Source organism: Lygodium microphyllum, chromosome 12 (assembly GCF_053477565.2).
Source record: "Lygodium microphyllum isolate KBCC chromosome 12, Lygodium_microphyllum_v1.1.10, whole genome shotgun sequence".
Classification (NCBI taxonomy): Eukaryota; Viridiplantae; Streptophyta; class Polypodiopsida; order Schizaeales; family Lygodiaceae; genus Lygodium; species Lygodium microphyllum.
In genome coordinates this window covers 12,534,541-12,606,629 of record NC_141146.1, presented here as the reverse complement: position 1 = coordinate 12,606,629, position 72,089 = coordinate 12,534,541, and the positions used below count along the sequence as shown (strand labels likewise).

The 72,089-nt window shown below is 42.1% G+C and overlaps 1 protein-coding gene across 6 annotated transcripts; it reads right to left on the bottom strand.

Annotated features, from left to right (window-relative positions):
* Positions 1-34,300: 34,300 nt before the first annotated feature.
* Positions 34,301-54,929, bottom strand: LOC148027462 (uncharacterized). Of its 6 annotated transcripts, none has more exons than XM_087689170.1 (4): positions 54,855-54,929; positions 54,641-54,728; positions 54,456-54,510; positions 34,301-35,133 (listed from the first exon to the last, which is right to left on the bottom strand). In XM_087689170.1, the coding sequence occupies exon 4, from the start codon at positions 35,010-35,012 to the stop codon at positions 34,518-34,520; it is 495 nt and encodes a 164-aa protein (XP_087545296.1). In that variant the 5' UTR covers positions 35,013-35,133; positions 54,456-54,510; positions 54,641-54,728; positions 54,855-54,929; the 3' UTR covers positions 34,301-34,517. The 6 variants fall into 6 exon arrangements, with proteins under 6 accessions (XP_087545296.1, XP_087545293.1, XP_087545295.1 ...); XM_087689167.1 differs by having other exon boundaries at positions 34,301-35,122; XM_087689169.1 differs by having other exon boundaries at positions 34,301-35,111.
* Between the last annotated feature and the right edge of the window lie 17,160 nt (positions 54,930-72,089).

Sequence of the window (72,089 nt, the reverse complement as noted above, 5' to 3'; positions counted from 1 at the left end):
GTGATACCTTCACATAAGAAGGCAATGGTCAGCCAATAGGCTTTATGTTTTGCATGCGAAAGCGCTCAAGGACTTTATAAATGTACTCCCTCTGTGACAAGTAGAGGAGTCCCTGATGTCTGTCGCGTGTAATGCGCATACCAAGTATGTGAGCGGCCTATCCCAGATCTTTCATCTCAAAGCTCTTCTTGAGCTGAGCCTTAAGAGCATCTAGCTCATCATGAGCTTTTCCTGCTATCAACATATGATCCACATAGAGTACCAAAATCAATAAAGAACCATCACGAGCTTTCTTCATGTAAAGACACGCATCCATAGCACTCTGGCTGTAGCCCTCTGACTGCATAAAGGCATCAAACTTATGATACCACTCCCTAGGTGCCTGTTTCAAGCCATAAAGAATTTTCTTCAATTTGCACACTAAGTGCTCCTTGCCAGGTTCTGCAAAGCCCTTAGGCTGCTCCATATAAATCTCTGTCAAGATTGTGGGAGAGAAGGAAGGAGTCTCACTAGTAGCTTTCTTGCTTGCACAATGGGGGAATACACACAAGGGTGGAGGCTGAAAACAGTTTTTCTCTTCTTAGTTGTGTAAGCCAAAAGAACTCTCATACAAAGAAATAGAAGAACCCTATATATGGGTCTCAAACCAAACTCAACTAACTAAGGTGGCATACTAACTGAGCCACGAACTAGAGTAGATAAGGATAGCTATCATGTAGCTATTATTCATGGGCGGTGTACCAACCGCGTCTGCAACTGACAAGTCGGTGACATAAATACACAACGGTCACCCTGGCATATCACGAGTGGAGCTCGATATCTCAACACTCCCCCTCGAGCTCAATCCCAATTCCTGCACACCAAGCAGGTCTCTGAACTTGCGCAGCTTCTCTGCGCCCAATGCCTTCGTAAATATGTCAGCTACCTGATCCTCTGTGCTGACATAAACTAGATCAATAAGACCTAGTAAAACCCTCTCCCGCACATAGTGATAATGCACCTCAATGTGCTTTGTTCTAGCATGATAGACTGGGTTATTTGCCAAGTATATACTACTCATGTTGTCACAATAAATGACAACTGGCCCATCTGTAGACTGATGCATATCATAAAGTAGCTTATGCAACCAAGCTACCTCACATGCAGCCATTGTTGCACCCCTGTACTCAGCCTCTGTGCTCGACAAGGCAACTGTAGGCTATTTCTTGCTGCTCCAAGTGACTGCAGCACTCCCAAAAGAGAACACATATCCACTGGTAGATCGTCTATCAGAAATACTACCAGCCCAATCAGCATCAGTGTATCCATGCAGCTGTATCTGAACCCCAGTCTCATAAAATAGTCCATACTCCAATGTGGACTTCACATACCTGAGTATGCGTCTAGCTGCATCCAAATGCAGTTTCCTTGAGCCTGCATAAACTGACTTACCAATCCAACAACATAGCTCAAATCTGGCCTGGTAATAGTCATATAAATCAAACTTCCTACTATGCGTCCGTACATAGTAGGGTCTTCCAGAAGCTCACCTGCATCTGTGCTCAGCTTCACATTCTACTCCAAAGGAACTGAAATAGGCTTACAGCCTGTCATCCCATATTTGGACAGCATGTCCAATCCATACTGCCTCTGCAAGAGCTGTATCCCACTTGGTGATCTAATCACCTCAATGCCCAAGAAATAACGCAGCTCTCCCAAATCCTTCATCTCAAACTTCTGCTTCAATAGCATTTTCACATGAAGGATATCTTCATCACTGTCACCTGTCATAATCAAATCATCAACATAAATGACAAGTAGCATAATACATTTCTCTGTTTTTCTCACATAAAGTGAGAAATCTGCCTTGGAAATCTGAAAGCCAATAGTGACAAGATATTGTCATATCTTGTCAGACCATGCTCTAGGTGCTTGCTTCAAGCCATACAAGGCTTTCTTCAACCTGCAAACAAACTTAGGATGAACAGCATGCACATAACCTGGTGGCTGCTCCATATAGACCTCTTCTTGCAAATCACCATGCAAGAAGGCATTCTTTACATCCATCTGATGTAAAGACCATCCCTTTGATGCAGCCATAGCAATGACTGCTCTTACGGTTGCCATCCTTGCAACCGGACTGAATGTTTCTTCATAGTCAATGCCATATGTTTGTGCACACCCCTTGACTACTAATCTTGCCTTGTATCTGTTCACAGAACCATCTGCATTGTGCTTCACCTTATAAACCCACTTAAGCCAATTGCATTCTTACCTTTAGGCAAAGGTACCAATTCCCATGTAGCATTTGCTTCCAAGGCATCCATTTCTTCATCCATGGCTTTCTCCCTTTTTTCTTTTCCCATGGCTTGCTCAAAAGAAGTGGGTTCTGGTTCCTGTATCACCTTGACCATATATGCATAGTGAATGGCTGTAAATCCATCATATTTCAGCCTATCCACAAGATACCTAACTCTGGTAGACCTGCGCAAAGTGGGTTCACTCCCATGTGCTCTCAAAACATCCCTGGTCTTCCTTACTCCAGGTGTAACAATAGAAGGAATACCCAACTCATCATCAATGCTCTGTTCTGAGCCACTGGATTCACCATCCACATAAGAGTGACCTGCATTCACATCAAACATGGGCTGATCAACCTTCTCTTTTCCTTTTCGTGATACCTGCATACCACTATCTGCATTACTTTGAGAAGATTCTCCTGATCTCAATCTGCCTGTCCATGGCGAAGAATGTGAACCACTGCTAGAGGACGCTCCAGGTCCACTAATATTTTGTGACTGCTGCTTTGAATTCTATGCAGCATTACCATTTTGTGCATTTACATCATCAATCACATTTACTGGTTTATACCAGCTACTCATCTCATCAAAAACAACATCTCTGCTCACTGTAAACTTACGAGTAGAAGGGTTATAGCATCTATACCCTTTTTGCTGCAGAGAGTAACCAATAAAGATGCACTTCTCAGCTTTTGGATCCAACTTGGATCTCAATTCATCTGGCACATGTACATAGGCAATGCAACCAAAAATTTTCAAATGAGAAATATCTGGTTTCCTACCAGTATACCTCTCCTCTGGAGTCATTCCATGTATTGCTGCAGTGGGAGTCCTGTTCATTATGTAGATTGCTGTAGCAACTGCTTCAGCCCAATAAAAATCTGGCAGGTCTTTTTCGTTGAGCATGGCACAAGATACCTCTCCAATATGCATGTTTTTCCTTTCTGCAATTCCATTTTGTTGTGGGGTATGACTGCATGAATATTGCTGCTTTATGCCATGCTCCTGCAGGAACCTTGCAAACTCATTTGAGAGGTACTCTCCCCCTCCATCTGACCTTAGGCATTTTATTTGCAGGCCTGTTTCTTTTTCAACCATAGCTTTAAGAGTTTTGAAATGCCCAAACACTTCATTTTTCTTTTTCATAAAATACACCCAAACTTTTCTGCTATAGTCATCAATAAAAGTGACAAAATAATGACAGCCTCCAATAGATGCAGCTTTAGTAGTCCACACATGAGAGTGGATTAATTCCAATGGCTTCTTACTCTCTTGAACATGTCTAGGAAATGGTTTCCTTGCCTGTTTTCCAAATTGACAGGCTTCACATACCTTATGCATTTCTGCAACCTTGAATTTAGGCAATCCTGCAACAATATTTTGGGCCTGCATTGATTTAAGTCGCTGTACATTAACATGACCAATACGTTTATGCCAGATATCAATATCTGCAACTACACCGGTCCCATGTGCAAACATTGCTGCACTCAATTCAGGCATGTCTGCATCCAATGTAAACATTCTGCCCTTCTTCTTTCCTTTTGCTATCAAGCGACCTTTATTTTTCATATCCTCAACAAAGCATCCGTGAGGATTAAATCTGACCTGCAAGCCTTGTTCAACCATTTGACCAACAGAAACTAGATTCTTGGTGATATTCGGGACATGAAATACATCGGATAGGTATTTCTTTTTCCCATCCTGCATAGACAAAGGAATTTTTCCAATCTGCACAATAGGATGTGCAGTATCATCACCAGTCTCCACAAATCCTGGTTTTTCCATTTTCCTTGCATCCTCCATCCATTGTGCATGACCTGTCATGTGATTTGATGCACCTGAGTCAACATACCATACATCATTGCTTTCTTCTGCACTTGTCACAGAATTGTTCATATGCTGCACCATGAACAAATGCTCATTTCTGTCATCACCCTGTCTACTAGAAGATGCATAATTTCCTTGTTGCAGTTTTCCATTCATGATGTCATTTTTCTTTTTATAGCAGTCTTTAGCCATATGACCCATTTTACCACAATAGTAGCATTCAACATTACTGTTTGCATTTTGGCCTCTTTGCCATCCACCACGACCTCTTTGGCTCCCCCTGCCTCTAGAGTTATCACGTCCTCCTCCATAGGACTGGTTTTCTTGAGTTTGCTGCATATTCTGATTTCTACCATGGCCTCCAAATCGGCCTCCTCTACCTCTGCCTCTATCTCTTCCAGCATTTGAGTAGAAGACAGTTTCTTTTGAAGTTCCTCCTGAAGAAGATGCACCACCATTTCTCTGCTCCTCAGAAATTAGAAGAGCAATCAACTCCTCAAAATCAAGAAATCTTTCACGAACTGAAATGGATGTCCGAAACTGTACATAATCCTTTCCTAGACCATTCAAGGTCACAGAAACTAAATCATCATCTTCCACTGGCGACCCAATGGAAGCAAGTGCATCTGCAATCTTCTTCACCTTCATGTGGTAGTCATTGATGCTCATATGTTCTCTTTGCACATTGTGCAACTCTTGCTTGAGCTGCATTTTCCTGGCTTGCGTATTTGTGCTATACATCTTTGACAGAGTATCCCATGCCTCCTTTGGCGTACTTGCATCCTGAATATGCACAATCATAGAGTCTAAAATGCTAATAGACAGCCAATACATAACTTTCCTGGCTCTCTCATGCCATGCTTTGAATGCCTGCATTTGCTGTTGATTGGGAACATCAGGAAGAACTGGTTCTTCTTCATTTCCTGCAACAAATTCCCAATATCCTTTTCCCATAAGGAAATTCGTCATTCTAAACTTCCATGCCTGGAAGTTGTTCTTGTCAAGCTTTTCAGTTACAATCTGTGAAAGAGAATCAGACGCCATTACAGAACACTGCGAAAAATTCTGTCACTGCAAAAACTCAGCTTCACCCTCACAAGGGCAAATCTGCAAAACTGGCGAAAGTGGTATTTGACCACACAGTCACTTCCTAGTGACGATTTTGCATAAACAGGAACCAAGAATGATTCTGAAACTCCCAATGTCTCTGCGCACAAGCATAGATGCAATTTCTACAATAACTTTTCACCGACCTGTAGAACAGTGGTTGCACAGCATAAAACAAGGCCTTTTCCTGAGTGCGTGCAGAAAACTTCCGCCTCCAAAACAGGCCCCGAAATGGCCTCAAATCAAAAAAACAGGGTCGCTAAGGGCTAAAGCCCTTTCCCGCAGTATATACTGCCCTCTTGCTTCACCGCGAAGGGCGTCTCAACCTGAGACAATGCACTCCTGCAATTTCCGGCTGTGCTACCTGCAGAGATCTGCTCCCAAAACAGAAAATGAAAGCAACACTGCTCCTCTTACCAGAACACCGCGAGCTTGGCTTGCTTTCTTGAGCTCCTTACCACGAACAAGGCTCTGATACCATGTCAAGATTGTGGGAGAGAAGGAAGGAGTCTCACTTGTAGCTTTCTTGCTTGCACAATGGGGGAATACACACAAGGGTGGAGGCTGAAAACAGTTTTTCTCTTCTTAGTTGTGTAAGCCAAAAGAACTCTCATACAAAGAAATAGAAGAATCCTATATATGGGTCTCAAACCAAACTCAACTAACTAAGGTGGCATACTAACTGAGCCACGAACTAGAGTAGATAAGGATAGCTATCATGTAGCTATTATTCATGGGCGGTGTACCAACCGCGTCTGCAACTGACAAGTCGGTGACATAAATACACAACGGTCACCCTGGCGTATCACGAGTGGAGCTCGATATCTCAATAATCTCATCATGCAAGTCCCCATGTAAGAAAGTCGTCTTGACATCCATCTTATATAAATCCAAGTCAAGCTGAGCAACCAAAGCCAAGACTAAGCGAAGGGTGGTCATCTTAACCACAGGAGAAAAGACCTCATCAAAGTCCACACCATGCTCCTTCTTAAAACCCTTTGCTACCAATCTAGCCTTGTATGCCGGCTTGGGGTATCTAGGGGTACTTTTTAACTTGTACACCCACTTGCATGGCAAAGCCTTCTTACTCGTAAGGCAAGGAAACCAAATCCCAAGTGTCATTCTTATGCAAGGAGTCTATCTCAGACTGCATAGCCCTCTCCCAGGAGTGACTGTCACCCCTGCATATAGCCTCATCATAAGTGAAAGGCTCTCCTGCATCTGTAACCAAGACATAATGCATCGAGGGCTGAAATCTATCTGGTGGACATCTATCTCTAGTAGACCGTCTCACAGTATGCTCTACTGCCTGCCCAGCTACCTGTCCAATGCCCTGACCATGAGCATCTACTGCAGTTGTAGGCTGTCTAACAGGCTGTGCGAGAGCTTTCAGCTCCTCCTGAAATATGACCCTGCGAATCTCAACAACTCTCTCAAGCTGCCTATGCATCTTGTCTTCATGGAAGACTACATCATGACTGCGGATGACTTTCCATGCCTGTGGATCCCAGAGACGGTAACCCATCTCAGCTGTATCCCCATAACCAAGGAAAATGCGTTTGACACTCTTGGGATCCAGCTTACTTCTCTTATCCCTGGGCACATGGAAAAATGCCTCACATCCAAAGACACGGAGATGCACATAAGAGGGGGGTTTTCTAGTCCATACTTCCTCTGCAACTTGGAAATCCAAACCGCTAGAAGGTGATCTATTTATGACATGCATTGAGGGCTGAAATCTATCAGGTGGACGTCTGTCTCTAGTAGACCATCTCACGGTAGGCTCTGCTGTCTGTCCAACACCCTGACCATGAGCATCTGTTGCAGCTGTAGGCTGTCCAATTGGCTGTGTGGGAGCTCTCGACTCCTCCTGAAATATGACCCTGCGGATCTCAACAACTCTCTCAGGCTGCCTATGCATTTTGTCTTCATGGAAGACTACATCATGACTGCGGATGACTTTTCGCGCTTGTGGATCCCAGAGACGGTAACCCATCTCGCCTGCATTCCCATAACCAAGGAAAATGCATTTGACACTCTTGGGATCCAACTTATTTCTCTTGTCCCTGGGCACATGGCAAAATGCCTCACATCCAAAGACATAGAGATGCGCATAAGAAGGAGATTTTCTAGTCCATACCTCCTCTGCAACTTGGAAATCCAAACCCCTAGAGGGTGATCTGTTTATGATATGTACAACTGTACTAACTGCCTCAGCCCAAAAGCTTTGTGGTAGGCCTGCATGGCTAAGCATACTGCGTATACGCTCCTGGATGGTTCTATTCATCCGCTCAACCAAACCATTCTGGGGGGGGGTGTAGGGGATGGTCAACTGACGCTTAATACCCCTCTCATCACATAACTGCTCAAAAGCACGTGAGACATACTCACCTCCATTATCTGTCCTTAGGCATTTTAGCCTATACCCAGACTGGTTCTCAACCAATGCAAGCCATCTCTGAAACATAGCCAAGACATCGGATTTCACTTAATGGGATAAGCCCAAACTTTCCGTGAAAAATTATCTATGAACATAACAAAATACTTTGCACCACCCATAGATTGACAAGGCATGGGCCCACAGACATCCGAATGTACCAATGCCAAGAGCTCACTCATGCGTGGCCTACCAGACTTCTTATGCATAGACCTAGTCTACCTGCCATAAAGACAATGCTCACATGAATCAAAACATGCATAATCAAGGGGCGGTAAGTACTGCAAACTAGAAAGCATTTTTATTCCCTTCAAAGACATATGGCCCAAATGGGCATGCCAAAGAGATACATGTGGGATAGAACCCACAGAAAAAACATGATCAAGGGAAGAAGCTGATACAATCAAGGGGTAGAGACTGCCAGCCTTGGCACCTCTCGCAATCACAAGTCTGCCACGAGTGATCTTCCATATAGAGTCTCCAAAAGATACATGATAACCTGCATCATCAAGCTGTCCAGCTGACATGAGACTGCGTGTCAAAGCAAGTACATGACGTACATCCTGCATAACAAAACTGTTGCCAGAAGGAAACTGCAGCCTAACATTACCAATGCCCACAATATCAAGAGAGCAACCAACACATTTGACTCACTGGACTTTTCTTATCATAGAGATTCTTGATTTTATCCCACAACTGCCTTGCACTCTGTTCTTCCTCAAATACATTGTAGTGAACCTGTTCGGTGAGAGACAATACAATGGTGGACTTGCATAACTCATCAAGCTCAAGCCATTCCTCATCTGGCATAGTTGCAGGCGGATGCTCGCTTAACCTCAAAGGTTTGATCTGCGATTTCTGCACCAACACCTGTCAAATCTGGCTCTTCCAATAAGAGTAATTCCTACCATCAAGCTTAGTGATCTTGAAAATAGCATGATCAGTGGACGAACTAGCCATAATGCAGGCTGGAAGACTGTAGACAGTTCAAAACTGCTTGTTGTTTACTGCAAAAAATCACCAAAATCGAGAGAAAATGGAAAGGAAAGTGGAACCAAAGCTGCTGCCCACCAAGTACGAGTGAAAATACATGATTTTAAAGTGTTTCAGCATGGAAAATCCATGTTAGTATATATATGCTTGCTGTAATAAATTTTAGATTTCAATAAAAGAGAGCTAATAGTGCCAAAATCGGATCCCAAGGCAAACAGATATTGCCAAGACCAAAGCCGGCATCATGCGGGCGTAGCATAAGCATATGACGGTCAATAAGCATGAATCCAACACCCAAGTATATCATACAAACATCTGCCAGTGAGTAGGCACACCCCCAGTCAACGGGGCAAAGTGTTCCTGCCACTACCAAAACTTGACACAAGTAGATGTCAGTTCATAAAGATACGGATCCAAAACTAAGACTTAGCTCATAAGCATTGTGGGAGCTTTAGCTCTACCGCCAAGACCCACAGACCGCTTATTGCTTCAAGCGTTCCAAGCCGAGCACTAATGACTACCTCTCACATAGCCGACGCGCTATCCATATCTACGAGTGTAGTGAGCTTACCTCCATGCCGTTCGAGTTACCTCCTCTCCCGCGCACTCCGATAGCTCCACGATCCAAGTGCAAGCTTCAAGCAAGCTCCATCCTCAAGCTCCACGCTCCAAGCTCCATCACCGCGAGCAAGAGAAGAGAAGAGAAGAGAATAGAAGAGAAGAGAAGAAGAGAGGAGAAGATGGAGAGCTTCTCCATCCCACGGTCTCTCATCCTCACACACTCGCTCCCTCACACTCTCACACTCCCTCTCTCAAACACAAGGTCAAGCAAGCAAGAAGAAGAAGAAGAAGAAGAAGAAGAGGAGAGCTACTTTTGGCCACACACGAGAATGAGCTTCTCATTCACTTTTCAACTTTATATACAAAACCCTAAATCCCTTTTGGGCGGTCATCCCCTTTTCCCTTTTTCACATGGCCGGCCGTAGCCTAGGCCCTTTTTCCCATTGTCCTTCTATCTTCCTATCTTCCTTTCCACCACCCATCTATATTTACAAATTGCACGGGTGAGAGCCCGGTGCTCCTTGAGTTAAGTCGCGATGCGCTTGTGCTCTTTTACACAAGTTTTGTCTTGTGCTTTTCCTGGTGTGCCTTTGCCTTTGTCTTTGTCTTTTTATTTTAGCTTTCCGGATTTTCCACTGCCTGGCACTCTTCTACAAGATTTTGGGGTGCGCCTTTGGATTTTAAAATGCACCTTTCCCCTTTTTGCAGCTGCCTTGAACTTTTAAGGTTGCCCTTGTGCTTTTGGCATTTTATCCTCTTCTTTCTTCAATCGAGCTACATTTTTCTGTCTTTGCCCTGCATATTTTTTATTTTCTTTTGCTTTCTTCGTGTTGGGGTTAACATTACCCCCCTCCTAGACGAGTGCCAATCCCATGGCACTCACTGTCGTAGGTAGCATGCACCGAAGACGTGGGTGTCCAGGACGGTTGTGGTCTGCTTTGGGGGAGTTCTGAGGTTGGTGCAGATGAAGGTCGGTGGGGCACTGGCTGTTCCAAGTGGCATGGTGCTATGGTTGTTGTAGGGGGCAATAGGGTGGCTCTTTGTTGGGAATGGCCACTCATAGCGGGTATGGGATTGGTGTGCGTGGGATGCTCCTGGTGGAGTTTGGGCGGGATGATTCTCTGGTGATAGGCATGAGGGAGCAAAGGACAAGAGTCTAGAGTGGAGCATTGATGTCGAGCTGACGGCGCCTTCGTTGGAGTTTTGAATACCTGCAAATGGAAAACCTCTCATGTGGTCTCTTCCTAAGGGTAGTGCTAGTCTTCATATCGTGCACAAGACATATTTTAATTAGTTTGAGAGACAGGTCGAACTCTAAGCAAGCCTGGAGTATTGTCCTGCACTTCAAGACCCAAACTGTATATAGACTTTTGTGCATATATTATGTGAGTGTTCGTGCATACTTAGATATTATGTAGGTAGAAGACTGTGGCCTGGTGGCTCATAACGTCATGTGGATGAAGCAGAGTGGTCCATGGTGGAAAGAAGTACATGTGAAGGTGGGTGCGCCATCGTGTGGACTGTGATTGTAGACGTAGCAGGATAGGGTACGGGAATAGTATATGAGCCATAGGTGGGCGACATTGGGTTTGTGGATAAGAACGGTGTACTGTTCATAACCATTCGTGCGGTATGTGCCCCAATTGGTTGCCATGGTTTTAAGGCAGGGTGTGAGGGGGAATTGTGGGAATGGTTCAGGGCGATAGGTTTAACCACAGGCGAGATAAGCTTCCTAGGGCTGTCCTGCTCTTGATGTGCCCTAAAGTATGGTGGGTGATGCCAGGGGGCTAGGGGACTAGAGACGGAGCCAGCCGACCAAGGTCACTGGATGCACCTAATTTTGAGGACCCCTAGGTGCAGTGATGTGCGCGTGGGTGCTTGTTTTTTTTATTTTCTCTTTTTTTGTCTTCCTTTTTTTTTTGTCCACAGTACAACCATTGCAATATGCGGGGCTGTGAGCCTTTCAACGGGTCGGGACATGTCAAGCCTCGGAGGCACGGGAAATGGATGTGACTGTGATGAGTTTGCCCTAGCCTCATTGTTAGGGGAGCCGTTGTTGCGATATCGGTACGATTGTAGCGCCCCCCGTCATGAGTGCAGAGCGTGACCCAAGAAAGCCCATGACTACGTGTGGGTTTGTGCGATGTGTGCACTCGCGAGGGTAATGGTTCGCGTTCAGTAGCGTGACTTTGTTGCGATTAGTGCACGGTCGTGGTTTTGCAGTGACCCAGGTGTTGAACATGTTTGCACGAAGACCTGTGTTATCCCGCATCCACTTGTCACGTCGTGAGAGCACATGCTTGATTTCGTTAAGTAATTCAACATATGTAGTTATGTTAAAACATGACTTTCCAAAATACTATGATGTTAATCGCACTACATATGTGATCGCTTGTCAAAGATGTGGCATACATTAGCTATAGGCAACAGAAGTTGCACGAGTGGGGAGTTTTCCCTTTCACCCATCAAAAGACAAAAAGTTAGGTCCTGATAACTTGTTAAGCTGCTCGTACATCCTAGGGCTTAGTCGATTTCTACTAGGCAGGGCGAGTCGGATTGGTTGGGCGACTGGGTTGGTGCTGATGCGGGATTGTCATGAGATCAGGTAGGGCACATGTCGGCCGGGACATGGATGGTATAGTCCCAGGCCGCCGCCAATTCCAAAATGCTTTTAACTAGTTCGTTGAACTCTTCTTTGTCCCTGGCCACCTTTCCTGCTCTTGAGCATCTGGTGCTTGAGTGCTTGTGGGGGATTTGTGCAACTGGTGTTGCCCTGGCTTGCATGCTTAGCTGAGCTTTGACTTTCCTGGTCTGAGGATTTTTAGGCCTTCATTCGGAATGGTGCCGTTTAGGTCCGCATTTCTTTGCATATCTCTTGAGAGTGGATACATAGTGTACCGGGGGAGGGGCGCATGCCACGTGCTCCCGTCATCTGCGAAGAGCGTCTCTGCACGCCAGCTATCTGTGGTTCTCCATGTTTTCCTTCTGAAAGCCTGCAAGATGCAATCCAAGAGTTAGGTCGATACGGAATAAGATTGTTCGCATAGGCAGGATTTCAGTGTGGGTTGTCAAACACATATGAGTAGAAGAGCAAGTACGGAACATGTTGTACTCATTGTAATGGTGTCCCTCTGGCCTTTAACTATGAGCAGAGATTGACTCACGTCGAGTTACATCGGTTGGTGGTCCTGCGTTTGGAGGGCTCATCCTCGAAAGGATAGGCCGAGAAGGGAAAAGTGTGTAGAGAGGGACTGCGCCCTGCTTACATCATGAGGGATGTTGGTCAGGGCTTTCCATGGTGGCAATGTGGGGTGCATGCCCTTTGCCCAGAGGCGGACATGATCTGGTGAAAGGGGGACCGACCTAGCGTAGCCTGTTGGCCCCAATTCTTCTGTCTGTGCTTGACTTTTTATTGCTTGTGTGTGTTGATAATGTCTATACAGGGTGACACAAAAATCATTGTTTATATATATATATTTCTTCAAATCCTTGTCACTTCACTAGGATAGAAACCAATTGTAGAACTCGGGATTGTACTGAAGCGTGGCACACACATCTAGTACACGTGGCAGCTTACTCAATACTGATAGATATTTCGCCACCTTGAGTAGCATGGAACCTTGTCCGAGTCTACTGGTGACATGTAACTCCTCCTCAGTGAGAACCTTATCAAGCAGAGGGGTTTCTTGGCTTGGTTCAGCCAAGTCCTTGCCCCGAATGGCAATCAGCACTCGAAGGGAAGTTGATGCCACATAGGTTGGGTCTCTTTGGGATCGCCATTTGGCCAATCGCTCCTCAGAGACTGTCATGATCTGAGCCCCTAATTCGGCCATTGCAACGCGGCTTTCACACCAATGCTGCTCAAATCAACTTCGGCCTGCTGACAGTCGCTTTAGTTGCTCTATGTCTAAGAGATTCGGTTGGCAGAGCGCCTCATTGAATGTGATAGTTAAGTGTTGTTCGTCGCTTCCTCACCTGAGATTAGTAGCAAGCGTTCATGCAGGAGCCTGCTATAGTGCTCATCAAGGTGTTCCTGCTCTTCCCAAGATAAAGGGAAGGACAAGTAGTCTCCAAGCTGCTCTTTAGGAAGTGTGCGCATGTCTGCTAGGACATAGACACGTGCGAACACCTTGAGCTTGGCATCCAACTCAGCTAGGCATTCTGAGACACCTCTATGTTCGACGAGGGCTTGCTCGATTGCCATCTCACGCAAGGCTCTAGGATTTTGCCTGGGCTTTAGCGTAGCTGGGGGCTCAGGCCTAGAAGAGCTAGATTGATCAATGCTAGGAGTGCTCATGCGCTTGGGATTTCCATGGTTCTCTTGAGGCTTCTTCATTGCGTCATAGTTCTCTTTGGACATGACTGGTGTGAATTTGTCGCCATGTTGTGGCAGCGTTATCTCCACTCTTGATTGGTCGATGAGAGCTCTATAGTCGGCGGATTGAGCGTTGGAAGCAACTGTTGATGGCAACGGCTGCTTTAAATTTTCAGAGCACACAGATGTGTCTGAGGTTTCACCGCTATTAGGAGAGACATCAATGGGTTCAGTGGTGGATGGACATGATGTTCATTCCCTAGCTCTCCAGCGCTCTTGGTTTTAATGCTCATGGACCCTGTAGCTGCTATTGTTTGCGTTGTTTTCTCCTCTTTCTCTTGGTCAGTGAAGGCATATCTCTCAATGGTTCAGGACCTTGGACTAGGTCAACCGTTGTTGTGCCTGGTTGGGCCTTAGCATTTTCTTTCTCTAGTGTGTCCTCATAGAACATAGCCGCGGCCTGCTGAATAGCCTTGCTAGGTTGAGTGGTTTGGTGCATCATTTCCTTGGCCATACCTTTGAGGGGTTTCTCCTCACGCCTAGGCTTCAGGTGCTTGGGACGGATGGGAGTTGTCAAGGCTACTGGTTGCGGCACCGCCTCCTCAGATGAAGTGTTAGGGACACATTCTACAAGGGGTGTGGTCACAGCTGGGGGCTGTGACTGCTGTGATCCCTGGTTGGGAGCAGTGGCGTTTAGTCCAGTGGGTTGGTCACTCTTGGTGGATCGCAGTGTGGAGTCCCTGGGGCAATCGGACGTGGTCGTGTCTTTTGTTGTCCTCTAAACACTCACATGTGTGGATCGATCCTAAGTTGATCCAGTCACATTGGGTCGCACGGGAGTATCCGTGGGCCGAGAGCTACGCCCAGTGTCATGTTTCCCCTCTTGGGTATTTGGAAGCTTAAATGGAGACAGAGGTTGGGAGTGAGCCCCTGCCATTGACAGTTGTCATTGTGCCTTCGTGGTCCATTTGGGAAGAGAGGACGTGAGGGACCTAGGACTCTTAGGCAGACCTGGCACCGGCTGAATGATTTGCTTGTGATTGTTGGAGGATTCCGTCGTTAGCTTTACTGAGCAATCAGCCCTATCATGAGTGACGTTGTGCCTATGGTGCTCCGTGTCCCCTTGGGAAGTCAAAGGCTCCTTGGCCACTAGTGGACCTCGTGCACCTTCGATAGATCCCTCTAATATCTGCTTGCTAGGCATGCTAGGCTGAGGATCTAGTATTTGATGGGTCATGTTCGGGTTCTTGATTTCAATCGTGAGGGGCGCAATCACTTCAATATTTTTGGTCTGAGCCTCGGATTCTCGTTTAAGGATCCTCCCATGTCTCGTTTTTTTTTACCTAATTTGGGCTCCTAACCGAGGTGGTTTAGCAGAAGGTTTCGGTACCTAAATCCATCGGGTGCCTGCATAATACCCTTGAGCACGAAGCAATGCCTTGGATATCCATCGTGGCATCGTGTGTGCTCTCCATGGATGCCTTCGTCTATAAGGCTTGGGCTTCTTTCATGATCTTCTAGGATATTTGTAAGTCCAAGCCCTATCCTTGGGCTTATCTGCTACCCTCTTTGTTTCAAGTATGGCCTCACTTACTGGTTCTCTCCGTTCAACCTGCGCTTGTATCAGCTCTTTCAACAACTCCCTGCTCTCATTACTAGGCTTGCTTGGTATGTCAAAATGCTCCTTGCCCTTCTCTCGAGGTTTGGTGAGGTCACCCTTGCTAAAAGTCGATATTATCCTCACACCTGGTAGTGCTAGGTGTATCCTCTGTGCTATATAGTCGGCTTCACACTTCGTTGCCTTTTTGAAGGGCCTTCCTAGGAGGATTTCCTTTCCACAATTCTCGCTATTTGGAGGAACATAGAACAGGACTGGCAAGCTTTCTGTTTCAATAGTTACAAGGATCCTGCACTTCCCTAGAAGTGCTTGTGGGTTTTCCCCGTGAGGCTTAAGAGTTGCATCAGTCGGTTTGAGCTCTGGTTGACCTAGTAGGGTCCATGCTTCGTAAGTCAAGATATTGAAATCTGCTCCTTCATCAATGAGAGCATCAACACTATGCTCTCTTTTTGCAGTGAGTTTGACCCTAAGATAAGCAGATGGTACTATGTCTTCATCGTCCGGGTCTTGGTTTACAGCTTCAAGCCTTCTGTTACATGCCCTTGAGTCCCTAGCTACACAATCAGACATGGATTCTCCATGAAGATCATGGGTTGTCTATGCAGCGCTGCTCAGAGTACATTTATCGTTAGGATTGTCATGTCTAATCATCTCCGCAATGATAGCTTGATGATGTTTCATTCTGCTTTGACTAGACGTAGTTTGAACACAATGTACATGTGTCCTTGTAGTGTGGCCTTTTTGCCCTTGATGGTGAGGTTGGCCCGTTAAGGTTCTAGGGTCTCTGTTTGCCTCTATTCGGGTGCAGGCTTCTGGTTGCTCCTTTTCAAGTGAGCCTCCATGCTCGCGTAGGGCCAATACTGCCCGAGGGTCTAGGTTGGAGGGCCTATCATGGCGCGCGTTTTCTCTCCAACCTACTTGGGGAGGATGCAGAGGGGGCAGGGGCCCCTTTGCGAGGGTCCGGGAGGCGGTCCCCTCCCCAACCCGCAGGGTTGTTACGGTAAGCACCATGCACAACTTGGAGGATCGTTCCGCCAAATCTTGAACCACTTACTCGAAGTTTCGGCCCAGTGGTGGATCTACGATGCGCCTTTCACTCTATGTAGCCTGTGGGGTCAATTTTGAGGTTCAGAGTTTTTCTAATTCGTTGCCTCATTCATTTTTGGATCTAATCATACTTTTCCACTCAGTGGTTTGCGTCTAAGTCCCTGGTCTCGCAATTGCCTACCTCTAGCTACTAAGCGGCTGCGCCCTACGATTTTGCCTATTCCGTGTGCCAGAATCAAGTTCTGAGTGTCCTAAGGGCTTCCGACAGTTCGCACTATTGAGTATTGGCTAGGTCCAGTAAAGTTTTCTGAAAATTTGGTCAATACTGTATACTCAGCCCAACTGGTCCGAGCTGCAGGGTCCGAGTGCCCGATTCAGCACGTCCGAGGGCCGAGTGGTAAGGGTCGTGTATGACTATCCGAATGAAAAATTCGGCTGGTCCGAACCCAGATGTCCGAGGGCCGAGTAGGGCGAGGCTAGGTCAGGTGGCCGAGTGGGCCGAGGCTAGGTCAGGTAGCCGAGTGGGCCAAGGCAGGGTCAGGTGGCCGAGTGGGCCGAGGCAAGGCTCTAAGGTAGTCCGAGTGCTCAATTCAGCACGTTCGAGGGTGGGCGTCCGAGTGGTAGTGGTCGAATGGGTTGAGTCAAGCGGTTCGAGGGCCGGGTGGTGGAGGCCATCCCCCTTGTCGAGCAGCTCCAGATTGGTTCTACTATTGTAGGGGAAGGTGTAGAATTACCTGGGCTGGCCAAATATCTCTTTGATGCCAAGATTGCAGCAGATTCCCTCACCAAACTTTCCTCTTCTCTTTTGCTCTCCTGAAACCCTACAATGCACAATGTGGCCTTTCTTGCCACTTTTGGCCCTTATACCCCTTTCCGGGTATGGTATTGACACCCCAATAACTCACTTGCCGACCTTAGGCAACACAAGCGAGTTTTTTACCACTTTTGCACGATTCTTGCCCTGTTTTTGCCTTGTTTTGCAACAATAATCCTAATGCTTATTTTCTTTGTTTTTCTTTGTTTTCTTATACTCTAATGCATCCAAATCACAAAGTAAATACCTACACTACTCCATCTCACAACATAAATCTCAAAAAGTAAAAAACCTACTTCCCAAGGAGATCGAATACCATCTTCAACCCCCTCACTTCCTACCTATCTCAAGCACCAGTTCAGGGGAAAACCCTTACTTTGATGCTCGATTTGAAGCGCGCAAGCATTCAAGGCTTGAATCCGTTGGTCCCGGCAACAGAACCAAAATGTGGGAGCTTTCGCTCTACCGCCAAGACCCACGGACCGCTTATTGCTTCAAGTGTTCCAAGCCGAGCACTAATGGCTACCTCTCACATAGCCGACGCGCTATCCATATCTACAAGTGTAGTGAGCTTACCTCCATGCCGTTCGAGTTACCTCCTCTCCCGCGCACTCCAATAGCTCCACGGTCCAAGTGCAAGCTTCAAGCAAGCTCCATCCTCAAGCTCCACGCTCCAAGCTCCATCACCGCGAGCAAGAGAAGAGAAGAGAAGAGAAGAGAAGAGAAGAGAAGAAGAGAGGAGAAGATGGAGAGCTTCTCCATCCCACGGTCCCTCACCCTCACATACTCGCTTCCTCACACTCTCACACTCCCTCTCTCAAGCACAAGCTCAAGCAAGCAAGAACAAGAAGAAGAAGAAGAAGAAGAAGAGGAGGAGGAGGAGAGCTACTTTTGGCCACACACAAGAATGAGCTTCTCATTCACTTTTCAACTTTATATACAGAACCCTAAATCCCTTTTGGACGGTCATCCCCTTTTCCCTTTTTTACATGGCCAGCCGTAGCCTAGGCCCTTTTTCCCATTGTCTTTCTATCTTCCTAGCTTCCTTTCCACCGCCCATCTATATTTACAAATTGCACGAGTGAGAGCCCGGCGCTCCTTGAGTTAAGCCGCGATGCACTTGCGCTCTTTTACACGAGTTTTGTCTTGCGCTTTTCCTGGTGCGCCTTTGCCTTTGTCTTTGTCTTTTTATTTTAGATTTTCAGATTTTTCATTGCCTGGCACTCTTTTATAAGATTTTGGGATGCGCCTTTGCATTTTAAAATGCACATTTCCCCTTTTTAGAGCTACCTTGGACTTTTAAGGTTGCCCTTGCGCTTTTGGCATTTTCTCCTCTTCTTTCTTCAATCGAGCTACCTTTTTCCGCCTTTGCCCCACATCTTTTTTATTTTCTTTTTCTTTCTTGATGTTGGGGTTAACAAGCATACAGTGAACCAAGACATATGATGTATCATCCCAAAAGGTAAGAAGTCCCAAAGTCTCAAGTGTCTGTAAAACTACTCAATGGCATGTAACGGCTCAATGCATAAAAATACCGCCTGCTCAATGTCTGATAAGCATTCAAGAATGATTCCATTGGCACAAAAGTCGTATGTACGAGCTCAAGAGCTCAAGCCAAGGCAAGACACAGTGCCAATGACATAAGTCCAAGAGAATACATCAATAGTACATCCCGAACATGTAGGCGGTAGAGCATCTGTATGTAGCATCGTTAAGCATGTAAGACATCAAATATATCCCAATCCAAACTCTAACAAGCCAAGTAACATCAAGACTACTCCAGATAATCCAAAATTCATCCAAGGTGGAGCTTCAATGAGCACTCAAGCTCAACATATGCATAGGGTAATCAACCGTGACATGAACATCAAGCCATAGGCAACGGGTATGCATAAACCTAAGAAGCATCACTGTCAAAGCATATACCAATGTCAATAAGTGCGGGCTGAAATAAGCTCAAGATTGGGCATCATAAGAACTCATGAAAACTAAAAATTGGCCCCATCAAAATCCTTTGGGATACTTGGCCGAAGACTCACATATGGGGCCTTGATTTCCCAAATTTAGGGCCCCACACGCAAGCCTCTGGCTAGGTGTCCCAATGGCTTTTGATGGGGCCTTTTTTTTGGGTGGTTGATATGTCCTAGAAGAGTCCACTGGTAAAATTTCAAGTCAGATCACTCGTCATATTTTTTCTAAAATACGGATACATTGATTTAAGTTTATGAATTTTAACAAAGTTTGGCTATAAGTTGAAAGTTTCACCTCATTTTACCCATTTGAGTTTTGTATTTCAAGTTCTCACTCTTGGAAGACATGGCACGCACCAAGCAAGTGGCCCAGAGATTCCCCCTAAGAACTTCTACACAGAGACAACCTCCCCCATGTCTTATGAAATATTACTATGTCGCTAACAAGCTAGCCAATGTACTCTTTCAATGCAGAGTCTTACACTCTTCCTTGACCACTAGATTTGCTACCTTACCTAGATGAAAACTCAACTATATAGATAATGTCATGCATCACATAACTTCAGTATCAAACTCACTATTCATGGAGTATTAAAGATATATACCCTTAGTTTTGTGTGCAACTTTATCCATAGGGCCTCCAAGGCATGTGGACCCACAACATGAAATTTGACCAGGATCGGCACCCCTACATGAGCCCTGTCCACCACAAGCTCACATTTGGGGACCTGAATTTGGACCCTTGCAAGAGCCATATCCCCATAGGCTCGCGTCTAGGGACTTAAATTTGAGCCTGCGAATAGGGCTCTTGTAGGGGTTTGATCCCAATCAAATTTCGTGTTGTGGATCCCCACACCTCTAGATTTGGGCCCCCAAACACGAGCATGTAGTGGACAAGGCTCTTGTAGGGGTCCAATCCTAGTCAAATTTCATATTGTGGGTCCACATGCCTTAGAGGCCCTATGGGTGAAGTTGCACTGAAAATTGAAAACATTACCTTCTCCGAGTCATCTATCTGCCATTGTAATGGAGAATCCGCGTCTACTCCTACAATCAGGCTGCCCTCATCTCTCTCCTAGGAAGGTAGCATGTAGTCAAGTCGAGGACCAAAAGGCTTTCCAACAAGCACTCAAAGTCCTGGTCGGAGATTTCATACTCTGGCATCGCATCCTTAATTTGCTTTTGGATGCTCACAATGGTAGAGATGTCATTGATGCTCGTGCCATTATATCGAGCTACCTCATCCAGACTTGGTGGGGCATCCTATACATCAAAATCTATAAAATCATCTGGTGCATCACGCACCATGATACATTATAGTTCTTCTTCTTTTATCTCCAAAATCTCCAACACATCTTACATGAATAGATATTCAACCCCCTCGATGGTGACAGCATTGAGAGAAGCAAGGGGTGGCTCATTGCTCAACATCTCAGTAGGGCAGGGAGGTGGGTGTATAATAGCTAAGCTCTGTGCCACCTCCTCACTTGGATCAAGAGTGATTTCCTCAAGATCCCTCTCGAAATACTATAGCTACGACTAAGAGGGTGTGTCAATATCTTCCTCACTATCCTCTTGCGCATCAGTGCACAAAACATAGATGGCAAAGGCTACATCATGCTCGATGAAATCCATCATGATATGGTCCTCGAATGAGGTGGGTACAACTCTAGCTTGAAGTTGTTGCCCCACGTGCACCAAAGCTCAGTTTTTTACCTTTGCATGGCTCGATCTAGCATGTAGGATATACAAAAAATCTATTGGAATCTACCTAAGAGTAGAGGATTCGCCTCATCACAAAATGATGCTAGTATGCTAGAGCTAGGATCTACCATGGAAAGTGAACTCTCTAGATTCAAGGTCATGAAAAACCTTGGGTAAATCTGGTCTCCCATAGGCACATAGCGTGTGGAGCTAATCCATGCGGCAAAGGCGGGAGTAGTAGCCATGGCATAAAGAGAGAGAGAGAATGAAGGAGAGCACAAGTATAGAGAAGTGAAGAATGAATGTGAAAATGAGTTTGGAGATCTAACTTTTATGTGTTAAGGGTTTTAAATAAAGGTTCTTATAAAAAAATTTAACTTAAAGTTTCAAATTAAAACCCTAATCATAGATACTTTATTTCAACAATTGAAAGCCACCATCAAAATTACTTGAATAGACAAATTTTTCATTACACTTTATTATATCCTCAAATATGTTTCGATCACTAAGTAAGTTCAAATCTTACTAGAGAAAATATTAGAATTTTTTAAGAAAAATTCTAAAAGACCTTCAAACACAACAGCTAGAAATCTAAATATTTTCAACACCTATTTTCATTCCTTCCAACAATAGACCGAGTGCTCAAACAATGAGTAGATGAGCATGATTGACTAATTACAACATATATACTTACAATCTTGGATCATAGTAAATCAAAATTATCAAAATTAAAAGTACATAGAAGTTTAAAGAAGTTTGTATTCGCTCTTTATAAAAAAAATTACAAGGATTCCACTATCTCAAGAATATGTGGAGAATTGCTTACATGTCAAGGATTGTTCACTATGAGTCATAACCTTTCTTTTATCTAACTTGAAATAAAAATTGCATAGGGGTTCATTTGACATTAATTGGATTTCTTGTCTCAGAAAAGAAATGGGCCAATGACTCTCTATACTCACTACAAAAGGATTATAACCATTCCACAAGATAACCACATCTATGAGAGCTATATGTGTCTCATCTTAGGTATCTTGATCCAAGTTGATCCACTCCCCTCACAAAAGTGGCCATCTTCTATATCGAAAGCAAATGCACATAGTCTATCTAGCTATGAAATACCTATAATTAAAACAAAAAATATGGTAAGTAAAAGTGACCAACACAACAATTCATCTAAGCAATACCTATATCAATTAAATCAAAACATACAATTCAGTAAAAAAGATTTACCTAAATGTAAGATCTGATTGGTTGACCATGTACTCGATCATCTCATCAAAATGTGTTCTTTTGACCTTCCATGACTCGCCCAATAGGCTGACTCATCCATTCCTCATATGGACACTTGCATTGATAAATAATCTTCATTTTCTTCAGAACCTCACATGGACCAAACAAATATGCAAACAATAAAAATGGGATAAAGCAACTTAGATGCACATCTTTGGAGCTTGTGGTAGGTTTCATAGCACTATTGATGTTAGATTGTATATTCAACTTACATGCTCCTAACAACTCCAAGCTACCAATCAACCATTCACAACTAGATAATGGCGGCAATGGGACGTGCTGCAATCTCTAACTTTCTACTACATAAAATGAATTATAGAAAAATATATTTTGAGTTACAAGTTAACTTGAAGAATGATTATCACAGATCAAAGAACTTATGTCTCCATGCTGCCAAACATGTATCTTGTTGCTCAAACATTCCACATTCCATCATTCATGCAAAGTCGATGAATATAGAGTTACCAGTAAAACACACTTGAATTAGAACACTGGAAAGATATAAAAAACAACTTTGATGCAAATGAATAAACAATGATAACATTTAGAAACTTACTATTTTGTTTATATTTTGCAATGAAGTTCTTGTTGTGCACACAGATTTGTTTATGCATATAAACATGTTGGATCAACACTTCTGTTATTGTACTTATCCCATTAAACACTTTTTTGAACTCTAAAGTTTTACCTTTCCAATGTTTGTTAGGGTCTGCAACATCCTTACGCTTGACCTTGAAACTCCCTTGAGTCCTTGTATGCATCAAAATCCAATCCAACTTATAGTATTTATCACGAATTCAATTACCACTACTATCTTTTCTATTGAAGACCTCCATTCACATATGTTACTTATGTTTTTTCTCCGTGAAGTCATCTATATTAACCAAATACAAAAGTTACCTATCAGTAAGTTTTTATGTGTTTTTATTATTACATGTAAGTGAATTTGTCCAAATATAGAATCATTAATATAACAATAGTTTTATGCACAAGCATCCCTTTGTCATTTCACATATACAATTCTAATATTATGCAATGTTATGAAACTGCAGCACCACTAATGCTATCTCATGCTATTCAATGGTTCTAGAATCTAAATAAAATCATCCTGATGCAACCAAAAACTAACAAAATCTTTTCTTATTCATAACATTTCAATTGTGGACTTCTAAGTACAAAAATTATTAATGTTACAAACTTAATGTTCAAATCTATACTAGATATTTCTTTCCATCAATCCTAACTAGATGTCGACAATAATAATTTATAAAAAATACTTATAGGTGAAATAAAATTTTACATTTAATCACTGTATAGAGTAACATGCCTGAGAAACTTTGTAGCCCTCAATATTAAGACTGTTAAAAAAGAAGTCGATTTCTGGACAATAGGTGTATCTCGTTGAGATGGAGGCCTAGGATACAATAGTAAAAGGTAGTTTAACTTAGAATATGCATAGTTTGTAAATGTTTTCTCCAAATGCAATGAAATTTAACCATGGAGCAGTTCTTAAAAAAGGTCATTATACTTGTAATTCTTTTCACAAAGAAGCCCAAAGATGTTGAACAAGAAGTTGAGTTATTACAGGATCATTATTCCTTCAATGTGAGATTCCTAGACTACAAAAACAAAAGAAATCTTAGGCCAAAGCATGCATATAACTTACATAGGCTTTGTCCAAATGAGTTGAAATTTAACCATGAAGCAACAGAAAAAAATGACAATATACATGTGGCTCTCTTTGTAGAGAAGCCCAAAGATGTTGAAGAAGTTGAGTTTTTAGAAAATCATTGTTCTTCACTATGGGAGATTCTTAGAGTACAAAAGGAAAGGAAGGCTTAGTATGCATATAACTTGCATAGATTTTGTCCAAACAAGACAAAATTTAAGTATGGAGCAACAAAAAAACAAGACAACATACTTGTAACTTTGTTTACAAAGAAACCCAAAGATGTTGAAGATGTTCTTGACTATGAGAGACTCCTAGAGTACCAAAACAAAAGAAAGTTCATGTCAAAGCATGCAAATAACTTACACACGTTTTTTTCAAACAAACAAGATAAAACTTTACCATAGAACATCTATGGAAGAGAACAATATACCTATAAATTTTTGTTAAGAAAATCCCAGGGCTTTTGTAGAATAAGCTCCTCTCTAATAAAACATGAGAAACTCACTCTGTGTTTGTGTAGAGGCAATGAAATTTCATAGGGTTACAAATATGGCAAGCATCAATGAGGTTGTAAAATTTCATTAGGAAAGAATTCGGGAAAGAGAAATGATAAATTTGAGTTTCACCTAAGAAACAGGGGGAAACTAAAAAGGGGAGATATGAAAAGTCAAACATAAAAATATGTGAAAAGAAAAATTTGAGTCACAAACTTTCAAGAAGTGACAGCCTTGTATTCCCCACATTTTCCCTTATTGTATTGTTGAGGGAAGATTTAGGCCAAGATATGGCTAAAAGATTCATGTTACATGAATCGAGAATCCCGGATCTCGCATTGATTAGGCCTATTTTGGTTTATTCACTCCGTAAGGGGCCAAAAAGAGAGTCTATATTTCTCCTAATGCATTGGGCACATGCAAGCTTGAAAAGTCTTTTTGGGTATGCATGCATGCCTAATGGTAGAAGCCCCCTTATAGACGACATTTTGGCCATTTCTCCTTCTTCTTATGTCTGTTTTTGAGTGATTCAAAATAAAAATGCAATAGAATTCTCAAATTTGCTAAATTTTAAGCTAAAATATAATCAAAAGAAATTCATTATCTCAAATGTTTAGAAATTTTAGCTTCAAAGGGGTTCTCATATGCTCTGAAGATATAGGCTTTATTTAATAAAGTGACTTACCTCATCTAAAAAAGAGGACCACATTTCAATGTATATTCGAACATATTGAAGAAGATACCCTTATTAAGTGCATGCTTGAACACTTTCTAAAATGGTTGAATGAATTTAGCTATTTTCCAACATATGTTTGCTTTTCCCCTATTTGTTGCACTTTATTTTGTCTCTCCTCTAGAGATCCTCCAAAAGACCTTCAACATATGTTGGCTTCTTCCTCATCCATTGCACTTTATTTTCTCTATCCTTTATAGGCCCTCCAAATGACCTTCAAAATATCTTACTGAGTGCTAGAAAACTACACCCCAAGAGAGAATTTTCTTGAGACATGTCAGCACAAATCACAAAAGTGCTAGAGATAAGTTGGAATAGGCATAAGAACTTTGAAACCTTGTGGTAATAATTATTTTTGCAATAAATACTCATGTAAGTAGGTAGTCTCATTATGTCAATGAAATAAAACTTACCATTTACTATGATGTCATAGTCTCAAGGTTTTAAGGCCCTAGAGGCACACTTTATCACATTTTAATCTCCCTCTCTTTAAACTCTCTAGTTAACACCCCACACAACTAATATGCTCCTTCCACCCTCTAGCACCAAGGACACTTGGGCTACCAACTTGGGGGGAAGCTATATCTTCAACCCCATTTGATTGATTCATGTCATCCTTACTTTCAAGAATGAACAACTAGATATTTTAACATCACAACCCTCATGATCCAAAGTTTACAATGATGTCAACAAAGAGCTCAAGATGAGTCCATGAAATTATAAGAATGCTCCAAATCTTGAGCAAACAAAATTATCCTAACCTAAAGGCATGCCTTCCAAATTTCCAAAAGTTTGGAGAATCACCCACCAATCGATTGGAGAGCTACAAAATGAGTGTCATAGTTGGAATATATGTGCACTTCTTCAACAAAAATAACAAGTTTGCCAAGCGCAATCAATTCCTATCTACCTTGTCACTAAAACTAAATACGAAAAATCACAATTGACACACTTGACAAACCCAAAATGATCACAGATCCTTGGATGGTCACATAATGCAAACCATCCTCAAAATACTTGAAAAGAAAAAGCCTTACGCGTGCATTATCAATTTCAAAGAGTTGTTCACCCACTCACTAGCCACTCAAGATGGAGTAATGTTTGAAGACATCAAGAATCTTGATTTTTGCCTCCAAATAGAAACACTTCGTGCCATTCTCAACTTACTTTGATTCACCACTAACATGATGTCCATACTAGACTTCCTGACAAGGGAACTAAAGGGGAAAAATCTCAAAGGTTCATGCTCAAGATGAGTCCAAGAAGTAGCTAGAAAATATTGACGACCCTAAAATCCCTCTCGTTAGATCTCAAAATCTTTTCATTGGTTGACCATGATCCTTGAGATAACTATAGAATAAACAAGAGCAAATAGCTACTAGGGCTGTGAATAAACAACCCAAGCACCTTGAAGAGACACAAAGCCTTGAGAAAAGAACCAAAAGTTGTCATGATAGACCATACAATAGCAAAGGACTACAACACAAGTCAAAGACCATGCAAAAGGGCTACATGAACATGTAAGGGAAAAGAAAGAGAATAAGAATAAGAATAAGATGAAACCCCAAATAAGAGAAGGCCCTTGAGGTCAAGGATGGAGATATGAGTGGCCACAATGATGTACCGTCTTCTTGCCATGATGTACAACAAGAAAAACATATCCATGACCTTGGAAGCTTCCACAATGATGTACCCTCTTCTTGCCATGATGTACAACAAGGAAAACATCTCCATGACCTTGGAAGCTTCTCCACTAGATGCAAAGTCCTTGAAGAAGCAAAAGAAAAAAGCCCAATGGCATGAATCCTTGAAGAAGCAAAAGGAAAAATCCCAATGGCATGAATCCTTGCCTAGCTAGAGAGAAATTGGAACCAAACAAGTTCAATGTAGTTGTAGCTCTAGCCTAGATAAAAAGCTAGAGAGAAGAAGCATGAACTACCAATGCAAAATTAGTATTCCCACCATGTTTTATGATTACTTCTTTGTTTTGTACATCATGTGAACTATTCTTTATAAGACATGAGCTTCATCCTCTTTCCCAGGCAATGTAACGTCTCGCAAGAACATCAAAAAGGTTGGGGCCAAGAGTTAAGCATTGTATAACCAAAAGGCTTCTAAAAAGGCAGTGTGTTGTTCCTCTTGTACATCAAGTTCAAGCTCAACTAATGAGAGTTTAGGTCTTGTATATATATATATATATCTCCTGTGAAAGTAAACACATACCCAGAAGTGGACTTTCTGCAGTCTGCATGACCAGCATAGTCTACATCCGTAAAGCCAACAACAAATGCCTTCTACTTTCCAAAGAAGATGCACAACTTTGTGCCTTTGAGGTATCTCATAATACCTTTTACTTCATCCCAATGCTTCTTGCCAGGGGTTGCCATGTATTTGCTAACCACTCCCACTGTAAAGGCAATGTCAGGACGTGTAGCAACCATAGCATACATCAAACTGCCAACAGCTGAAGCATATGGTATCTTAGCCATTTCATCCTTCTCATCATCAAATGTAGGGTTGTCCTATGCATTGAGTTTCACATATGGAGGCAATGGAACCCCAATTGTTCCCCCCCCCCCCCCTCCATATTGAAACGCTGCAAAACCTTGGAGATATACTCCTGTTGAGATAGATAGAGTAAGCCTTTTGATCTATCTCTGAGTATTCGCATGCCAAGAATGTGATTTGCATCACCAAGATCCTTCATGTCAAAGATTCCATGAAGACTTTGCTTCAGTGAGTTCAAGGCATGAGTATCCCTGCCAGCAATCAGCATGTCATCAACATACAGAACCAAGATAATTAGGCTGCCATATGCTGCCTTCTTAGTGTAAAGCAGTGATCCACTTGACTTCTATGGAAACCTTGAGATTGCATAAATGTATCACACTTATGATACCATTCTCTTGGTGCTTGTTTCAACCCATACAAACTCCTTTTGAGTTTACATACCATCTTTTCTTTCCCTTTTTCAACAAACCCTTTAGGATGCTGCATATATATGTCTTCATGCAGATCACCATGTAAGAATGTCGTCTTTGCATCCATCTATATGAGCTCTATATCTTCAATTGCAACCAAGCCCAAAATGGTTCTCGATGTAGTCATCTTGACTACAAGAGAGAAAATCTCATCAAAGTCAATTCCATGCTCCTGCTTTTACCCCTTTGCAACCAATCTTGCTTTGTACTTTGGTGAGGAACCAAAAGTGGCCATCTTGTAAACCCATTTGCATGGAAGTGTTTTCTACCCTTTAGGAAACTACACCAAGTTCGAAGTGCCATTTTTCTCAAGAGGTTCCATTTTTGACAATATGGCTTTATACCATTTGTTGTTGTCCTGTCCGTCCATTGCTTCCTTAAAGCAAGACAGTTCACCATAGTCTATCAACATGACATAATCAGCCACATTGTTTACACCATGAATGAATCTATCAAGTTGTCTAGTAGCCCTAGATGATCTCCTAACCCAATGATCATTGTTTGCTGGCTGTTGAGCATTTTTAGCTTGCTATCCTGGCATTTCAACCTACAAATCAACATTAACAAATTGATGTCCTAATTGTTCCTATACATGTAGTGGCTCACTATCATGGGAAATAGCTAGCTAATCATTTCCAGCATTATTTTCTGCATTTGCAGGTTCATTTACAGTAGGTATTTGCTACTGTACAGCGGGCACATTTTGCTGTCCAAAAGGTATTTCTTCTTGGAATACAACCCTACGGACCTCTTCAGTCCTTTCAAGTTGTTTATGCATGCAATCTTCCTAGAAGATAACATCATTGCTACATACTACTTTCCTTTTCTCGGGATCCCATAATCTATACCCCATTTCACCCTCGTCACCATATCCTAGGAAAATGCATTTACACAACTTTGGCTCAAGTTTGCTGTGTTTTTCTTTACGAATGTGCACAAAAGCCTCACAGTCAAACGCTTTCAAGTGAGCATATGAAGAGGCTTGCCTAACCACGCTTCTTGGGGAACCCCCCCCCAAAGACCTATTTGGTAGTCAACTAATTAAGTGAACGATTGTCATAACAGCCTCTGCCCAAAAACCATGGGATAATGCAACATGAGACAGCATCGTACGGACCTTATCCTGTATGGTCCGATTCATACGCTCTGCAACTTCATTTTGGGGTGGATTATGAGGGGCAGTGAACTCCCTTTTTATCCCTTTGCTGTCACAAAATGCCTGAAAGGCCTTGGATACATATTCCCCACCATTGTCAGAGCGAAGACACTTAAGTGTCTTATCAATCTGATTTTTAGCCAATGCCAAGAATTTTTTAAACTTGTCGAGCACTTCATCCTTGTTACAAATAGGGTAAACACATACCTTCCGTGTAGCATCATCGACAAAGGTGACTAAATATTTCTTTTCCCTTAAAGATAATCCTGGCATCTAGCATACATCTGAATGTACTAACTCTAGAGGAGAAGATTTCAAAGAAAGAGACTGTTTATGAGATGTCCGTCCATGTTTACCATAAATACAATGATCACAATGCTCAAAATCAGCATAACAAAGACAAGACAAGTAACCCAAACGAGAAAGAACTTTCACTCATGTTTGACTCATGTGTCGCAACCGGCCATGCCACAAAGAAACACTTGGCTGCTCGGTCACAGCAACAACATGGTCACGCATACTAGATACATGAAGTGGATACAAAGTATTACTCTTGCAACCTCTAGCAATACCCCTAGATCCCTTACAAATCTTCCATTTTCCATCACCAAAGGTGGTATGAAATTCATCATCTTTTAGCTACCCTATGCTACTTAAGCTCTTCTTGAGCCGAGGTACATGCCGTACATGCTGAAGTGTGAAGACTGAGCCATGTTGAAACTACAACTGCACACTGTCAATACTTGCAATGTCACATGCATAGTTGTCCCCAAGATGGACAACACCATGTTGACCCCCTGTATAGTCAGAGAACCACTCTCGATGAGGGGTGACATGAAAGGAAGCACCCGAATCGAGAATTCAGGTATGCACGTCATCATCTATATCTGCAAGTAGAGCATATGCACCAAAGTGTGAAGAGACATAGAGTATGTCACTCCCACTATCAGTGTCATGAGTGACTACATTCACCTCTTCAATTTTGACACTACTCTTCTTAGGTTAACTGTCTTTCTTCTCTTCCTTGCTATCATATGTCTTCTTGCCCTTTCCTTTCTCTTTCTTCCATTTGTAGCAGTCACGTTTAAAGTGACCGTTCTTGCCACAATGATGGCATTCAACATCTTTGCCACGTGATTTACTGCGTCCCTTCCTATCATATTTGCCTTTCTGCTGTGATCTACCCCTAATATGCAAAGCACTGGAAGACTTACTAGATGCATTGTTCTGTCGATTCATTTCTTCCATGAGTAGAGCACTCTCTACATCAGCATACAAAAGGATCACATTAGAATTGCTCATAGCAATCGTGAATGTATCCCAGCTCTCTGGTAGAGTGCAAAACAAGAAAGTAGCCTTAAATTCCTCATCAATCATGAACTTCAAGGCAACCAGCTAGCTGAAAATGGAGTTAAACTCACTCAAGTGAGTAGACATTGCTATACCCTCTTTCATACACAAATCCATAAGCTTTTTCAACCAATACACTTTGCTTGCAGCACTCTTCTTTGCATACAGTTCTTCTAGTCTAGTCCAAATAGCATATGTAGAATCCAAACCTTCAATGTTGAACAACAAGGCATCAGAAATCGATAGCTCGATGGTTGAGCGTGCAAGCTCATTTTACTCATCCCAATCATCATGTTCCATATCTGCAGGCTTTGCCCCTTTGGTTTTAATTGGCTTTGCTTGCTTCTTTTGCAACAAGATATTGTAGCACTGTTTTTGCCAAACTACAAAGTTATGTGCTCCTTCAAGCTTCTTTATGTGCATGAGATTACTGATGTCACTACTGCTAACCATGATTTTCAACCCAAATGTGACCAAAAAATAGCAAATGCAGGCCCAAAACTGTCACCCAAGTGACCAAGGTACAAACAAGTACCAACCAGCAATAAATGACCATGTAGAAGCATAGATTTTAGACCTGTAATTAAATTTTCAGAAGCACCAAACCATGTGCTACAACATTCCACAACTGATTACAGCTATTCCAAGGGCATATATATCACATTACATGAGAAATCCCAAATTTTAGCTATAATTTTTGTTGTACATGTACCCACGGGCATAAAATTTGACACGCACGATCAAAAGCCCCAAATTTTTTGTGCTCAAAGCATCAACCACGCATCTTCATTTTCTCTGTCATGCATAGAACAGGCCAATTTTGCCAAAATAGAGCAATTTCAGCAAAACCCCCAAATTTTACCAAGTGTTGATATCCAAATTGTGTGGAATTCAACTTGCATGTACATAAAATGACCAAATGCTGCACAAATTTTACCCAAACTACAAAATCCCCAAATTGCATGGGGTCCAATGTGCATCAATGTCGAGAAATTGGGTAAATTTCAACCCAATTTGTGCATGTACATGAAAAGCCCCAAATGTCGGGGACAAAATGTCACAAATTCTTGCATTTTCTGAGACAGATATCAATGTTGCATCTTACTTGCACTAAATCTGGACAAATCCCCAATTTTTCCAAGTCCTGCGTGTACTAATTTCAGTGAAATTGAAAGAATTTCACTAAAATGTGAAAAAACCCCAAAATTCCCGAGCAAATGTGCACCACCTTTGCAATTTCTGAGTCAAATTGTCTAATTCTGAGTTGAGATCCCCAAATTCAATAAAAGCCCCAAATTTTTTGGCCTAAACCTGCACAAATTTGCACACTATGCTTGCGCGCACGAACACCTAGAAGAGAGGAAATAAATCAGACTTAAAATTTTTTATTTTAAAAAAAATTATTGGATCGTTGACCTGCCCGTCGTCCGTGCAATCACGTCGCATGACGACTTGTCACTCGTGCACCCCCCCCCCCCCCCCCCCCCGGTCGCCCGTTACGCAGCAGTCAACTGTATCACACGTGGAATGTAGCATGCCTGTAGCACCTATCCGCTCGCCTGAGCCTTATCACAAAGCTATCATCTGTCACGCACTGTCAGTCTTGGACATGACGCTTGTACACGTCACCTCAATTGTCGACTGATGTGCAGAAGCAAGCTTCTTCTCATACAGACTTGATTTGCATTTCTTGAGAAACACAAACACCGTTACCAACGCTCTGATACCAGTTTGTAGTAACCGAGAAGGCACAAAGATCGAGATAGTCGTTCCTTACATGCGAAGAGATGGAGAGAGAGAGAGAGAGAGAGAGAGAGAGAGAGAGAGAGAGAGAGAGAGAAAGAGCAAAGCAGAGTGTGCACTTTTTCAAGTGCAATGACAAGTGACACCTTTAGTTTTTTAGATAGATATATATGTGTAAGTACAAGTGCTAAGGGTGTGTTCACACCCGAGCACATTTAAAGGCACGAGGGCCTTTATTCCCAACACGCAAGATATATGCAAAGACCTTTCCAATGGTCCTTGCAATAGTGTCAACACCAACTCAAAATCCAAGTGCATCTAGAAAATACATATTTCCACTTGAAAGTAGAAGATATGGCCTAAACTAATTCACAAAGCTATACTACACACGCACTTAGTTGAGCTGGAGGAAAAGTTGTGGGCAGCTCTTTTGGAGGAGTTTGTTCTCATTTGGGACTATTTTGACTCCTAGTACAGTTTATCATCCACAAATGAACAGGTAAACTAAATTGCAGAAGAAGATTAGATACCACGCACATTTAGGAGGCCTTCCTCCCAAGTGACATGAAGAAGCACAAGAGAGCTAGATGATGAAGACCACCAAGCATGTTAGGAATCATACATTCAAGATACTAAAATAAGACCATTGTTGTAAAAGCAAGAATTCATTCAAGTGGTACCATTTGAGTACCAAGCAAAGAAAGGAACCAAATGTGGATCACAAATAATCCTACAACACAACTCAAAGCACAAGCAAATGAAATTGCCAATATTGAAGACGATTGAGAAGGAAGGCAAAGAGGGAGTTTATCAAGGTGGTAAAGCCATCACAAAAGAGTTCAAAAAGCCTATGCCTTAAGTTGCTTTAAGGTCAATATATATGAAGTACCTCTTGTAGCTATAGCCATTGGTTTTACTTTTCTTCATGTCATTGACACCCCAGAGAGGATTGTAATCAAAAGATAGGTGTATGTTCTTTTGACCTATGTGCCTTCGAGGCATCTTAAAGATTGTTTATGCTTCTCTCTCTCTCTCTCTCTCTCTCTCTCTCTAACAAAAGAGCCCAAGAGAAGCACACTTTACATATATCTACTCTCTTAAATCAAAAGTATAGCAAAAGTACAGTACTCTATTTTGATTGTCAGATATAATTTGTTGAAGCTCTCTTTTGCATTGCAATGTTCTTAGATTGTGTAACGAAAAGGTAGTTGTATGGTAACTTCCCTTCACTTCAAAATCATTACAAAGCCTATGAAAAGCACCAACAAAGAGAGCCATCCTTTGCACAACCTTGTGAAGCTATCAAGTTGTAGCCTACCTATCTACTAAAATATCAAATACAAATAGAAATATAAGTATGACCAACATGTATAGCTCAATTGGTAGATTTGAACGCATGGCTCAATTGGTGTTTGAACACATGGCAGCTAATAGATCTAAGGGTGGATGTTTCAATCCTTGTGAATCCATTCGAGCAAGCCATTGACTAGGTGTGACAATGTCAACAACAGAAATTGTTTGACACAAAACAAGCATGGAAACTTCAGAGGCATTTCTACTACAGAAATGCAATGCCATATAATAAAATCTGTATCACCTTGTTGGTTGACTACTTATACAATGTTCCTCTTCTGGTTCAAAATGCTTTAAATGCAGGCAAACTCAAACTAGTATCGTTTCCAAAGTTTTATTTATTAAAACATCAAATCCACAGTTAGGAGTATGATAGACGAGAAGCTATTTCAAGTTTTAATCACGAAAGCTCAAAGATATTTGAGGCAACCTCCATATCATTGTGGAAAATACAACAATCCATCTTTTTTGTCACTTTACAACATTCAGAGCATCAGTCAATGTCAGCACGTTTGACAAGAATGTTTCTATGTTTCTAGCAATGGATCAGAGACTGAATTCACTTGTGACGTCCTTTACCAGACACTTGTTACAAGTGCATACTTATTTTAATTTACTTGGAGAGTACTGCCAGGGAGAGAGGTTTCTAGGAGCCATCAAATAGGGACAAGAGAGTACATCATAGAAGACTAGGATCACATGTTAGCTATACTTGTAGGGCCAATACACCCAACCAAATGAGCATTACAGAAAAAAAAAGGAAAGATGCCATATTTTCTTTGAATCAGAAACCCTATATTGAAATTAATTTAATTCAGGTCACCACCACAAATTGAACTTTTCTTCAATCATTTCAACAGCAAATAGCATTCATGCATATCATGGAGTAAAGCCATAGGCATAACTTATGAGGTACAACTAAGGACTACTGCAAAATATCATTTACACTATAATTAGCACTTGCTGCTTCACAGGCTTAAAGTGCATCCTAGGTGATTCAGATAACATTCAGGCCCAATATTCAATACAAGTAACACTTGGGCCCCATAACCAGAGCTGTCTGTAAAGAGTCACTGCCTAGGTTCTTTCTCTTTTTTTTCAGCCAGTTTTCTATGTTTAGCTTCATCTTCAGCCTGTAGCATTAAATGTAGGTTCTTTTTGTGCCTTGAAGAAGAGAAGTGCTGCCTCTGAATGTTGTGAAGTGCCTTGCCAGATTTATCAGGCCGCAAGAACTTCTTACAAGCCCCACACCAGACTTTCCATCCACCATCTCTATACTGCAGCTCCAAATGTGACTCTGGATGTTGCTTCTGTAGACCATCGAAGAAAACTTTTAACTTTTCAACCGTATCACCATCTTTCAATTTCCTGTATTCACGCATGTTTTCTGCATCCTTTCCTTCCTCCATCTTTTTGTCATTAGAAAAGCTTTGCTTTTGTTTGTAAATTGCAGAGGGTTCATACTCTCTTTGGGTGATAATGCTGGCCATGGCAGTGCCTTGGAAAACTTGCTTATCTGTGTTCATCAAATCAAGCTCAACTAAGGTCTTAGCACTGTTTGACATATCTATCCACCAAATCTGGTGCTCTCTTGAAGAAAAGCCTCAGCCTAGCAGGCCAGCCAACATTCACCATTTGCAAGAGCCATGTGCCAATAGAAGTCTCTGAGGTAAGCCTAGAAAAATGCTATATTAACATTTAAGCATAAAGAGTGCACATTAGTTAAGGGAAACCAGAAAACAAGTGCTACCTAACAGCAAGCATAACTATTAACATTGAACAATAAATATCCATAAAGCCTGTGGTATGTACAAGAATAAATAGGAAGCAAGAACTAGCCATACTTATGAGTCTTGAGAGACTCAGTTGATAGAAAACAAGTCCCTGGAATTATGACATATGCATGCATTTCTACTTGGCAACACCGTGCACTCACCACCTTCAGTGCAGAGGTATCAGGAGGCAACCTCTTTTGTACAACAGAATAAGCATAGGCAGTTTACAAGGTGGTTCCATAGCATACAACTGGTTTAGTATGTACATGGCAGCAGAGAGGTTTAGGCTGTACAAAATCTGGACAGCTCATATTTGTCAAACTGGTCACTTCCATAGCATGAAATATAATGAAATGTGACAGGATAGAATTTGGGAATATACATATTACCTCAAACACGCGTAGATTTCTAATCATAATCGAGATCGCATGACCAATTCTTTGGCAAGAATGAACTTAAATGACAATAGAATCGACACTTGAATTCAAAACCCGAGCTTTAAGGCATATTTGATAATGTGCTACCCATTCATTCCCAACCCAGATCCTCCTCCATAAATGCGATCACATTACCTTTCTTGTTGTTGTCGCACTTATTCCAGCCACCTCTAGCATCTTCTCTCTCCCAGATTTCTTTCTACCCTAGGAAGTCATGCATGTGCAAAGGCTGTTGTTTTCAGCTTTACTTTGCATTCATTCAAATCAGTCGTTTGTTTCCCCCTTCAACATCTCTCTCTCTATGTTCTTTCTGGCTTCCATACTACATATATACACAACCCTCCACTCCTTGAGCATTGCATACTCAGTTTTTTCAAGTTTCTTGCATTCAATCGTTCTCTACTTTCATTTGCATTCTTGCAAAAGTTGATTGTGTCAGTTGTGTTTGTGCATTGTCTTCTCTCTACAAACCCTAGTGTATCCTCACATGTTATAAGAGGTGATGCTTTGTAAAGAGCGTCTTGAGCTATCTTGAGAGGTAGGCTTGCACAAGTGAAACGAACTCACTCACTCCGTCTCAATCACCTTCAACTTGGGAGCTCCTAGCTTTTCAAGATGTGGAGGAAGACATGTCTTCTTTATCATTACAAATAGCTCTCTAGAAACTAATGGCCACAAAATTTTGGGAAGATCTCAAAATAAATATCCTTCTTCAAGGCCCAACTCTCCTTCTCAACCAACTGATTGCTTAGGCTGGCCACTTCTCAGTTGGAGGAGAATGTAACATCAATATATTTACAATCAAACATTCTCATCTCAACCATGCTTAATGGCAGGTTTGTATGATCCTTTGACCCAAATTTGTACTAGTACAATAACAGTGGTGTATACTGCACACGTGTACTTAGCTAGCAATGCCACAGCAAACATGTTGATGGCGTGCTGAATGACATGAGGCAAGTTGATGCAATTTTGACAACAGGTCATCATTTTGTGTGTCAGGTAGCAAAAATATCAACATTGATAAAATTTTGGCAACACTAATGTCAAAGGGTCAACTTTTTAAAAGTCAGTTTGGGATATTTTAAAGATGAGTGAAGCAACAAGTTGTGGGTTGCATTCATCATTGCAGTGATCATAGACGAGCATCATATCAACATGTGGTGATTGTGATCAATTGATTGTCTTCCTTCTCAACAAGATCCGTTGTGAAGTGTTCAAGATCATCTTCAATGAGTCATTGGCAAGATTTGAGTGATCCCAATCTTCAATTCTTAAGCCTAGATGCATTTGTCATCATATACGATTTCCATAATTGGATTTACAACAGCAGCTTAAACTAAAATTTATCCCGCATAAGAGATAGTGAAATGCTTGTTAGATTTATTTATCCCTGTGTGTGCACACACATTATTGTGCAAAAGTGTGTGTCTAAGTGTAAACACCTTTTACACCACTTAGCATTAAATAAAGGTCAAAGGTGTAGACCTTTTACACCACTTAGTATTAAATAAGGGTCAAAGGTGTAAGTGGATGCCTTAGCCTATATATTCAGCCCTATCACTTGTACTATCATCCCTCATATCTCATCTACCATTATCAATCTATTTCTTTCAGTTTGTGTACTCTCTCTCTCTCTCTCTCTCTCTCTCTCTCTCTCTCTCTCTCTCTCTCTCTCTCTATATATATATATATATATATATATATGGAGTTCCATCCATAGCATGCCAGCCCATCTTCATAACCTCCACCTACTCTACTGAGCAATACAACAAACGTAGTCAAGCTTTTCTTAATCATGTTGTTGAAGATCCACAAGTTCTCATGCGTCAAAGACACGCTAGAGGCTCCCTCTGTTGGGTGTAAAGTCCCTTAAATCTCCACGTGTATAAACTTATATGGGTGTGCACACACCCTTATTTGTACCCTATAAATACATTTTATTCTTTGTGTACCGTAACAAGCTGGTACACTCATCTTGGGATTCTCACTCTCTCACACACAGCACTGCTCCTACTCCATTTTTGACTCACATTCCATTGCGCACTACAACAAACTAGTATCGAAGCTATGGCAAGAGTGTGCATGCTTCCTGAGGACAGTGCGAGTCGGTTCAGCATGTGCACGCAAAGGTGGAGTCAAGTTGTCATTTTTCAGTCAGTCGAGGGGCGGCAAGCATTCATTTTGACCAGATGAAAAGGTTTAGACAACAGGTCAAGTTGGTCGGGCACAGCTTTTCCAAGCCACCATGGCAACAGGCATCTGTCAAACGAGACCAACCGACAGCATGGCTGGCAGGCAACGGCCTAGCGGCAGCATCCGACACTCACGGGACCCAAGTGGCAGTCAACATGACGTGGCGGCAGTCATCTTGCTGGTCACGTCAGCACTTCTCAGCCCAAATTCATCTTTTTTTTTTTAATCAAGCGAGCCCCCTACTCAATAACGGGCATTCGTGCGTGTAAGCACAATTCTCAGTTTTGTGTAGATTTGTGCCCGAAAATTTGGGGCTTTTCCCAGATTTGATGCTATTCGTGTATAGCAATGACACTGGACCTAGAAATTGCAGAAATTGTGCACATTGGCCTTTAAAAGTCTCGGGCTTTTCATGTATCAGTAAAATTTTACTCAATTGAGCCAAACTTACTAACATTGGTGCACATTTGGACCCAAGAAATTTGGGGCTTTTGCAAAATTTTGCTAAATTTGCTTGTTTTATGTTCTCGAGAACATGTATTAATGCAATCGGGTCAGATTGGTCAGTGAGATTTTGGGGCTTTTGCTGAAATTTGTGAACTTTGGCAAAATTGATGTGTGAAATTCCCATTGGGGACATTGTTGAAGCAATCTTGGTGTTGTAAGCAGTGTAATTTGAGTTTATTATCTCTCACTTTTGAGATTTTGAAGAAATTGTAGAGAATTTTGGTGTTTTTTGTCTATCAAAAGTACTTTGGTTGTTTCACTAAGCAACAATTGTGCTTTAACCTTTGATGGTGTTAGGGGCTCTATTCTCAATCTTAGAGGCAGGTCAAAGAAGAGGGGCAATGCAAGAAATAAAGGCAAAGTAGGAGTAAAAGCAAGGGAAAACAGCAAGATGTTAATTGCTATCAATGTGGGGATAAAGGGCATAAAAAGCCCGATTGTCGGTACTACAAGAAAGAGCAAGAAAGAAAGAAACACCAAGGAAAGAAAAAGAAGGATGACAAGAAAGATAATAACAACTGTCCCTCAAAAGAAATTGCAAAGGCAAATGTTGCATCTAGTGTGGTCATTGAACAATTGTGCTTTAACCTTTGATGGTGTTAGGGCTCTATTCTCAATGAGGAGATCAAAAGAAAGTCCAATGGAGAAAGCAATGGTTCAACCTATTATCTTAGAGACAGGTCAGAGAAGAGGGGTAATACAAGAAATAAAGGCAAAGTATGAGTAAAAGCAAGGGCAAACAGCAAGATGTTACTTGCTATTAATGTGGGCATAAAGGGCATAAAAAGCCCGATTGTCGGTACTACAAGAAAGAGCAAGAAAGAAAGAAACACCAAGGAAAGAAAAAGAAGGATGACAAGAAAGATGATGACAATTCTCCCTCAAAAGAAGTTGCAAAGGCAAATGTTGCATCTAGTGTGGTCATTGAAGAGCTTCCTTACACTAAAGAGATACTTATTGCAACATCATACAATGGTGTAGATATTATGGCAGCCCCAAGCAATATGCACATCACCAAAAAAGAGGTAATCGATGCTTTACCTTCACCTCATAATGGGTTGTCCCAATCATGGATAGTGGACAGGGGTGCCTCTTTTCATGTTACTCCCTCTTTGGAGTCATTTTCAAAATACATTGCAAGTTGCCTAAACAAGGTTTACTTGGGCAACAACCATGCATGTGAGATAGAGGGTGTAGGTACCATTCACTTGGCCCTTGAAAACGACCAAGAGCTGATTTTTCAGGATGTCAAATATGTACCTAGCATAAAGAAAAGTCTATTGTCAGTTGGGCAACTTAATGTAAGAGAATATTTTACTATATTTGGTGGTGGATCTTGGAAGGTCCACAAGGGCTCTATGCTGATTATTAAGGGTAGTAAAAAGGGGACTTTGTACTATTTGCATTGTAAAACGGTACCTAGCAAGTTCTTGGTTGTGGCTGAAGTTCATTCAAAAATGAAACTTTGGCACAAAAGCTATAGATCAAAGGACAAAGCTAGATATGAAATCCATCAAGGGCATCTTCATGGGATATGGAGATGAGGGAAAAATGGGTTATAGAGTTTGGCTTCCTCAGGGCAAGAAGATAGTACACAACTGAGACGCAATATTTAATGAGGCAAAGTTGCTTAAAAATGCTACACAAGGTCACCTTGACAAAAAGTAGGTCAATTTTCAACATGAACAGCCAGCCATTCAACAGCCATTAGCTGAAGATTCTATTCCTTTTGATACTGAAACTGAGCAACAACCTATTGTGCTACAGCCAAAAGATAATGGATAGCAAATAGATGCACAAGATGGAATAGGACAACAAGAAGAACATGCTGAAAACAAGTTATAGCAACAAGAAAATGCTGAAAATCAACCACCAGGTGATGGTGTGCACATACCGGAGGATATAGGCCCATTGCTTAATAATACAAATCATTGGGTAAAAAAGTCTACAACTGTCAAAAGGCAATCACAAAGGTTTCAGCCATCTTTGGATTGCATTTTATTGACTAATGAAGGTGAGCCTCTCACATTTAGAGAGAGACAGTCATGTGAAAACAAGAGAAAGTAGGAGCTTGCTATGCAAGAAGATATGAAGTCTTAGTATGCAAATAACGATTGGGAGCTTGTAGCTTCACCAAAGGATAGGAAAGCTATCCCTAACAAATGGGTTTACAAGGTGAAATGTATTGATGGGAACCCCAAGCACAATGCACATTTGGTTGCTGAGGGCTATACACAAAAGAAAGGCATAGACTTCCACAAGGTCGTTTCACCGTTCGCTCTCCCTGCATCCTTGGATGCCATGGATTTAAACACATTCATGCAGATCACTGCTTATACACTAAAAAGTCTTATTACACTAGTCTTATATGTGGATGACATGCTGATTGCTAGAAAGCATAAGAGTACTTTGAATACTCTTAAAAGGCAACCGAGTTCAACCTTCTCAATGAAAGATTTAGGGGCAACTAAACACATTTGAGCATGCGCATTAAAAGAGGTTGAGGGCACCACTTGTTTCTCTCACAAGGCAAGTATATTAGCAAAGTACTCGACAGAGTTAATATGGTTGATGCTAAGCCTCTTGGTGTGCCTTTACCGCCACATACAAAGCTTAGCAAAGCTGATTGCCCAAAGGATGATACAGTGACTAGTGCTATGAAGGGCATACATTATGCATCAGCTTGTGGTTCTTTGATGTATGCCATGGTTGCAACCCGCCCTAATATTGCTCATGCAATGGGACTTATTAGTAGATTCATGTCTAACCCTAGCAAGCCACATTGGGAGGCAGTGAAATGTATCTTTAGATACTTAAAAGTTATACAAGACAAGTGTATATGCTATGAAAAAGGTACACTAGAGTTGCACGGATTATGTAATTCAGACATGGCAAGAGATCTTGACACTAGAAAATCTACCAATGGGTATGTCTTTACTTAGGCTAATGGGGATATTTCTTGGCATTCAAGGTTACAGAAAATTGTGGCATTGAGTACTACAAAGGCTGAATATATTTCAGCCACAGAAGCTTCTGAGGAAGCTATTTGGCTTGGCCGATTGGTCAAGGATTTTGGTCTCTCTGCATGTACTCTAGTGCTTGGTTGTGATAGCCAAAGTGCCATATGTCTGGCTAAAAATGCCGTGTTTCATGCACGTACCAAACACATGTGACATTGCAAGGATTGGCAGTATATCGTTGGCATTTCAACATGGTTCAATGTTCACTTTGCATAATGTGAAGCATGTAACCCACCTCGAGAAGAGCTTGATAAGCAGAAGGTAGCTAGATGATGAAGGCTGTCATACCACTTTTGGGGATAGCAAATGGAAAATATATCAGGGCTCTAGAATTGTTGCCAAAGGCTCTAAAAGTGATACTCTATATCCATTACATGTATCTACTGTCCATGATCATGTTGTCACCATAATCGAGCAGCCAAGTGTGTCTTTGTGGCATAGCCGGTTGGAGCACATGAGCCAAATTGGAATGAAAGCGCTTCCTCGTTTGGGTTATTTGCCATGTTTGAGATATGCTAGTTTTGACCATTGTGATCATTGTATTTATGACAAGCATGCTCAAATATCACATAAAAAGTCTCTTTAATCTTCACCCTTAGAGTTGGTACTTTCAGATGTATGTGAGATGCCAAGGTTGTCTCTAAGGGGAAAGAAATATTTTATCCCCTTTGTTGATGATGCCACACGCAAAGTATGGGTTTATCTGATCCGTCGTAAAGATGAGGCCTTGGATAAGTTTAAACAATTCCTGACACTTGCTAAAAATATAACCAGCAAGACATTAAAGTGTCTTCCCTCTAACAATGGTAGGAAATATGAGTGTAAAGCCTTCCAAGCCTTTTTTGGCAGTAAAGGGATAAAAAGGGACCTCACTGCCCCTGATAATCCATCCCAAAACAGTTTCGCAAAGCGCATGAATAGGACTATTCAAGCAACGGTCCATACCATGCTCTCTCACGCTACATTACCTCGTGGATTTTGGACAAAGGCTCTTATGACAATTGTATACTCGATAAATCGGTCACCAAACAAGTCTTTTTTTTTGGGGGGGGGGAGGGGGGAAACGAGGGAGAAAGAGTTCCTCAAGAAGTGTGATCCGGCTAGCCACCTTCTTACACACACTTGAGAGTTTGGCTGTGAGGCATTTGTACACATACGCAAAGAACAACGCAACAAATTGGAGCCAAAGTCCTGTAAATGCATTTTCCTAGGATATGGTAACAAGGGAGAAATGGGTATAAGTTATAGGATCCCGAAAAAAGGAAAACCATACAGCAATGATGTAATCTTCTGAGAGATTGCATGCATAAACAACCTAAAAAGACAGAAGAAGTAAAAAGGGTTGCGTTTCGAGGAAAAAAAACCTACAGAACAGCAAAAAGTGTCCCCTATACAGCAACAAATACCTCCTGTAAATGACCCTATAAATGCAGGAAATGATGCTAAAATTGATCAGCAAGAAGTAGCCCATGATATACCACAATTTTAGTAAAAAAATGTGCCTTTGGAGCAGCTGGAACAGGTAGTACAACATGCTAAACCTTTGGAACAACAAGCTATTAATGCAAATTTGCAAGCTGAACAACTAGCAAACATTGATCATTAGGTCCATAAGCTAACCAAAAATACCAAACAACCGGATAGGTTAGTTCCTAGTGCGATTTATGTTGTTGATTATGTCATGTTGACAGACTGTGGTAAACTACCATGCTTCAAGGAAGCAATGGACAGAAAGAAGAACAAGAAATGACAATAAGCTATGCTGTCAAAGATGAAATCTCTAAAGAAAAATGGTACTTGGGATTTGGTGGATTTGCCAAGGAGCAAAAAATCCTACCATGCAAATGGGTTTACAAAATGAAGGTCGCCTCTGGTTCCTCACCAAAGTACAAAGCACAACTAGTTGCCAAAGGGTACAAGCAAGAACATTGGATTGACTTTGATAAGATCTTTTCTCCTATAGTCAAAATGACTACTTTTCGAACCATATTGGGTTGCTTGCATGTAATGTTATGGACCTCGTACAAATAAAATGAAAAGACTGCTTTCTTACATGGTGATTTGCATGAGGACATATATATGCAACAACCAAAAGGTTCTATGGCAAAGGGGCAAAAAAAGATGGTATGTGAACTCAACAAAAGCTTGTATGGGCTGAAACAGACAACGTGTGAATGGTATCATCATTTTGATACATTCATGCAATCTCAAGGTTTTCAAAGAAGTCAAGTGGATCACTGCTTGTATACCAAGAAGGTGGCAAATGGCAGCCTTATTATACTAATTTTGTATATGGATGACATTTTGATTGATGGAAGGGATGTTCGTGCGTTAGACACATTGAAGCAGAACCTACATAGCAACATTTATATGAAGGATCTTGGTGAAGCCAATCATATTCTTGGCATGCGTATACTCAAAGACAAATCGAAAGATCTTCTTTAACTGTCACAGCAAGAGTATGCATCCAAGATTTTGCAGCATTTCAATATGGAGGGAGGAAAAGCAATTGGTGTACCATTTATGTGAAACTCAATGCAGAGGACAGCCTACATCCGATAATGAAAAGGCTAAAATGGCTAAGGTCCCATATGCTTCAACTGTGGATAGCTTAATGTATACTATGGTTGCTACACGTCTTGACATAGCATTTGCGGTGGGAGTGGTTAGCAAGTACATGGCACATCCTGGTAGAAAGCATTGGGAAGCAATAAAAGGTATCATGAGATATCTTAAGGACACAAAGGATGTGTGCATCTTCTTTGGAAAGCAAAAAGCATATGTCATTGGCTTTACGAATGCAAACTATGCTGGTCATGCTAATTGCATGAAGTCTACCTCAAGGTATTTATTCACTTTCACAGGGGAGCAGTTTCTTGGATCTCAACGCTACATAAGTGTGTTGCATTGTCTACTACAAAGGCAGAGTATAGGCTTGCAGCATTTCAATATGGAGGGAGGAAAAGCAATTGGTGTACCATTTATGTGAAACTCAATGCAAAGAACAGCCTACATCCGATAATGAAAAGGCTAAAATGGCTAAGGTCCCATATGCTTCAACTGTGGGTAGCTTGATGTATGCTATGGTTGCTACACGTCTTCACATAGCATTTGCGGTGGGAATGGTTAGCAAGTACATGGCACATCTTGGTAGAAAGCATTGGGAAGCAATGAAAGGTATCATGAGATATCTTAAGGACACAAAGGATGTGTGCATCTTCTATGGAAAGCAAAAAGCATATGTCATTGGCTTTACGAATGCAAACTATGCTGGTCATGCTAATTGCATGAAGTCTACCTCAAGGTATTTATTCACTTTCACAGGGGAGCAGTTTCTTGAATCTCAAGGCTACATAAGTGCGTTGCATTGTCTACTACAAAGGCAGAGTATGGGCTTGCAGCATTTCAATATGGAGGGAGGAAAAGCAATTGGTGTACCATTTATGTGAAACTCAATGTAGAGGACAGCCTACATCCGATAATGAAAAGGCTAAAATAGCTAAGGTCCCATATGCTTCAACTATGGGTAGCTTGATGTATGTTATGGTTGCTGCACGTCTTGACATAGCATTTGCGATAGGAGTGGTTAGCAAGTACATGGCACATCCTGGTAGAAAGCATTGGGAAGCAATGAAAGGTATCATGAGATATATTAAGGACACAAAGGATGTGTGCTTCTTCTTTGGAAAGCAAAAAGCATATGTCATTGGCTTTACGAATGCAAACTATGCTGGTCATGCTAATTGCATGAAGTCTACCTCAAGATATTTATTCACTTTCACAGGGGAGCAGTTTCTTGGATCTCAAGGCTACATAAGTGTGTTGCATTGTCTACTACAAAGGCAGAGTATGGGCTGCCATTGAGGCATGCAAGGAGGCTTTATGGCTTTCACGTCTGGTGTGAGAGCTTGGCATCACTGACTCCTGTCCTCCACTGTGATAGTCAAAGTGCTATCATGCTAGCACATAATCCCATCTTTCATACAAAGGCGAAGCATATACAAGTGAAGTATCACTTTATCAAGGATGTACTAGATAGCAAAAGCATTGAGCTTGTCAAGATACATACAAATGATAATCCTGCAAATCTTCTCACAAAGGGACTTCCAGTAGAGCAATTCACTCATTCCCGATAGATGATGATGTCTGAGTGAAGCAAGGCAAAAGCGAAATGGCCGTGACAAAGAGTGAACAGAGAGAAGAGAGAGAGATAGAGAGAGAGAGAGAAAGAGACACTAAAACGCAGAAAATCTGCAGTGAAGAATGTTGTGTAAGGATGCAGAATTATACACGGGTGCAAAGAGAATATCTGCGTATGTCTCCATCTTGAGGACTTCAATCTCCGTCAGCTCCGAGTGCTGTCTTTGTCACCAGCAGGCTGAAATCTGTCAAATACAAGTGTGAAACAATGTGCTGAAGAGTTGCTATATATAGCAGAAAAGAAATGCCAAATAATGACAAGGTCAGCTGCATTAAATGCAGCCGACTGGTGCAAAATTGTCCGACTGTACTGGCCGACTGCAGACTGCACGTGGCATCTGCCCTAATGGTGATGACGTGGCTACTGACGTGGCACCTACGTGTCTACTGCTCTGACTTTCTCTACACACTGTAACACTCTTGGTTGTCCAGGGAATGGCAATCTCTAACGCCCCCTCTCATAACTGGACAAGACATAAGGTTGAGGGGTCTAGCATGTCTTCGAAGAAGAGCCTGGGGAGATGCCTTTGTGAACAAATCTGCACGATTATCCTCCGTCTTGTAGTACTCCACATCTATAGTCGCATCCAAAAGCTTCTCCTTAATGAAGTAGTATTGGATCTCTCTGTGCTTCATCCGGGCATAGAAAACAAGATTCCGTGCCAAGGCAATGCAACTCTCATTGTCGCACTACAAGAGAGTAGGATGAGTCTAGGGGCAAAACAACCGCCGAAGCCACACAGTCTCACATGTGGTAGAAGACGCAGCCCGATACTCTACCTCAGTTGAAGATAGGGCTACCGTGGGCTGCTTCTTGCTACTCCAAGAGATAGCACCAACACCCAAGGTAAAACAATAACCTGTAGTAGACCGCCGTTGATCCACATCGCCAGCCCAATCTAAATCACTCCAACCCACAAGAACTCAGAAGTACCTGTACCTGCTCCATAGAAAATCCCAAGGTCAGAGGTCCCCCTCAAAAACCAAAGTATCCTTTGAGCAACCTGCCAATGCACATGTTGAGGTGCACTCATGAACCCAGCCAAGAGACCTACAGCAAAACATAGATCAACCTGCATGTTGAGGAGCCAAATCAATGATCCAAGCAGTTGACCGTAGCGAGTAGCATCCGCCAAAGGAGAATCTGCGTGTGAAGTGGCCTTTCAATTCGGATCCATAGGAGTAGAAATGGACCGACAATCCTCCATCTCAAAAGTCACCAAGAGCTCCTGTACATATCTTTGCTGAGAGATGAAAATCCCCCATTGAGATTGATAAATCTCATGGCCCAAAAAGAAATGGAGAAGTCCTAAATCCGTCATCTCAAACTTCTGGTGTAGGGCTACCTTCGTCTCTTCGACCTTCTGGGTATGAGCACCAGCAATAATCAAGTCATCAACATACAAAACAAACAACACACGACCTCCCTCGAAAGTGTGCACATAAAGCTACGGATCGGTCCTAGAGCGCCGATATCCCAACTTGGCCTGGAGAAATGAATCAATCTTCTCGTTCCAAGCATGCGGAGCCTGCTTCAGGCCACACAAGGCATTCTTTAACCTCTAAACCTGCCCATCTAAGGACCCAAAGCCAAGAGGCTGCTCAACATGGATCTCCTTCAAATCACCATTCAAGAAGACCAACTTCACATCCAACTAAAAATCAGGCCATCTCCTATGACCAGCCAAGGCAAGAACAGCACGAATAGTCGCCATGCGAGCTGTAGGGGCAAAAGTATCATGGACGTCAACACCCGGGTATTGTGTAAAACCTTTAGCAACAAGGCGAGCCTTATGCTTGTCCAACGAGCCATCACTATGATACTTGGTCTTGAAGACCCATTTGACACCAATCACCTTCTTATGAGAGGGACGATGCACAAGGAACCAAGTGCCATTCCGCTCAATAGCCTCCAACTCGGCTTCCATCGCCTTCCGCCAATGATCAGACTATAAAGCCTTCTTCGTTGATGTGTAGTCTTGATCCTCAATCACTTTATGAGAGGAACGAGGCACAAGGAACCAAGTGCCATTCCGCTCAATAGCCTCCAACTCGGCTTCCATCGCCTTCCGCCAATGATCAGACCATAAAGCCTCCTTCATTGATGTAGGCTCTTGATCTTGCATAACATGGGGCATCAAATAGTAGTTAGAGCAAAGAAGCTCTGAAGAATGTGCACAGTGCCTCCGTGACCTTTGCGGTCCATCCTACAGTTCCCACTCCACAAGGACCCCCTCAATCCCTGAATCAGGAAGTGTGTCACGGGCTCAACGAGGAGGCCGGATCTCTCCTCGACACTCCCCATCTACTGAAGACTCCGGTACATCCACTGGCGAGATCTCCTCTAGGAAAGCCAGTGGAAAAGAAGACTCGGAATCTGAAGAGGAATCTCTGTCGAGAGGTTCTAGCTCCAAAGGAACTGTCTCAGGAGCCCAACTCTCCCCTAGATGTTCAAGTACAGGGTGCTCCTCACCCCCCTCTGTGGCCGAAACTTCCACGAACTGCACATCTCGACTCGTGTAGACATCCCACTTTACGAGATCGTACAAGCAATAACCTTGGGACTAGGAACAGTAGCCAACAAAAACCCGTCGTCGGAAAGCCACCTCAAATTTGTCACGCTGAGTCTTCGAGATGTGCACATAGGCGCCACACCCAAAGATCCTAAAATAAGAGACATCAGGCTTAGTCCCAAAGTAAGCCTCAAAATGTGTTATCCTCTCAACGACCGAAGTGGGGATCAATTAAGAATGTGGACTGCAGTAGCCACTGCCTCGGCCCACAAAAACTGAGGTGATTGTCAATGCTCCATCATAGTGCGTGCCATCTCGATCACACTTCAATTCTTCCGCTCCAAAACGCCATTCTCTTGAGGAGTGTTGGTATTAGCAAACTCCTAGTGAATGCCTCTATCTGCATAAAAACCAATAAAGTCATTAGAAACAAATTCACCACCCTTGTTTGATCGCAAGGTCTTCAATCTCTAACCCGATCGGCTCTCCTTGAAGAGAAGCCAATCATTGAAGTGGGGGAAAGACTCCGACTTCAGCGTCAAGAAGTAAGCCCATGTCATCCTACTGTAGTCATCTACAATCAACATGAAGTACAAGCTCCCCTTCAAGGACTCATTCCTCATAGGGCCACATAGATATGTAGATACAAGCTCCATAGGTGAAGTAGACCGCCTCGAAGCTCTATTGGAAATCGCATCCCTATACTGCTTCCCACGAATGCATGAGACACATGGATGCTGGCTCACCACTATGTTTGATAAACCTCGAACAAGTGATCCTCGAGACGCCTTGCAAAGATACTCAGTTCAGGTGGCCAAACCGAGCATGCCATAACTCGGATTGTGTCTGAGAGGTAAGAAAAAGAGAGATAAGAGCAAAAGAAGACTTCAATTTGTAGATGTCATTCTTCTCATACCCTGAAGAGAAAACCTTCCTCGATCCACGATCAAGCACTCGAACAACATCACTATCAAACTCCACCAAGAGACCAAGAGAACAAATCTTCTGGACTGAAAGCAAATGATACCCTAAACCTGGCACATGCAACACCTGTGAAGTGTGGATACCACCGCGTCCATCTGAAATCAACTGCATCTCACCTCGTGCAGCAATAGACACAAAAGAGCTGTCTCCTACGAGAATCTATCCACACGAGGGTCGCAAATGGGCAACAGCAACTATCAAAGGAGTCATAGGCCGTGAGGCACCACTGTCCACAATCCACTCTCAAGCCTAGGGAGCTATCATCGCAACATCAGAAGGCTTCGATGTAGAGTCCTCAATGACAACTAAATGTAGAAAAGCAGCTGATGAGGGTGCAACCACCACTCCAGAATCCTTCATGTCCTACTTGTCCTTGTCGAGGACATCCTTCTTCCAGTGGCCGGTCTTACCATAAATATCGCATGTCGATTCTTCCTCTTTGTCCTTCTTATGACAAGCACCTTCTAGTCCATGATCACCTAGAACTCCACGTCAGTCTCTATAGACATCTTCACCTGCAATGCCTGCACAAACGCAAAAGAAACCCCCCAACTGTGAAAACACAACATGCTAGGGCTCTCGTCTCTGCTTCCTGAACCTTCTTCAACCACCGGAGGCGATGAAAAGGTAAAATCTGCACTTGAAGGTCAAAAACGCAACCTTCTTCCTTATCTAACAGCAGAAAAACAACAACAGCTTCAGCAAATCTTCTCTTTTCTCGCACGCCCACACTCGCCTCAACCTTGTTCTTATGCGCAACCCACTTGCTCGCACTTGAACGCTGAAAACGCAGCCTTGTGTCCACATTGAAAACTCTTCAGTTAGATCCACCCTAGGTCAATCCTTCAATGCTCTAACTCCATGTCAGAGTGAAGCAATGCGGAAGTGAAATGACCGTGACAAAGAGTGAACAAAGAGATGAGAGAGAGAGAGAGAAAGAGAGTGAAACGCAAAAAATCTACAATAAAGAATGCTGTATAAGGATGCAGAATTATACATGGGTGTAGAGAGAATATCTACGTATGTCTCTGTCTTCAGGACCTCGATCTCCATCAGCCCCAATGCTATCTCTATCACCAGCAAGCTGAAATCTATCAAATACAAGTGTGAAACAATGTGTTGAAGAGTTGCTATATATAACAGAAAAGAAATGCAAAATAATGACCAGGTCGATTGCATTAAATGCAGCCGACTGGTGCAAAACTATCCGATTATACTAGCCGACTGCACCTGTCCGATTGCAGACTACCACATGGCATCTGCCCTTGCAACGATGACGTGGCTGTTGACATGGCACCTGCGTGTCTGCTACTTTGACCTGCTCTCCACACTGTAACACTCCTAGTTGTCCAAGAAATGACAATCTCTAACAGATGGGAGTTGGATAGTATGTGTCACAGATGGAAGCTGGATAGTATGTGTATTTTAGCTTTACATACTTAGACTTAGTTGATTCTTTTCTCGACCTTCAGGCGTGCTACCTTTAGGTAGAAGGCAGCAGGCTATTGGGAATAAAGGGCCACCGTGCCTTTTATACATGCTTGAGTGTGAACACACCCTTGCACTTGTACTTTAGTCCTTTACATATAACTATCAAAAACCTTAAGGATGGTACATCTTTCGTACCCACACATTGTGCATCACTCTCTATTGTTGCTGCTAACTCTCTCCCCAGTCGCTATTGCCTAACATTGAGCCTCCACTACTTGTCAAACACCATGACAACTACGCTAAAGAGACAAATTCTCGACCCTACATTGGTAGCTGAGACTATGTATTCTTGGATAGAATGGGGATATAGAGCCATTTTTCAAAAGTCAACATCATCATTGTTGCCCTTGGCATCACCATCTAATTGCTTAAGTCATCAACTCTATTGTATCTCTTCCTCGTCCTATTGTTGCCCATCTTTGTAGCTGCATTTCAACTATTGCCAACCACTTTCAATTTATTGCATTTAATGTCTACAACCAATGAGATTGGTGATTGCCATCCTTGGAGGTTGTGCATCAATATTAGACTACCCCTTGCCAAGGTGGTGGTTGCATTTTGCTAGATCTATGCATCTCCTTTACCTTGACATCCCCAAATCTATACATTTTGGCTCCTCAACTTGTGTAGTTACCTGACATATCCCTTCACCATCTTGCATCAAGCTCAGTACTTTGCTAGACTCATGATTCATTTCAAAGGACAACACTCTCCATCCACTTACACAAGAGAGGCTATTGTGTTAGCAAATATGTCAACTCATGTGTGAGTCTGAGGTGCAAAGGCTTGGGCACATTATTTAGGTCATTTAGGCATTTTTTATTGTCATTTTATGGTCATATTGGGCATTTATTGTTGGCTGACCTGACATATTTTATGGCATTATTTGTGCCTAATTATTATGGGCTGCTTCTCCTCACTTGGTCAGTTCGCCACTTGGAGTTCCCGTGGAGAGAGGAGCTGGTGCCAGTGCCCTCGAAGCCAGTGACTCATTGTTGTATGCAGCAGTCTTGTGTTTGATATACGGATTCCATTTCCCGAGCATATACCTGAGTTCTCATCTATATTGTGTTCTTTCTTTCCCTTTCTCTTTTGTCTTGTGTTTCAGCAGTTTATTACAGCTTATGTTTACACTTCCATTGCTACACCACTTCGACATGGTATCAGGTTTCAGGATTTGTGTTCCTGCTGTGTTTTCTTGCTAGTTTCAGGACTGTTTTCACCCTTGCCAATCAGGTGTCTGCTATTTCATACAAGCGACGAGTTTTACCTGCGTTTTTCGCAGATTTGCCATTGCCTGTTGTCTACCACCCCTCTGCTGCCTGTGTTTTCGGTTTTCAAGCTGCTAGAACAATTTTTCAGTAGCAATATTCAGCTTGCGTTTTGGTGTTCCTGTCCCCTTCCTGATTGGGCGATTGTACCTTCAAGACGTTTTGGCTGTTTTTGGCAGTTTTTGACTGATTTGTTGATTTTTTGCAACAGCTTGTCTTCTTTTGGCTAGATTTTGGGTTATATTGTATGTAAACTCTTGTTTTTTTGCAATCTGTGCTCGTGTTTTGGCTATGTTCCCTCTCCAAATATCTTCTCTTCTCTACTTCTCTTCTAAATCCTCTATAGATGGCTCCTCCGTGCACATCCACTAATGATACATTACATGGAGATTCGGATGAGGCTCTTGCCGCTTTAGAGAGGGGTTCGAAGATGAAAGAGTTAAAGGCCCAATGTTACCACTGTAGCAAGAAGGGTCACTTGCGGAGGGACTGCAAAGAGTTAGCAGCTTCCAGGAAGAAAAAGGAGCAGAAGACGAAGCGGGATGTGGACTCCTCCGACGAGTCATCATAATTAGACACAAATAATGCTATAAAATATGTTTGGTCGGCTAGCATTTAATGCTGGTCGGCCAATAATAAATGCCCCATATGACCATAAAATGACACGATTAAAAAATGCCTAAATAACCTAAATAATGTATCCAGGCCTCTGCACCTCAAACTCACACGAGCTGACATATCTGCTAACACCCTCTCTCAGATCATGGGTGATCTGATACAATACAATGGTACAATGAGAATGAATCATAAACCATACAACATAGAACCACCATGTAGAACCATGGATACCCAAGCAGTGGTGGGTGATCAAACCACCACCAAGGTACCTCGAAGAGAACTTGATGTCGATGTCGATCATACTAGCTCCGAAAAATAGAGAAGATTATAGTAGCTCACAATGTCTATCAACAATGCCGTTGATGTAGCACACATGACCATCCTGTCACCAATACCATAGCACATAAATGAGTATGGATCCCCTCCTTTGGCCAAACTACCAAAGTGTTCCCTCATGTGAGCTGTAAACGAAAGCCACCCGCTCTCTATCAAAGAACTCACCCATCATGAACATGAATGTCAATCCTAGCTCCAGGATTTGTACCTACCAAACTTCGGTCAATATGTCAGGGGCGTCTCTCTCTAAATCATGTGCTAATATAGTTTCTCGCATTCGCCATTCTCTTATTCTTTTAAGTTTTTATTTTTTTTCATTGTATCAGTCATCTTTGCATAATCTATGTTTGCTTTGCAAAAGTAAGTATACCCTCACAATGTTGGCTTCTAGAAAGGTCCCCCTCCCCCAAGCCATTTACAGGGCATCCTCAGAAGGAGTTATCCTAGCATGAGCTACCGATGTATCCAAGGCAAGATACCCATAACCCCAAGGAAACAACCTCATCGCCCTCATCAATGCCAAATCCAAACCATCATCACTCGCTAGAAGACCCCCACACTTGTAAGCTTGGATGATTAGAAATGGAAGTAACACCCCATGACAAGGCTACTTCGCACTATAGTTGCATCATGAAAGTGACACTTTTTAGGTGCAAACTTAGTTAGGCCCAATTATTAGACTTAGTCAAATCTACTCGATAGACATAATCTCTCAATCTAATTTTATTTAACTACTAGATACATGGACATTATCATTCAAGTTTGATGATAGTCGTCATCTCTAGTTATTTTGATAGTTCGATTTTGAGGACACCTTACATGCTTGGGCCTCCCACTTTTACGCTTGCATTATCTTGTGAAGATGGCTCTTCCTTTGCAAGCAACGTGGAGGATGTTCTACTGGGAGGAACACTCTTCTCAAAAGTGATGTAATAATTTGATCGTGCCAATCAGCAATTTGCATGTTTCATTCAATATCACAATACCATATGAATGCAATTGTAAGTGCTCTTTTGTTTGAACCTTGGTTTTCACAGCTTTGAGTGCACAAGTAAGTCAATACTTTTTTGGGGTACATTAAAGTACAATACATCGATGCATAATAATTGCTTGGTACACCATATTATGCACTGTAATGCTAGAGTGCAAAAGAAAACATTTAGACTTTGAAAAAATGAAGCCTTGTGAACAGCCATCAATTTCTCATATAGTTTCTTATCACCTAATTTTTTCCACAACCCTAAGACTCTATGTTCAGCCAAAACAACCTTAAAAATCAAACAGGTTTAAGTTTATTTATAGTATGATGCAATGCAGCTTAATTTTCATAAGGCACAATGTGAACCTGGCTGAGATTAAAAGTCAACTCCCATAGACCTATAATACCTCTTTCAGCCTATAAAAGCCAGAGATTTTCCTCTCTGGACATAGTAGCCAGCCAATAGATACCCTGCCACACAACTTGCCCCTAATACTTCATCCTGGGAACACGGTATTACAAGCAAACTTAGGTCCTGGAGGATGGATGACTACTCATTCGATCCTTCTTGTGATGTCAACTGCGTGATAAATTTGCAACTTCCCTCGGAGGAAATCAAGTTTAAACACCATATCTTCAAGTAAACACGCACTTTGATAAAGGCAAGAACAGCGGACTCACTCTTTTACTGAGTCGATTATGGTGCTAAGCTTCGTCCACATTGTGAGGACCTCACCTGTCCTCGGGGGGGGGAAGGACGGGGACAAAAGGGGGCGAGAGGGGAGAGAAAAAAAAAAAGGAACAGCGCACCCATCAGCTACCCGATTATTACTTTAGCTGCTGCAAAACGATTGTGAGATACTCACTCACCCTTTCCGCGCCATCGGCCTCTGCAAGCTCTTCGAGCAGACAAAAACGGGCGGCAAATGCGCTCATTTCATGCACGATCGCACACTGTAAGTCAACAAGACGAGCTGTAAAAGGCTGTGATAAGCGGCCATGGCATTTTCCATTTTCTGCAACGACAGACATTGCTTGATAGGGTAAAAAAGGGGGATGGACAGGTCGCGGGAAGCTTACCAGGATGAGAGCGTTGTCGCACTGTGGAGTCACGGAAGAAACCCTACACATAGTTATCGTGTAAAGAAAAGGACCCGGCCATTATTTGACTATTTTACTTATAAAGCGTTTCTTTAGACGCCACAACTTAGTTTAATATTTAAGGCTTGTTTTTATTTTTAATGTAATTTAGGCCTTTGGATTCTCCATGGCTAAAAGCCCCAATTATGTCCTACACCTAACCAAAAAGAGGTATGTTTGGGAGGGGATTTTACATCTTCTTTTGAGATTTGCAAATATGAGTACATCGGTGACATCAAAAGGAATCTAGTGTGTCTACTGTTAATTTTTCTAATCTCTCGTATTACGTACAATCAATAGGACACTTGCAATTTTCCTGTACAATTGTGAGCTAGTAAAGTGACACTTTTTTAGCATATCACTCTATGATACCAAGCAAGATTCCCAGCATATTTTCCTCTCTTTTCTGCATTACAAGTCCAAAGGAATTTTTTATTTTAGCACACATTTCACCAGTGGCCCCGTTACCCTAAACGCGTTGAAGTTTAAGCCTTACAAAGGACCATAAATCATCCTAAATTCAAGTGGTCTGAAGATGCAATGGTGTGTTTTCAATCCTCATGGGCTGCGCAGTGCTTTTCATGACCCTATCCCTTGCATGGTTAGGAAGACCATCCATGTTACTACCTAACCACTTTATTTCCCTACATGATATAACTTATAAAACTAACTAGTGTAAAACAATGGTTTGATGCATTAATGTGGCCTAGGATACCCATGTTGCTCTCTTTGTGAACGTATAGGTTTCCATCATGTTACTCACAAAACCTTCAAATATTTATTATAATGGAAAAGCAAGCTTCAACACAATTTGTATAAAACTAGAGGTGAGAAATGGTTTTCCAAGCTTGCTCATATTACACCTCACTCCTATTATTATCACCGATATCCCAATTTGACAACAACCATGTCGCAAACTATCTCTTTTATTTGTGCATAGGATATCGCTCATATAAACACAAGGAGCAATACACAATAGTTTAACCTATCAATTCACTAAATAGGTAGGCAAAATAGGAAATATATGACCAAGTTATCATTGTTGCATACACCCACATGGCTATAGCAAAACTAATGTAGATATTCTCTCTACCTACATGTTTTTCCTACCTCTATTTATTGCTACTATTAGTGTTGAGCTTTGTGTGCAAGCCACATTTACACATGCAACAATTGCCATATGCTTGATGTTTTCGTTGTAGATGTAGTGCACTTATGGAATTAAACACTACTAGGCCATCCCAATAGTACACCATAAAAGCTCATTAAACTACCATTTTATTGAAATGTGCCCTAATGAGAGAGAGAGGGAGACAGCACATCGACCATTATGATAGCATTCCTTTAACAATTTGAAAAAATGTCAATGTGTACTCTCAAGGTATATTACTAAGAGAAATTCTTTGACCTTGACATATCCCTACCAACAAATTTTAAGAAAAGGAAAATAAAAAATCCCATGAAAGAAGTACTATCAATCCGTATTGGGATACACAAAAGAAATCCCCATATATTAATATACATTCAATGTTATGTGTATATATATAATATTATGTTTGAGAAAATATTATAAATGTTATACTAGTCCATCTTGCTAAATTGAACTCTTATTGTTGTTCATATACTTTTGACACCTTCACTTATACCATTCTCTCTTTTCCCCCTTTGTTTGACCTATTCACGTGTGGGATGCTAAATGCAGAATGGGTGTGTCTATCTCTATGTCTATGCCTATGTGCTTATATGTGTTTGCATTGGTTAGTGTGATCATGGCTCTTTACACTACACATGTATGCACATATGCATTAGCCATATGTTTTGTTTAAGTCTCTCTACCCCCCCTCAAAATAAACTTGCCCCTTAAAGCGCTTTCATTAGCATATCGCATGTGTATAACCTTAAAACTCATCCCTCACCTCAATTTTACCATGTCTCTATATGATGCACATGTGCTTGTGTAGGATGACGTATAAAAAGGTTTGATGATAAATGTTGTATGGGTATTCACATTTGCAAACCTATTTCATACATATGTCTTAACTATGGGCACGATGTTGTGTAATGTTTTGTACAAAGGGGTATATGTGAATGCCTAGCATGGGTCTTTATATCCCACAAGCGTTCAATGTGGTTGCATATTTGCACATATGGTTCGTAGTTTGACATTTATAGACTCGTAAGGAGTCCCATAAGATAAGCAAGTGTGGGGTTTTGATCGCCTCCTCACTCTATTTCAGCCTTGCCACAATTAAGAGTCAACTACATTTTTCCTTTTATATTGCTACATTGATAAATGTGCCAAATAACTATAGAGAGTGCCTCATTATGGAGAAGATGTAATTACCATTTTCCATGCTTTTAAATTCCATGTAATGTGCAACTAGAATGCATTGAAGATCAAGAAGGTTTAGATGGAACTAGTATAATTTTATTATGTTTAAAATGTATTTACATATGACTTGTTGGATTGTTATGATATTTAATTTTGCTATTAGAAATGGTGTTTGTAGTTTTAAGAAGTCTTGTCATTATCTATTGTCAATGCCTTTCACCTTTTTTGAGAAATCATCAAGCACTGTTTTATCTTATCAACAAACCATACACAATTGGGCACAATATCATATGGTTACTTCATTTGTTAAATTTTGATTTTTTGGTTGTTGTTCAAAAAGGCAAGTAACCTTATATGGCAAATCCTATGTCAAGAGTAAAGAATGGGGAACCTATAAGAAAGGGAATCATGGATGACCTTCTTATGCCCATTTCTTTAGAATCTCTTTTATTCCATCTTGGACCAATGAAACTATTGAGATTATTGAAAAGGGAATTCTTGATCACTCGATCAAGAAGGCAAGGCTCAAGTGTTTTCTTCTTAAGACATAACCCTACCAACTATTTAAAGACGATTGTATCACGATGTTAGGACAATATTGTGAGAATATGCATGTTCAAACATGAGATGTATGGTTTGATCACCAAAACACACGAGGGAATTGTAAGAGGACAATTTGACAAAGATAGAACAGCAAGGAAAATCCTTCTCTGTTATGTGGCCCACTTTATTCTATGACGCAACTCACTTTGTTAAGAATGTGTCAAATGCTAGCATTTAAAGCATCAATCGAAAAAGATAAATTGGAGTTGACACCAAGTATACCTTGTCAACATTTTGAGACTTATGGAATTGATTTCATTGGACCTATCAACCCAATGGCCCCCCAACAACCCAATAATCATAACTACAAAGTATCTAATGAAGTGAGGTGAGGGCCACTCAAAATAACAATGCTATGATTTTTGCCAGAACCTTGTTGAGTCACCACCTTTGTCTTAATTGAATCATCCCCTTAACTACTTGATCTTCCTCCGCAAGGACTGGCTTATTATGATTGGGCACAATTGTGAATACTCAATCACGAATGGAACCCACTACATGGAAAGAAGCACTTGACCATTCAAATGAGAGCATTTGATCATATACTCAAACGAGTCCAACATAAATGTCAACCCCACATGAATCATGCTAGACACACCTTAGCATGCAAAAACACACATGTGCCCATGTTTATACATACACATCACTTACACACATACTCCACTTTGGCACAACATTTACTATTGGAACAGGGACACATCCATCATTATATAGCTATGAATTTGCACATGCGTGCATTTGGAGACACACAACTCCAAGGGAGGTTTGGAACCTTTGGTATGCTAAAGTTAGCTGTATATAGTCACATATACAACTCAAGACACATGATTAGTGTGGGTTACGTTTGCATGTGTCCTTAAACTTATCCTACATGCACAACACAACTCACACACCCACACACACTCCAACACACACTAAACACTTTACATCATGACACATGCACTTAATACACACATTTGTAGTGTTAGTCACACAGTATAAACCACTCCAACTACACTAGTCAATCACACAACTCACTTAGTAGTTAGTCATATAGCACACTTGCATGTTTTCTTAGACACTCTAGGAATTGTCACAAAATGTATGCACTTGTCCTACATAATAGACATAATACACACATCCAACTCACATGCACAAAATTTACACACTAAGCACAATGTATCACATCCCCATATCCTTAATACACACATTGCATTAGTCACACGCACGCGCACGCACACACACACACACACGCGCGCGCGCGCACAGCCACAAACCTAGTTACACAAAGAAGCACACGGGAGACACACAAAGAGCAGCATGCATAACACATATCCACTTAGTTTCACAAGTTGAGAGCACTGATCAATACCATTTTCCATATAGATGATTCCCATTATCTACACACCTTAAACATGTGCATAGGACATTTCGATTAATACCTTAGCCTAGGCTATTGGGGGTAAAGGCGGCTATGCCTAGCCATCTATGTATTAGTTATACTACTGATAGTACCCACATCGTTTGAATAAAGGGAAGGCCAATCACACATTGTGACTATTGGAGTTCTCACATCTTGTGTCTCTCCCTCTCTTGCTCTTGCTCTTTCCTTTCACAATAGCTCTTGCTTCCGCTCCATGCTTCCACTTCAAGGCTCGCTCTCTTCAATTGGTATTAGAGCCATTGCACCTCCATCGAGGAGCTCAACTCGACCTTGCCTTAACTTGTGGAGAATATCTATAGTTCATAGGTTTCACTAGTAGCCATAGCCTCACCATTTGAGGCTTGTATTGATCATCCATTGCTCTAACGCTCATCAAGACCTCTTGAGGCCCCCAATTTAGGACCTTGTTAGAGGTCACTCATCATTGTTTTGAGCTCTTTAGTAGGCAGCAAAGGCAGTAGCAAATTCATGCCCATTTGTGCTTGTTTTCAAGTTGATTCTGTACAACATCACTTCTCTAGCATCTCCTCCTCATTGAATGCTCATTGAGCACTTGAAACTCCTCCTGGATGCTCAGCATCGAGCCTTGGTATTGCTTTAGCACTTGGCATTAGGATTGGGCTCATAACTCAACTCCATTGACTGTGAATAACAGTCCACAAGCTATGAGAAATAAGGCAGCCCCCTACCTTCATGTTTTATGCTCATTGGTGATGGTCGTATGATGCCTATTCATGTATTTGATGTCAGACCATCTAGGATGTTGTTCCAATGTATTGGAATGCTATGGGACTAATTTAAGCACACATTTACTTGATTTTACAGGGGTTTTTTATTGCTACAATAAGCAGGGCTGAATGCTCTTTTATCATGGATCTTGTATGTCTATTGCTATTAGATGCTTCTCGAGCACTTTGGATGCTACACTGGGGTATACCATTGATATTGCATGCTTGGTTATGCTCTTTACATGCTCTTGAGCTGACATTGGACCTTTGCCTCTTGACATTGGTTGTCATTGGATGCTATAGTAAGACTTTGCAAGTTACTTGGATCGGATGCTCTTGGATATATGCTACTTGGATCTTGGATGTATGGATGCCTTCTAGATGATGTTTTAAGCATTGTTTGTTTATTTGGCATTCGACTTTTGTTCTTATGGGAGCTGCTACTTGAGACTTGGATGTTACATTGAGCAAATTGGTTATACAATTGAGCTAGAGGGTCTTATAGTGAGACCATGGGACTTGGTGACATGTACATTGCTCTCGTCATGCTTTGTGTATGCAGTTGATGCTTGGTGGACTGATCTGATATTACTTTTGTGCCAACACCTATCTGTGTCATGATGTTGTCAGTTGTGTATGCATCTTGGTTGGCTATGTATTGAGCTTCCATTACATTATTTAGTTCATTGTGCCTTTGGTTGGTCTCCTCTATTACATGTGAGACCCACTCTATGCATGAGGGTTATGCCTATGGGATATCTCAATTTGACACACCGATCCTTTGATAGTTCTTGGTGCTAATCGCATATTCACTCACTGCTGCTAGTTGGAGCTATCGTGTGGTAGTTGCGATGTGTCTTGTATCAGTGATTGCCCCTCTTTGGCATTGATTTCTTACTATTGAACTTCGTTTTTTAGCATGCTATAATTGTAATTTACTACAGTGTTTATGCGAATAGTCACATGCATTAACCATTCTTTGCATTGAGTTTGTGGACACTTCATTACTTGGTTAGTACCCCTTGTTGTCAACTTTATCTGGAAATGGTTTTGAGGCTAATTTGTATGTTATTACAACCACTTGTTTTGACCTTCTATGCATTTACTTGGTCTTATTATGGCTGGTGGTTCCAATGATAGTGCCATCTTTAATATTGACAAGTTGGATGGCACCAATTACACCTATTGCAAGGCCCAAATTTGGCAAGTTTTAATGCAAAAAACGTAGGCTAACCATTTGAAGCATGAGAGTATCAAGCCCAAACTTATTGATGCAAAGGATTGCACCAAATTAGATATCATTTTTGAATAGTTTTGTGACAAGAGGGGTATTAAGCATCAATTAATGATCCAAAAAATTATCATCGAAAAATTATCATCATAGTATTGTCCCTAGATTGTCCAGTGTTAAGATTGAAGAGATTAATTTTTTGGAGACTGAAGAGTATAAATTCTTTTGGACAATACTACGATCATTATTTTTGTGTTTACTTTACCTTTGCTCTTTTCCTTGTGCTTATTCTCACATATTTAATGGCATTGTGGTCAAATATGTCCTACTTTCCACAATAATGACAAGTCAATGAGGACTTATGGCCATGAGGCTTATTGTGAGATTGTCCACATGCTTGAGAAGGATATTACTGAGAGTCTCTTCCACAACTGTCATTACTACTCCTACCATTATTTTCTCTAATTGTCAAAGCATGAAGGTATCTCTAGAAGGGATAAATAAAATGAAGGAAGAAGAGTAGCGCGCATCATCAGTCAGAGCCATGCCATAGCTGTCTATGGCATTGGGATCAAAATAGAGGCTTGGAAGGCCACATTCTTGTAGAGTGGAATTTTGCCTACGTAGTATTCTAAGTAGTCTAAGGTAATTACATGTAATAATGAATGCAGGGTCAGGGGCACGAGGAGAATTCATCTAGAAAGCAGACTATGGAGTCATACAGATATTCTGAGGTGAAGATAAGGGCCTCTTCAAGTTTAGTACAATTCATAATGTAGATTATAGGGAAGTCATACCGGTCGTGGACATTGGGGTCAAAATCCACTCCCATCCTTCGAGAGTATGGCATGAATGTCGGGTTGTTGCATTCGAATGGGAGGGTGTTGCAGAAAGCCATCCAAGTGTCCAATATTTACATCACAGATACACCTTCTCCATGTAGGCTGGCACTCATAGCTTGGCACTGATCTCGGGACCTCAAAAACCTTGTTTTGCCAAAATTCTACATCCTCTATGCCCCAAAGGGTGGGGTTCTACTCTAGGCATCCATTTCTCCCCGAGCCTGCTTCCAATGTTAATCACTTCTTCCACCACCTTGATCAGTAGAACCCTGGGCAGGGGAATTGGAAGTTAAGATCGAAGGGGTTTCTAGTAGTTCCCTGTTATTCCCAGATTACCAGGTCAGAGTGGAAGCTCTCTTGGAATTTATCCTGGCCCGATGGAATAGGTGCGGGTGGCACTAGTACAGCTATAGCATTCAATCTTCTCCTTACTTCCTCCACCATTTGTTTTCTGTTTTCCTTAAGTGTAGCCCTTCTTTCTTTGGATGTATCTACTTGTTGTTGGCCTTCCAACCGTGGTGGGGAAGGAGGCTATAGGGCTAGCTCTTCTTCATGAGGCCCCATCTCGAAGCTTCAGCCAGCCTCATCTCCTTGCTAGGTTTCCCATTGTACCCCTTTTGCGAACCCTAGTGCATCTATTTCTTGTGGTATCAAGCCTATTAACAGTAGGTATCTTCGTTGCTCTTCAAGGGTTAAGGTACTTCCATAGATTGCGGTGGCATCTGCAGGCCTACTCTCAAGGCCCTGCGTGCAATCCCTAGAGTCTTCTTGATGGTTTCAATAGCCTCCCCTTCCTCTGTCTGAGTGACATCAAGCAGTGTATTAAGGAAGGCATGTTGTTGGGTTTCGAATCCCACTTGGGCGGCCTCTGCTCATGGCTTTCACAGCTAGTACTTTATCTTTTTTAACCTAAGCCAGATGGTGCGCCAAGGCTTTGACTCTTCTTTCACTATGAGTTGCCCATTCGCCTACTCTTTTCGTCATCTCCTCAAGGCTTTCCCCCTGCCTTTGAGCTAGTACCGTTAGACTATGTTCTTGATCTTCCATTTCTCTTTTTAGTCTCTAATGCACTTCTTATTCTGAGGTTGCCTCTTTTTTCAATTTCTCCACTTCTTCTTTGTACTTGCGTGCTCTTTCCTCCCTCATCGCCTCTAATTCCTCTGTGGCTTTACTAATTTTCTCCACCTCCACTTGCAAGTCTTTATAGAGCACTATGATCTCATCATTGTGGCTTCGCAAGCGCACTAGGGCTTTAGTCTCTTCATCTAATCTTGCCTGCCAATCGGCTTTTGCTTCATCTTTAGCATGTAGCTGTTCTTTGAGCTCAATGATCTCCCTTTGGGCCATGGCTATTTGGCAGGTTTTCTCCAACTGAAATGCAACCATGGCCTCTTTTTCTGCTTCTAGCTCTGCCACCACTGCTATCTTTTTCTCTTCCTTGGCTTTCTCTAGTTGAGAGAGAAGCTCCTTGACATACTCATCATACTCGACAGGTGGCATCTCTGTTGCGAGGATAGAGGTTGTAGAGGTTGCCACCTTCTGTTTCTTCAGGTTTTGTCTAGACAGCATCTCTACTATCGATCTTTTGGTTCCTACCACAAGGGTCCCTTCTCCTATTCCTTGGCTCATTTCCTTATTCGCAAAATATTGTACCTAGGCCATTAGGTTGTTGGCGTCCACTTGGGTCGTAGAGCTAGGTGTGGATATGGTGGTGGTAGTGGTGGGCACCAAGAGAGTAAGAATGGGGATGATTGAGGCCTTGCCCTTGCCTTCTTGTACTATAGGTGGTATGATTTTCGGCACATGGGCACTCGAACTTGACCCTTCATCTCTAAGCAAGCTCATGGTTTCAATTCCTCCTCTTCATCCGCCTTTCTCTTTCTTTCCTCCTATGCTCTCCTGGATTCCTCCTCTTCCTCTCTTCCTTGGCCTTCTTAGAATCCCTATGAGCCTTTTGTAAGTTTGCTTTTTCTTTTTTTCTTCTCTCCTCTTCTTGCTTTTCCTGTGCAGTTTTCTTCTTTGCCTTCTTAGCCTCTCCATGGCTGGACTGCTCTTCCTATTCTCTTTCCTCTTCATCCTCACTCATCATCCTTTCATTGGATTGTGCCTCTTGTTCATGGTGAGATAGTGACTTACTCGATGTCTCATCAACTCCTTCTCCTTCTCCTTGGCCTTTGCCCCAAGGCTTCTCTAATGATGGTAGTAAGGACCCCACCAAATCCAATAGTTGAGGCCTTTGAAGATGAATCTTTTCTGTTAGCCTTGGTAGCAGGGGACTCTCCTCCTATAGGCTACTGTCCTCCTGTTGCTAGAGCCTTTGCCGAGGTCTCAATGGTCTTTCTCACAAAGCCATTGAGATTCACCTCATCGAGTATTCATGCCGCAATTCTCTCTAGCAAGGGGACATTAATGTAGCTCATGATTGTGTTATACCTCTGATTAGAGAACAATGCGTGCACCATCTTGGCCCGGAGTTGGATTTTGGGATTCGGAACATCAGCCAAGTTGATACCATCATTGGTGTGGACCTTTACCTTGTCCATCCCCAGCATGGCATATACATCTCTCTTTGGCTTTCTCTCCACTTTGTTTGCCAGGCCCAATGCTCTTTCTACCAACTTTGGGGTCAATTCAATCTACACACCTAACAAGTTTCTTCTCCCTCCTGCATGGTCACGATGCCGCAGTTCCTGTTAAAAGTTCGTAAGAACTCTGTGCAATGGATGTAATCTACCCCTTGGCCCATTGCTTCCACGTATTTCTACAGATTGCACTGCTCAATAATCTGCCTCACAGCCCGTTCTGTGATGGCTACATCTTCTAGATTGAAGACATGCCGAAATTTAAACTAGTTGAAGGCCCTCGTCTCCACCGAGAGGTCGTATTTTACATGTTCTTCTTCTGAGAAATGCAACTTACCAATCTTTTCTTGGCCTACCATGATGTGTGCCTGTCATGAAGCCATATTCACCATTAGTGCTTTTCAAAATAATTACTCGCAGAAGGAAAGACTACATGCTTTGCTAACTTGAAATGCTTAAGCACAGTAGTAGACTTTTCCTTCAAGCAGTCCATTCATTCCAAAATTTTATGACAAATTTTCTCAATTCACAATTTAACTTTTCATCTATTTTGGACATTGATTGATGCTTTTTAGTTTTCCTTGTGCGTTTCATTCACATTACCTGTTTGGTTTTACCTTTTGATTTCACCTTACCCCCTCCCCCCTTGAGAATGAGAAGGATCCTTCTTAGGATTAGAGATTAAAGGGTTAAGGGCATTCAACACATGTGCATAGTGCTTCACATCTGCATGAGCCAAGCATAGAAGTTTGGATTGTATTCCATTTTAGTGTAGTGGTCCATGTCGATAGGTCGAATGCCTACGTGAGTGATGCAGGTAAGGACATCCATTAGGAAGTCACCAGAATCGATTCGGCTAGCAATGTGTAACTCCTCTTTATTTTTTAGAATACAATCTAAAAACAGATGGGTTAGGAGGTGCTCTTCTTCTAAGGGTCTGTTACGAATTGTTGTCAAAACCCTATAAGAGGTTAGAGCTACATAAGTAGGATCATACTCCTAGGTTTTGATAGCACATCTCTATTCATCTTAGTCATGATTTGACAACACTCAAATTCCCATTGAAATCGGAGAGCATACCATTTCCTCAAGAAAGAAGAGTCATTGTCAGCAAGTTGCTTTAACTCTTCAATTTCTTGGTCGGTGGCATAGGTAGTGCCCTTGTCAACCTTGCCATATGATGTGATGAGGCATCATTTTTTTGCTTGCTCGTGGAAAATCTCAATGGTGATTAACTCCTCAGTTGGTTTGACAGACTTAACGAATACAAATTCGGATTCTTCCCATGAACAAGGTAGCATACGCACCTCCGTTGCTAAAGGCTCTTCCAATAGGTCTAAGTCCAAGCAGTCATAGCTTTTAGCAAGCAACAAGAAGGTGGCATCTAAGTGTCTAAGGAAAGTAACCAAATCATCCCCCATGTTCTCAACGAAGTCCGTGACCAAGGTTAGAATTGATCTCCGCTCATAAGAGGGAATAATGGCTGCAGAGGTGGTTGGGGTTTGACTGGACTAGAGAGTTCAGTAGGCTGATTGTTGTGGCTTGAGTTGCTTCTGAGGTTGTGGCTTGGCCTCTTGTTCAATAGGTTGGCTGCCAGTGGTGCTTTTGAGGCTTGAGGGGTGCTAATAGGCCTAGGTTGAGACAGTTTGTTAGTAGCGGGCTGCAGTTTTGGCCTGTAGATTGTTTTAGATTATGTAGGCCTAGACTTCGGAGGTTCTATGGATTTAGCAGCCTGAGTCTCTTGTGGCCTGAGTGCATGATCTATCTTGATGTTTCATGTGGTCAAGCTTGAGGGCAGCGTTTGAGAAGGGCCTTTGGCTGTTTTGGCTTTAGGTACCTAGATCCACCCGCATAGTAGCCTTGCGCTTACAATAAGGTCTTGGGGACCCATGACTGTATGCCGATGTCTATAGTTTTGTCTTGGCATCCTAGGTTTCCAGTGTGGGTCCTTAGCCTTGCGGGGCCGTGGATGTCTACTCCTAGGTGTTTAGGTATCCATTGAAGCCTTGGTTCAGGGGTCTTAGTTTTGGCTTCAGCGGTTTGCATGTCTTTAGGTTTGGCGGGTGGTGACAAGTGTCATGACCCCCCTCCTTAGACTTGATGGTGGGTTTCTCTACCATTGGCTTTGCAGACTTTGAAGAAGTCGTGCAGCCCTTGTTGCTTAAAAAGCGGTGACTATATGTACGTTACCTATGGCAAGGTGAATATGCTGGGACTCGTAGTCAACATTGTAATGAGCTTGCTTTTTGAATGTGCATCCTAATAGTGATTCCGTACCTGCATCTTTGGTGTTTAGTAACAAGAACATTGGTATGCTTTCAGACTCGATAGAGACTGCAGCCTTGCACTTTCCCAAGAGTGCATATGATCAGCCCCCATATGGGTTGAGTTTGGAGTTGGTGGGCTACAACTGTGGTCTGCCAATGCGAGCCCAATGATCATGAGTTAAGACAGTAAAGTAAGCTCCCTCATCGATCAATGCATTGAAGGTGTGTGTTTGATTGGCAGTGACTATTATGCTTAGGTAGGCTAGTTCTATTGCTTCCTCATCCTCATCGTCAATCTTTGTGATAATGGCCATTCGCACATTGACAAGGGATTCTAGCATTGGCGGCTCATGCAGTGGGTGCATGAGAGGGTAGTACTTCTTTATATATGGTTGCCATGGAAGAAGCCTATGCTCTCACCCTCTAGGGTTTCGAGTTCTATATTTCCAATTCGACTAAGGGTGCAAACTCTGAAAGGCCCTAGCCCTCTAAACTTTATTTTCTAATTATGTCCCTTGACTAAGTACAGTAGTACCAAGTCTCCCTATTTGAAATTGTGTTGCTTAATGTGCTTGTCAAACCAGGTTTTGCGTCTTGCCTTCTCATATTAGCACATGGTTGGCTAAAAGTCGAGTTTTCGATAGACATTCTAGCTCAACTAGGCACTCTATCCATGCCTCCTTTCCATCCCATCTCTTTTGATGAGCGATTCTCAGGCTAGAAATGAAGAACTCTACAGGTAGAATTGCTTCAATCCCGTAAGTCAACCTGAAGTGGATCTGTCTCATAGCCATTTTATAAGCTGTGCGGTAGGCCCATAAGGCTACCACGAGTTTGTTATCCCAGTCGTTGCGCGAAGCAGAGACTACCTTAGTTAGGACATTTACTAGAATTTTATTCGTAGACTCAACTTAGCCATTATCCTGAGGATAGTACGACGAGGATTTTCGATGGATGATTAGAAAGATGGATAGGAGATGAGTGATCATTTCATTGATGAAGTGTGTGCCTTGGATGCTAACAAGTTCGATGTGGGGCAGTAGCCAAATCTTGAGATTACCTGCTCCCAAAGGAACTTGGCAGTGGTCCTAATGTCATTCTTTCTCGTAGCTCATGCTTCCGCCCGCTTTGTGAGATAGTGTGTGGCAACGATGATGTATTTCACTTGTGAGTATTATGTTGTGGGATTGATTGGCCCAATGAAGTCGATTCCCCATTTCTCAAATGGTTGCCTTGTAATGATTGGACTCAACTCCATTTTGTCATTGCGAACTGGTACCTTGGTTCTTTGGCACTCATCATAGTGCTTTACGAATCGTGTTACATCTCAGAAAAGAGTAGGCCACCATAGCTAAGACTGCAGCACCTTGTGGGTTGTTGTGTCTCCGCTGAAATGCCCTCCTCCTATTCTGTCGTGTGCCTTTACAAGTACGTCATGCATTTCATACTCACACACACATCTGTGCAACAATCCATCTTGCCCTAGTCGATAGAGTTGGCATGCTATGAATTGATAAGGTTGGATTTTGAGAATGAGTCACCTAAGTCGAGCTTTTTCTAGTGGTCGTTTATAGAGTCTGTGCTCAAGTACTTGGACTATGTCATTTGCCCAATAAGGCGTCAAATCAGCTCTAAACAAATCTCTTTCGTTGGATAGGCTGAATAGATGGGCATTTGGTAGTTCATCTACAATGCCTTGTCTAGCGGCTTCTCCCGTGGGGATGCGAGACATATGGTTAGCTATATAATGTTGCTTTTCTTTACATACAACTATGGAGAAGTCAAATTCTAAAAGCAAAAGTAACCATCGAGCTACGCATCCTATAGCGCATGGTTTATTAACAAGATAAAGCAAGGGTTGATGGTCAACAAAGAAGGTAAAGGGTGTAGCCAAAAGATAATGCCGAAACTTCTTATTACAACAAACACCATGGCTAAACCCTCTCTCTCCATTGTCAAGTAATTCATTTCCGTATTTGTGAGTTATCTAGTTGCAAAGCTCACAGGATAGTCTAAGTTGTGTTCACCAGGCTTTGGCACAACACAACTCCTACAGCAAATTTAGAAGCGTCAATGTGAACATGAAAAGTGATTGTCCGCACTTTAAGGGATTCAATGAGAGATAATATAATCGACACCGTTCAAAGACAGCTCGGAGTTTATCTAAGTGTTCCTTCTAAGTAGAGTGAACACATAGATAATCAATGAAAACCTCTAACTTCTTCCTAATCATATCCTTGAATATAGTACTCTGGAAGGTAGCTGGAGCGTTATCAACCCGAAAGGCATGACTATGTAGGCAAAGACTCCCCGCTCAGTGGTAAAGGCGGCCTTATGCCTATCATCAAGGTGCAGTTACACCTGATTGTACCCCGAGAAGCCATCCAGGAAACTGTAGGCCTCTTTACCAACCACTCTCTCGAGCATGTGCTTGGTGTACATCAATGGATAATTATCTCTCTTCGTAGCAGCATTTGCCTTTTTGTAGTTGACACACACTCTGATCTTCCTATTCTTCTTTAGTATGATGACTATGGGTGAAACCCAGTCCGTGTGCTCAATCTCGTAGATGAATCATGCTCTCACTAGCTTATCAATTGCTTTCTTAACAACGTGAGCATGCTTTGGATTCATGGGATATGGTCGCACTGCTTGATTGACGTTGCGTTGGGTGTCATGGGTATATTGTGAGTCACTACACTCGGATCTACCCCTTTGAGTTTCTCCAGGGACCAAGTAAATATGTCTATATACTCTCACAAGAGAGCAATGAGACTTGCTTCCTCTTCCTTGGTCAAGTCATCGGCTATAAAGATAGGTTAGGGTGTCTCCCTCTCCTTGGTTAAATTGACCTCCTTGACCTTGGCGAGTCATTCTACTGGTTCACTTGCTTGCCCTTGGCATTTGGCTCCCAACAAGATCACTACCCTATCGCCTTTCTTGAACTTAGTGAATCTCTTTGGTAGGTCTTGCAGTTTTCTTTGCTTCTCCACTTGCGCATCCCTAGACTGTTTCATTCTTTCCTCCTTTAACCTTTGGTGCCTAAGGTGAACGAGTAAGTCCCCTTTGGTGCATCTCGTATTAGAAGGTTGAGGTATTTTGGGATCACTATTTGAGCTTACTTTCGATTCGGAATCAAACTCTCTGTCTTCACTAGAAGAGGGAGTTTGTCTCAGTGATCATAGCTCTAATGGTGAATCCGTCCTAAGCAATGGCATGACACTTGGTTGGGCTAGGACTGCTTTATCAAAGTCTATTGCACCTATATGCTCCAACTAGGTGCGATCGAAATCCATGCACATGACTCTTCTTTTGATTCTAAAGGCATTTCCCTTGCGTGGTTTGGAGTCTGCTCATATTTGCTCTATCACCCTTCCCTCAGTGTCATACTCTATCATGTCAATTTCCCCTTCACTCTTGTCACTGAAGGAACAACAATCCTCATATTTGTCATTAGAGCTATCTTCATCTGATTGCTCGTCATCTCCTAAGTCTTGATATGTCTCGTCCTTCTCATTGTTGTGACTAAGGCCCAATTGTACATCAAGTTTAAGTCATGCACTTTGGTCCATCGCCACTTATGTTTGTTCAAGATATCCTCGAGTGGTTTAAGGTTTTTTGATGGGTTACTAGCTAACTTGTCGGTTAGGTGCTCTAAGATCTCGAACCAAATGCTGTGTTTGATTTTGAAAATAAAACAATTAGAATCAGACTCTGGTAGGTGAGAATTGGACCCACTACTGATGACTGATTGGATGCTCGACCTGTCCAATCCCAAAAATTGGACATATCCAAATCGGACCAACCACCCTATCTGATCGGACACACCCTGTCTGATTGTGACAATCAAATATACCTAAATTGGACATACTTGAATCGGACCAAACCAAATTGGACATCCGATTTCTAGAATCGGACCCTGCACAATCGGACACACCCTGATAGACAAATTTGGAAATCTGAGACATCTCGAACGACATAGAGCGTGACCTGCACTGGGAGAATTTACCGAACGCCTTAGAGGCAGTTCCAAACCTAGAAATCATAGCCGAATGGCTGAGAACAGTACTGACGCACTTAGCAGTAAATTCGACACGCTTAGAGTTGTAGGACCATTAGACCCCAATTTGACCCTGAACAAATTGAACGACACATCATAGACCCTAGCAAAAGCAGCAAGAAAGGCCAGGAACCGAGCTTAGAGCCCCATCAGACTACGAACACAAGTGGGAGTGCGGAAGCTAAATAGTCATCTTGTCTTCGTACTCGTACTATTTTCTATCACTACAAGTATACTTAAGAAAAGCTAAAAGCCTGATTGCGCACAGTGCACGGAAAAGAGTACATACACATAGAGTGACTGAAAATCGAGAATTGCTTGTAATTAACAAGGAACTCACTCAAACGCAATAACTTGAAGGAACCCACCAGTAGGAGAAGACCTTGAGACATAGTTGGGTGATTGAAACATCAACCAAGTTGAAACCACAATAGAGAAGCCAAGTGCAGCAAGGACAGACATCATCAAAGAAGTGGATCTACTTGGCCTAATCAATCTCATTGACAACTTGGTGGAGCCCAAGACTGTAGATATAGTAGAAACCAGCTTAGATCATAGACGCAATGAGGAGCTTGATCTGGGAGGAAGATCCAGCAAATGGTGAACGAATATGACACTCAAACTTGGCTAGGGACCACCATGGTAGACCTATGGAGGCTATCGTAGCAGATCTCGAAGAGGAAAGAAAGCTAGCATGTAAGGCTTTGCAAGACATAATGGCTTATAACCAAGATTAGCAGACTAGGAGCTTACACCAAAACATGGAAATGCGAGAGATACAGCGATAGCCCTAACAAGTAGAAATCGGACAAAACCAAACGCAAAGAAAGAGAGAGCATTAGAAGGAGACCTCACGCTGAGTGAGCTTCTAACGAAGTGATTGCTAGATAACATGGTAGTAGAGCATAGTGATGCGGCACTAGCAACGTCACTACTCGCAGGACCAGGAGTTAACCAGGACTCCAAGAGCCAATCGAAAATCGTTGTCACAAAGCAACTAGATAAATACTAGTCAAATGACGACCTGTACAACTTCATGGATCCATTCGAGCAGGTTTGCGAGGCCAATGGTCTCACTGACTTTACTCAATGCTCGCAAGCATTTGA

Coding starts and splice junctions, on each gene's coding strand:
- LOC148027462 (XM_087689170.1), bottom strand. CDS start 35,012: ATGTCAAACAGTGCTAAGACCTTAGTTGAGCTTGATTTGATGAACACA.